The sequence below is a fragment of the Gigantopelta aegis genome, chromosome 10, assembly GCF_016097555.1.
Source record: "Gigantopelta aegis isolate Gae_Host chromosome 10, Gae_host_genome, whole genome shotgun sequence".
NCBI lineage: Eukaryota > Metazoa > Mollusca > Gastropoda > Neomphalida > Peltospiridae > Gigantopelta > Gigantopelta aegis.
The window spans coordinates 63,663,237-63,721,485 of record NC_054708.1 but is presented as its reverse complement, the minus strand read 5'-3'; the positions used below and the strand labels follow the sequence as shown (position 1 = coordinate 63,721,485).

The following is a 58,249-nucleotide window of genomic DNA, read 5'->3' as shown; positions in this document are numbered from 1 at the left end:
GTAACAGTAACAGCAGCAGTAACAGCAGTAACAGTAACAACAGCAGTAACAGCAGCAGTAACAACAGTAGTACCAGTATCAGCAGCAGTAACAACAACAACAACAGCAGTAACAATAACAGCAGCAGTAACAGCAGTAACAGTAACAGCAGCAGTAACAGTAACAACAGCAGTAACAGTAACAACAGCAGTAACAGCAGCAGTAACAACAGTAGTACCAGTATCAGCAGCAGTAACAACAACAACAACAGCAGTAACAATAACAGCAGCAGTAACAGCAGTAACAGTAACAACAGCAGTAACAGTAACAACAGCAGTAACAGTAACAACAGCAGTAACAGCAGCAGTAACAACAGTAGTACCAGTATCAGCAGCAGTAACAACAACAACAACAGCAGTAACAGTAACAGCAGCAGTAACAGAAGTAACAGTAACAACAGCAGTAACAGCAGCAGTAACAACAGTAGTACCAGTATCAGCAGCAGTAACAACAACAACAACAGCAGTAACAATAACAGCAGCAGTAACAGCAGTAACAGTAACAGCAGCAGTAACAGTAACAACAGCAGTAGCAGTAACAACAGCAGTAACAGTAACAACAGCAGTAACAGCAGCAGTAACAACAGTAGTACCAGTATCAGCAGCAGTAACAACAACAACAACAGCAGTAACAATAACAGCAGCAGTAACAACAGCAGTAACAGTAACAACAGCAGTAACAGTAACAACAGCAGTAACAGCAGCAGTAACAACAGTAGTACCAGTATCAGCAGCAGTAACAACAACAACAACAGCAGTAACAGTAACAGCAGCAGTAACAGAAGTAACAGTAACAACAGCAGTAACAGTAATAGTAACAGCAGCAGTAACAATAACAACAGCAGTAACAGCAGCAGTAACAACAGTAGTACCAGTATCAGCAGCAGTAACAACAACAACAACAGCAGTAACAGTAAGAAGAGCAGTAACAGCAGCAGTAACAACAGTAGTACCAGTATCAGCAGCAGTAACAACAACAACAACAGCAGTAACAGTAACAGCAGCAGTAACAGAAGTAACAGTAACAACAGCAGTAACAGTAATAGTAACAGCAGCAGTAACAATAACAACAGCAGTAACAGTAACAACAGCAGTAACAGCAGCAGTAACAGTAACAACAGCAGTAACAGTAACAACAGCAGTAACAGCAGCAGTAACAACAGTAGTACCAGTATCAGCAGCAGTAACAACAACAACAACAGCAGTAACAGTAACAGCAGCAGTTTTGTTGTTGTTGTTGTTGTTGTTGTTTTGTTTTTGTTTGGGTGGGGGTTGGGTTTTTTTTTTTTTTAGGGGGGGGAGGAGGGTTGGGTCTTCTCCTTTGTGATAATGGCACAGACGAAAATGGGCTTTTGGTAGACATTTTTAATTTTGTATTTAACTTTCTTTCTTTCATGCCATCTTTTTTCTTTTTGCAGGTAATACTAAATAACTTCCGGCTGGGTCAAAGTTCGATGTGCACCTAACTTTAGATAGAACACTTAATACCACAAGTCATGTCATTGGTGATAAATGTGAATGTATTTGTGCGGAACTTGGGTAATTATTGACGCTGTCGATTAATATACTGCAGGTAGGAGTTTTAGCCACATATGTTACTATTGTTGTCTATGGGATTCGATTTGGTGGTATACACCCTGCATCAATTTTCGTCTTCCTTCTTTTTTCTATTATGGGTGTAATATGATAATTATTTACAATATTAACCAAATTTGATTTACACGACAATGACTATAGTTAATTGGAATAAAAATCTTGCAATGAATTTTAATGACAACAGTGACAAATGTTAATTACTCTCAACCTTGCCATCAGCCTACACATAATTCTAAACGGAAACTATTATCCTGAATCATACTATTAAGTGATTATCTGGCATTCTGTTTGACTACTTCTGTATATCTAAATTATAATGATTGACCTTTCCAAGTCGCATTGTGGTGTACAGGTTTTATTAGTACATGAGTATCTAAACAATGTCATGTCAGTAACTCTGAAAATGGCCGGCCCGTCTAGTTGCATCCTACAGATCTTTCTCCTGGTTACGATCTTACAGTGTGTCCATCTGAAAGAAATGACCAATCATATTCCACCAAACGGAGAACTCGCGTGCCTGTTGAATCAGTTTGCAGATGACACAATATCAGAAAATATTGAAATTCTGCAGGGTTTCGTGGAATTGTGGGATATCCGGATCACCACAATGGAAACGAAATTAAAGGATTCTGTTGCTAAGCGTTGTCAAGGAAACGACGATGGCCTGATTGTAAACTCTTCTACAAGCATAACTTGAGGTACTAGATTTCCTGTTTTGCAGTCATCGTTCTATGCACGTTTTTTTCTTATGTGCTGTTGATTAATTTATCGAGTAACGCAAATGCTGTTATTTTCTGTAAACATTAATGTTATTAATTTAATGATAATTTTAAAAATACTTCAAATGTCACATGGTATGTAGTTTCATGGAATGAAGGAAAGGTTTTATTTAACGACGCACGCAACACATTTTATTTACAGTTACATGGCGTCGAACATATGGTTAAGAACCACACAGATGTTGAGAGAGGTAACCCACTGTCGCCACTTCATGGGCTACTCTTTTCGATTAGCAGTAAGGGATCTTTTATATGCACCATCCCTCAGACAGGATAACACATACCACGGCCTTTGATATACCAGTCGTGGTGCACTCGCTGGAACGAGAAATAGCCCAATGGGCCCATTGAAGAGAATCGATCATAGACCGACCGCGCATCAAGCGAGCGCTTTACCAATGGGCTACGTCCCCCTCCCCCCGTTTTAAGAATGATGAAATAATTCCAATGCAAAATTGCTATTAAATTTGTTTTGTTTGAACATTACTAACGCACTTGAATGTGTTTGAAGAAAATCTTGTGATTAAAAAATTGTATCTTTTACGAAATATGGTTTTTAAGTGAAATTTAATACGGTAAGATATGTTATATTTATTGTGTAGGAAGCCAAAACAAGGGTGCGAAAAGTGACCGTCGTCGACCTTAGTTTCTAGGTCTATGATCGATTAATCATCGGCAATTGGACGTCAAACATTTGGTCATTTTGACATATAGTCTTAGAGAGGAAAGCTGCTACATTTTTCCTTTGGTAACAAGGGATGTTTTATGCACTTCCCATAGACAGGACAGCACATAACACTGTCTTTGATATACCAGTCGTGGTGCATTGGCTGGAACTGGTATATCTTAAAATACCAGATAAAGGACAGTTACTTCCTCCCCCACCCCCGACACATTTGAAAAACTACTCTTTTATCGGGCGCTGATCCAGACATGTTTGCAGAGGTGTCCACGTGCAACTAATTAATTAATTGTATATTAGCGATGAATGAAATAACATAAGTGAAAAACAAAATCCCCCTTTTGTTTCGTGAACAAGATTGGTTCAGACACCCTCGACCCCCCCCCCCCCCCCCCCCCGGGTCTCCACCTCTGTTTTAGAAGTAGGGTTAACCTTTTTGTCCAGCTTCGGAAAATCCTTTATTTCTATGTGGTATAGCTTACAGTCAAAACTTTCCAACACCAAACTGTTCAGTGTTTTATCAAACATCAAAAAGTGTATGTTGTTCAACAAAAAATATTTTAAAACAAATTACAAAGTCCTCGAGAACCAGTGTTAACAGACAACATTTTAGAAAAACGAATATAACAATTCTGATGTCTGGCAATTGTGTTATTAGTTGAAGAAATTAATAGTTATAATGGTAAAATTGTTTTGTTAAAAAATATAAGCTGCATTCTGAGTTTTAATAAATATATAAACAGATATTCAAAAATATATTTATGTTAAAACATATAAGGACCATATATTTTTGGCAAGTATCTGTAAAGAAAGATTTGCCAACAGACGCCGTGACAACCATGTGACTTCAATGACCAGATAGCAGTACCGCTGACATCAGACAAAAAAAAGTTTAAAAAAAGAGTTTTCTTTCAAATAACAGTTTTCGAAAATCATAGAAAAAAAGGTATTAAGAAATGTGGCGTGTTTATGAGTGGGTTAAGTTCGATCTTGCTTTCTTTGCTCGCGTTAACCTTATTTTTACGAACTACAGCCCGCGAATATAAAAAATATAAAAAATTAGTATTTCGAGACGTTTTAGCACTTTAGAAAAACAAAACCTGTATTAATTTATTTTCAGATACACGATGAAGTGTTTTGGTGAGGTGTACACAGTGAACCAACGAGAACAAGAACCGCTGTGAAGATTCGTAAGAAGATAAAATGTAATAAATGATAGCAAAATTGTTGAAGGTCTCTGTTAACGTTTATTGTGTTATCTAAGACTATGTCATGTATTTTTTTTTTTTTTGGGGGGGGGGGGGGGGGGGCGGATGGTGGTTGTGGTGGTAGTGGTTTTAGTTGGGGTTTTTTTTTAATATCCATATTAAACGTATTTGTGCGCGACCGTTACTAGTGATTAAAGTTTTCTTTTGTTACCACAAACTTTTTTCATTAAATTTAAAAGAAGAAATTTAAATAATAATAATAATATTTTTTAAAATAACAAAGAAAGAGAACAAAGAAAGAAATAGCATGAAAAAAGTAACAAGGGAAATAACTCGATGAAGACAAACATATAATATACGTTTCCTATCAAGAGTTACTTGTCTTCAACTTTTATGTTTGGTGTGGTTTGTTCTTGTTGACGATGTTGTTGTTTTGTAGTTTTTGTTTGTTGTTGCTTTGATTTTTTCCTGGTGTGTATGTATGTGGGGTTTTTTTGTAACTTGTTTGTTGTTGGGGAGGGAGAGGGTGTTGTGGGGAGGGGTTGGGTTTTATGTCGTGCCATTATTGATATACATGTATGTGCCTTACCACAGTCCGTGGTGCTGCTGTCCAATACGTAGAAGGAAAATGCTCACTTGAGTGCAAATAAGAGACTAATAAGGCGTGGATCTTGGATTTTATTGCAGGGGGTACACTGATGTAATTAGTTCGGATGCGTTGATAAACCAGATTCCTTACTCAAAGTCAAATTAAATACTTGACGCAAAATGCTGCAGGTGGCCTTGCGTGATGGTGTGAAAGTTTTTAACTGTGTTTGCACTGTATTTTGTGAAACTACTCGGGTGGAGTAGGGCAAGACGGTATTCCACCCGAAGCACCATACACAGAGATTGTGGTACATTACAAGTGTAGAAATGTTAATGGGGGGGGGGGGGGGGGTGTCGTCAATACAATGGCACGGGAGATGTAAATTTGAGGGCTCAAAGTTATTGGGGATCCAAGTGTATGGTCTCCCGAAATAATTTCGAATTTCACGGGTTCAAATACCGTATGTTCAGTCTTCTGAGCACAATAGCAGGGGAAAGTGATAAATGTCCAACGCCTACGCCCCCACCCCCAACCGGCCTCCGGCTTATGTTGTAAACGTAAAGCCTTTTGACAAGTTTCTCATCCCAGTCTTTGTATTTTTAAGATGATTGCAGATGGTTAAACATCTGCCGAGTAGTTCTAGTTTATTTTGTTTAACGACACCAGAATAACACATTCATTAATTTATCATCGACTGTTGAATGTCAAACATTTGGTAATTATGGCATAGTCATTTCATTTCAACTTATTTTCGTGCGTATATCCAATTAAGGTTCAAGCACGCCGTCCTGGATACACACCTCAGCTATCTGGGCTGTCTGTCCAGGGCAGAGTTAGTTGTTAGTGGTTAGTGAGAGAGAAGAGTAGTTAAAACTCGTCCGATTCAGTTTTTCATTAGCAACAAGTGATTTTATTTTGTTTGATGCACAGACAAGACTGTACACACCACAACCTTTGATATACCAATCGTAGGGCTCTGCTTGGAACACAATAAAGTTGGGGTCCACCGTGTGAGATCGATCCTGCAACCCCCGCATCTCAGGCGAAAGCTCTACTGACTGACCTAGATCCAGTCCTTTGCTGAATAAAGGCGAATGGGTTCGTTCAATAATAGTCGGTACCATCGTTGAGCTTAAACATATCAGTTGGGCCAGAGGCGGATTCAAGAGGGGACCAGAGGACCCACACACCCTAAAAATATTCAAGTGCCCCCTCCCCTCTCTAACTATCTCTCTCTCTCTCTCTCTCTCTCTCTCTCTCTCTCTCTCTCTCTCTCTCTCTATTGGGATGCCTTTTTGACGAGTTTGTTAATATGCCCTTTTCCCGTTAGCCTCCCCCATTATATTTTCTGGATCCGACCCTTTGGTCTAGAAAGAGCAGCAATGACGATTGCTATGCTTTTCCCATGATCCGCGACTACAAACAATAATAACACGTATGTCTAGTATATGTTAATAACAGTTTAATAACTTCTAACAATTGATACATCGTGGCTACATACGTACCTAAATCACTGTACAGACATACACAATAACACAAAACAGCCTTTCGCTAAGGTAATATCGTATACACGCCAAGTCATCGTACAGACATACACGGTAACACAAAACAGCTTTTCGCTAAGGTAATGTATGCACACCAAGTCATCGTATAGACACACAGCAACACAAAACAACCTTTCGCAAAGGTAATATCGTATACACACCAAGTCATCGTACAGACACACAGTAATACAAAACAACCTTTCGCAAAGGTATATATCGTATACACACCAAGTTATCGTACAGACACACAGTAACACAAAACAGCCTTTCGCTAAGGTAATATCGTATACCCACCAAGTCATCGTACAGACATACACAGTAACACAAAACAGCCTTTCGCTAAGGTAATATCGTATACACGCCAAGTCATCGTACAGACATACACAGTAACACAAAACAGCCTTTCGCTAAGGTAATATCGTATACACGCCAAGTCATCGTACAGAAACACAGTAACACAAAACAGCCTTTCGCTAAGGTAATATCGTATACACGCCAAGTCATCGTACAGAAACACAGTAACACAAAACAGCCTTTCGCTAAGGTAATATCGTATACACACCAAGTCATCGTACAGACACACAGCAACACAAAACAGCATTTCACTAAGGTAATATCGTATACACACTAAATCACCGTACAGACATAGACAGCAACACAAAACAGCCTTTAGCTGAGGTAATATCGTATACACACTAAATCACCGTATAGACATAGACAGCGACACAAAACAGCCTTTAGCTGAGGTAATATCGTATACACACTAAATCACCGTGCAGACATAGACAGCAACACAAAACAGCCTTTCGCTAATATCGCATACACACTAATCACCGTACATATACAGCAACACAAAACAGCCTTTCGCCAAGGTATATAGTATACACACTAATCACCGTACATACACAGCAACACAAAACAGCCTTTCGCCAAGGTATATCGTATACACACTAATCACCGTACATACACAGCAACACAAAACAGCCTTTCGCCAAGGTATATCGTATACAGAGTAATCAAGAGTTCGCGTATTTTAAAATGATAGAGCAATAAAACTATAGATGTGTCCAAATAACCGCAAATTCCGTTTGTTCGTATTCCGTATGTGTATGAATGTAATCCACAATGAGGGGCAGGACGTAGCCCAGTGGTACAGCGTTCGCTCGATACGCGGTCGGTGTGGGATCGATCCCCGTCGGTGGAACCATTGGGCTATTTCTAGTTCCAGCCAGTGCACCACGACTGGTTTATCAAAGGCCGTGGTATGTAGTACTCTGTCTGTGGGATGGTGCATATAAAAGATCCCTTGCTGCTAATCGGAAAGAGTAGCCCACGAAGTGGTGACAGCGGGTTTCCTCTCTCAATATCTGTGTGGTCCTTAACCATGTGTCTGACGCCATATAACTGTAAATAAAATGTGTTGAGTGCGTCGTTAAATAAAACATTTCCTTCCTTAATCCACAATGCATGTAGAGTGATCGGATACGCTAACGCGTAAGGAGGACGCATAAATGGAATCTACTCAACCCACTTACATAGAAAGTGATTGATGCGGATTACGTATGACTGAAGTGGGTTACGGACAAATTGAATTTGCATCTAAGACAAAACTGCAACATCATGCATTCATTAATGAGCATCAGTGATAACACTAGGTATTCTAGAAACGTTAACATATCCTGCCTGACTTGTGACATCTTTCGAAAGGAGAATTAGAACATTTTTTTTTTTGTTCATGTTGAAACTTTTTTTTATTTTCATGTTGAAACTTTTTTTTATTGACATTCAGGTCCAATACAACTTTCATTCAGTTCTGTTAAACCCTGTATAGACATAAGAGATAAGGGGCGGGGGAAGGGTTTGGATCAGTGTGCGAACACATCTCTGTTTGGTGGTGGTAGTGGTGGTGGAGTTGTTTGGGGTCTTTTTCAGTACTTCGCCGTATTTATAACAAAAAGTAATTATAAAAGGTATTAATTAATTGCGACAAATAACCCAGTATAAAATTACTGGTGTCGGCCATCCCAGACAGCACTTGACTGATGAAGGGAGCAAGAGAAATCCCCCCAGAACAGGTTGAGTGTTTCCGCATTACATACGCAATTACATATTTTACGTTGGAGAAACCATCCAGCAACTGTTAGCCCACCTCACCCTCGGACTCACTCACCAAATTATTAGCTACGTACATAGCAACAAGCAATTAACCCATATCAAGCGATGAAACAATTCAAAGAATACAGCGTATCAGACTGATCTGCTCGAAAACCAATTCAGTGTTTGTCCTTAAAACAATCTTAAATTCTCTAGTAGTGAGTACCGTATAGCATTCCGTTTCAATTAACTTCTTTCAGTCAATCACCAAACCTCAGTCCGGTCTTTTGTAGCCACCCAAGGCATAATTATACCAGTATTTCCCCTATAAAAGTTAAAGTTTGTTGTGTTTAACGACAGCACATTGATTTATTAATCATATGCTATTGGATGTTAAACATTTGGTTATTTAGACACATAGTCTTAGAGAGGAAACCCGCTACATGTTTCTACTAGCAGCATGGAATATTTTATATGCACCATCAAACGGACAGGACAGCACATGCTACATTTTGATATATCAGTCGTGATTCCCTGGCTGGAACGAGAAATAGCCCAATGGCCCACCGACGGGGATCGATCCCAGTCCAGCTGCATATAAGGCTAGCCCTTTACCATTGGGCTACGTCCCGAGCCTCTTCCCCAGAAAGTGTTCCATACGACCCCATAGAAAAGGATGCGCGATGTATTCCAATGGTAAAGCGTTCGCTTGATACGCGATCGCTCTAGGATCAATCCCCGTCGGTGGACCTTTTGGGATATTTCTCGTTCCAGCCACTGCTTCTCAACTGGTGTAACAAAGACCGTGGTATGTTGGATGATGCATATCAAAAGTTCATAGATGCTAATCGAAAAGAGAAACCCATGGCGTGGCATCGCGGGTTTCCTCTCTTATTATCTGTGTGGTCCATAACCATGTCCGACGCCATATAACCGTAAATAAAAACGTGTTGAATGCGTCGTTAAATAAAACATTTCTTTCCTAAAAAAAACCCAACCCATCTAGAAGAAACAAAAAACTACAAAACTACTGAAAGAGCATGTGTTAAGATTTGTTGCAGATGGGTTTCTGATGGATATAATTAGAGCATTTTAACAAACTACGCTTCCGGTTGAAAAACGTATTGATACAATTATTTTAAATTATTTCAGCTGAATATTAATAAAAGGATAATGTTAGAAATGACTGGAGGGTGGTGGTATTATATTATGGCAGGTGGGTCTGTTAGAATATTATAATGTAATTGATATCGAAAAATATTACCTTTTCTATTTCTTCTTTAAAAAGTCTATACCCATACATCCTTCATAATGAATGAAGACCATGGATCTAAGTGAACAGGGTGTAGCCCCATTACATAGTTTCCATTTAATGAATCCATTGGGGATTTTTCGCGTTCCAACTGGTCGATTAGGACTGGTATATTTTAACAGACTGTGAATTGTGCCCACATGTTGGGGAGGTGCAGGTAAAATCAATTTACTGCCAATCCAAAGGAGTTACTTACCTGGAAGCACTAGGTTTCTTCTCTCATTCTTAGATTGTTTGTCATTAAACAAAACAAACTTCTATATTGTGTCGCAGCTTCGATATTGTTCAGCGAATAGCTTTTGATAAAACATTACATTTTTCTCACACCGGATAAAGATCATTATCCAGTAATTTTGTAGTTACAATACGCGATAGTTCAGTCATGCAGGTGTGCTTTCTGGAATTCATTCAAAGCCCAGGGACCATTTCCTCTTCGGGGAGGGATGCAGCTCAGCAGTAGAGAGGTGTTGCTGTTGGTACAATGGATCGCAGGCTTGCTAGCCCTTAAAGGACCGTCTCCATCTCAACCAGAGCTATAACCCGGTCAACTAAGTCAAAATCTCTCAGATAGCTCATCAAGTTTACTTTCGATGAACCGTCCGAAATCATGCGCCAAATCACTTCATGAAAACTACGCAGTTTTTGTAGGGTTTTTTTTTCTTTTTTTTTTTGGGGGGGGGGGGGGGGGGGGGGCTGGGGGGGGGGGGGAGGGGGGGGGGGGGGGGGGGGGGGGGGGGGGGGGGGGGGGGGGGGGGGGGGGGGCACGGCACTCAATTCTACGGGACATTCAAAATTCAAAAGTATCACAAATGCCCCTGCCCGCTACCGGGCTGCTGGTGCTCTCTTGTACTTGCCAATGCGGCCGGTCCCTTCTCACCCACCCAAACCCTTTTCCTGTCCTGGACGAAGGAGCCAGTTTAAGTCGATACCTGCGCCCATGACTGACGTGTGCTACAACAGCTTGCTGTAAATATGCACGTTAAACTTGACCTGATCTCTCATCCAGTACCCCGCGGCAATCAAAGATGTGGGTGTGTACTTCCTTGTTCGTTGGAAGAGCATATCAATCATCTATTGCTGTTCTTTCTAGACCAAGCGTCGAAACAACTGTTAAGCACCAAATAGCCATAGTTTAAACAGTACAGACGTATCGTTAAACATACGTGGCGGATTTTACGAAACTCATTTTTCTTAACACGAGGGTGTTTAAGTATTGTAAATATATGTAGTGTAAAACAAAAACAGGCTTTGCAAATTCAGTTGTTTCTTTCGTTCACATAACATTTTGTTTACTAATAGAAAACAAAGGAACAAACAACAGTTTGAACAAACTCACCTTAATGCAATTTATAACTATACGTCTCATCACCATTTTGTAATACTAAGTTTAGCTACATAGGTCGCCGCTCTTCCCCCTTGTAAGCCAATATTGCGAAAACATTATTTGCACGGGACCTATATTAAACACATCGGCTAACTGATTCAGAACGAATCAGAAGAAGGACATGTCACGGGAAAATCCGTGTGGTCTATTCTGAATGCATAAATATAAAGCATATACCTGAGTGTGCTTCTTTGATGGTATGAACAAATATTTTGACAGGATCTTGTACGGGGCGCAATTGTGAATGTGAGCTTACCCTGCCGGAACATACAAGATATATTACCTGGCTTAATATGTGGTAGTCTTTATACTGAGGTATTAAAATACTTGTATTTCGATACAGAATATGTCAAGCGCCATATATAACGGATGGATGTTTTACACGATTTCATTTGTAACAGCACTGACTGAAAATATTTCATATAATAATGTAAAGGATGTGTTTAAAATATGACTGTGATCTTAAAATGCTATCCCTGCGTGTCGACATTATCTACACATGTATAAGTTATGGTTGGTGTGTGTTGTCCTGTTAGGGTCATTCGTGTCTTCGCGTTGTCGATCTAGTTAAATCGCTAGTTAACAAGGCGAAGATGCAAAAACGCGAAGGCGAAGGATTCCTTCGCGTCTTTGCTCCTTTGCCGTCGCGTTTTCGCTCCTTCGCCGCCGTATTTTCGCTCCTTCGTCTTGTCGACTTCTGGCTTAGCTTGGTGGACAAATGCGAACGCACAAACAGTCTTAACAGGACACCATACTGGTGTTTCTTGATTTGTGTTCAAAATAGGATGTAGCGCTGTTAAATATAAAATTATCACTTTAGATAGTATTATCTCCGTCTGCACAATATAATTACGAAAATTAACAGAATGAGAATGAAAACAAGAGCCACGGCTAAACCTATAACCGTTAGGTCGGCTGTTCGTTCATCCATTTTGAAAATGTTAGTTTTAAATTCAATCATTTCAGACGCATCTTCGAGGTCTGTAAAATGTTTTTTTGAAACTAATTTTGGAACAAGTTCAGACCACAATGAAATTCTACGCCTATACAGGTGGTCTTTAATAGTTAGATTGTGTGTTAACACCAAATACTTTTCTGTATCATCGTTAAATTCCGGCCAACCGTTAGGAAGTCTTCGGTCATAATCGGGTACCGGGTTTCTGAAGGAAAAGAAAATAAGAAGGAAAATAAAATGAACGTTTGAAACTTAAAAACCTTTATCATTCTTTTTTTTTATTAGAAATTAACAACACATTTTTTTTTAGAAACTATCGATATGCATGGATGGATAGATGGATGGATGGATGGATAGACGGACGGACGGACGGACGGACGGACGGACGGACGGACGAATTCATGGATGGGCGGGTTCTGGGTGAATAAGCAGATGGACAGTCAAATGGATGAAGAGATGGGTGAATGGGTTTGCTGGCTGGGTTGATATTGGGTGGATGGATGCATGGATGCATGGATAGATGGTTGGATGGAGGATGCATACATGGGTATTGAGTGAATGGACGCAGGAAGGCATTTACTTTTGAAAATGCCGATAGTTGGGAATACATACCCGTGCTTCGCAAAACTGGCTAAGAAACCAATCTGAGTCCGAGCTAGGTTCTTTTCTTCAGTTGAAATGGGAGTATTCCCTAGGAGGTTGATGCCCGGCAAAATATCATTTTGAAAAACGCCAAACGTATAGAACTTGTCCATGCCGTGAATCATGCCCTGCACGTGGCTCTGGTTGACGTAGGATGGCGCGTGGTCGAAGTGGTACATGTACGTCCGTCCCTTCGCTCCCAGTGACGCGATCGTCCTGGCCCACTGGTAAACAGGAACCACAAACGTCGGGTCTGACGCCACCTTTAGTATCGCCTTCTTACTGACGAAGCCAGTCGAGAGACTTTCTGGGTAAATAGTTTCGTATAAAATAGTATCCATGACATACGGGTTAGAAACGCCATAGATCTGTTTTAAGAGTGGCGAGAGCAGCATGTACTTGAAACCGATGTGGGTTTTAATGGATGACAACAGGGACATGTTGAGGAGCTTCTCGAAGTTACCAACCAGCTTGAGCAGAGTGCCGCCTTCGTTGTTGTTCACGGCCAGAATGCAGTCGATGTTGGGCAACGACGTCGTCAGAAGGTGATGTTTCTTACGTATGAGCTCGTGGGGGCTAGCAACGATGAAGTCATCGTCTACAGTTGGCACGAACACAAAGTCGAACACGCCCGACTGCACGTCCGAAGACATAGGCCAGGAATTCTCGTAGATTGTCTTAAAAGGTACACCCTTCAAACATTCTATAATTTCCCGGTGAAGCCGTCGCTTGTCGGTTTGTTCCTTAGGGTAACAGTTCACCTTTTCTGCTAGATAATAGGTCGCTGGTAGTGGATTCCTGGCGAATGCCCACGAGCACGTAGCCGCTCCGCTCTGCATAACAGCCCTGTGGAAGAGTCCCTTAGAAGCCCGCGACAGGGCCTGGTAATTGACGCTGGCGCCCCCTGCCGACTCGCCGATCAAGGTGACCATGTCGGGATCGCCTCCAAAGTGAATGATGTTTTCGTGTATCCACCGAAGCGCCACGTGCTGGTCCCACAGTCCTAGATTCCCTGGCGCCACGTCGTCCTTGGTGCTGAGAAATCCAAAGGGCCCTAGACGATACTGTATGGTGACGACCACCACGTCGCCGAGAGTGGACAGAATCGAGGCGTCGTAGGGTCTAGCACTGCCGTATATAAATCCACCGCCGTGGATCCACACGACCACCGCTCGTTTCGTGGGCGACCGTCTCCTCGGGACGAAGATGTTGAGGAACAGACAGTCCTCTTCACCGTCTACTCGATTCGTTCCGTGGATGTACAGACTCTGGACGCACATTGGGCCAAACGTCGTCGCGTTATATACCCCGGTGATGTTGGGAGTTAGCTGCGGGCGCGAAAACCTCTCGCCGGTGGCGTAACGTATTCCAAGGAACGCTCGACAGTGCTGGCCATATTCTGTTATGATGTTGGTCCCTCGGTACGTCCCTGAACCCATACGGACCACCGGACTCGCTAGGATAGGATGGAGTACGGAGAGGAAGTAGAGAATGACTGTCACCAGGTTCGCCATGAGAATGAATGATGATCTTGTTGGCCGAAAATTTTACACCTGAAAGATACAAGGACAAATATACTCTGATTAAAAGCATATATCTTACTGTTCACTCTATCAAGAAGGTGTCCGTTACTAGATCTGATTTTCGCCAACGCAATTCCACGTCAAATTGTCGTTTTTTGCCTTTAAAACAATTCGGTTTGCATTGTGGCTGCGGGTTTTTTTTTCTTTTCGTGGCAACTAACTAACATGAATGTGTCCAAATAAGGCATCTCTGGCAGCTTGTAATGGCTACAGACTTCAGTTATCTTCACATTTGGTTAACAGGAAATATATTGTTTGACTGATTATTTTTTGGTTGTAATGGCAATTATTAGATATAAGTTGAAAGGGAGTATGTAGTTTGCACATATGCGTTGCGGTTTTTTAAATTTATTTATTTATTATTATTAGTAGTAGTAGTAGTAGTAGTAGTAGTAGTAGTAGTAGTAGTAGTAGTAGTAGTAGTAGTAGTAGTAGTAGTAGTAGTAGTAGTAGTAGTAGTAGTAGTAGTATTATTATTATTAGTAGTAGTAGTAGTAGTAGTAGTAGTAGTAGTAGTAGTAGTATTTTATTATTGGTAACCGCATCACACCAAAAACCGCCCATATGGAAAATGGCCTTTAGTTGAATTCCTTAGACCCTAACATAAGTAAATACGAATCAACTTCCATGATTTCCAATATCTGAAATATAAAACAAAAGTAAAAAGTTTGTTTTGTTAAATATCACTAGGCACACTAATTTATTAATTATCGCCTATTGGATGTCAACATTTTTTGGATGTCTGACATATAGTCTTAGAGTATACCCGCTACATGTTCCCATTAGCAGCAAGAGGTCTTTTAAATGCATTTTCCCACAGATAGGACAGCAAATTCCTGCAAATTCCTGCAAACGCGTCTGGAAGGTAGTACCGTTACCCCGAAAATTGACAAGGAATGTCATCACAGATTGAAAATGCGTATCAACTTCCGACATGATTTTCAGTGTTTAACATCTGACAAGAAAGTATTTCCACATTTGCTTTTGTTATGGTGTAAGATATTCATTTAATTGAATCCAATGACGCTATGTTTAGTTTAGTGCTAACTACATATACATCATTATCATAATCATTATTATTTATATAATTGCGCTGCTTCTGCTGTTAATCTACATCAATCAACTAATTACGAAGAGTTACGCCATTTAAACAGTTGTTGGCGTTCTAGAAAGGTCATCTTGGATGGAGTGAAGTTGTAGGCATGTTTTGATTTAGTATACTAGTCTGGGAGTGGTAGTTCTCTTTGTGGCAGTGCACGAGGGACGAAATATCCAGTAAAGGATATCCTTGCTATTTTAAAACTACATTCCCTGGAATATTTTTATTATTTAAGCATATAGAACAGAAAATCCAATTACGTTTGGTGCATATAAGACGCCGCACTCCGCATTGGTTTCACTAAGCTGGCTTATCCAGAACAAAAACAAACCCATGATTTTGAAAGTGGAACACTTTTGACGGGCTCGTATCGATCTCAGTTTTCATTGGCTTATCACAAGTACAAAATTCCCCAACAAGAGATCACGTGAGATTTCGCAATTTTTGAACAAATTTAACTGTCTTGATTGAGGGGCCGTCTCATATCTCCAAAACATATTTATATCAATAGAGGTATGGTACAACGCCTTTCCAGGGGTCGGTGAGTGGGGGATTTGCCTTGAAATTTTGACAGTGGCCAGCTGTTGGCATACGCGTTACATGTAAGGGGGTGTTACTAATTACGTAACGCTCTAGGGGTAGAGGAAGAGGGTACTGTGTTCGATTTACGTAACATTTTTCAAGACTATGTTATTTTTATTCATTACTTAGACCTAAAAAGGTGTTTTTTGGAAATGCGCGGTCAGTCTAGGATCGATCCCCATCGGCGGGTATACAAAAAGACCATGGTGTGTGATATCCTGTCTGTAGGATGGTACATATAAACAATCCCTTGCTAAAACAAAAATGTAGCGGGTTTCCAAGGCGCGTGTGCAGGGATTTCAGCGGGGTTGGGGTTATAGACTGTTAAGCGAAGTTTATATGGGACCATGCTCCCCCCAAAAATACATTTCAATTTTTTTAAGCTTGGGTAAGTAAGGGTTTCGACCTCCAATACCCTCCCCCTGCACATGCACCCGATTCCTCTCTAAGAGTATATGTCAAAATTACCAAATGTTAGACATCCAACAGCAGATGGAAGGAAGGATAGGATATGTTTTATTTAACGACGCACTCAACACATTTTATTTACGGTTGTATGGGGTCGGATGATTATTAATTCTGAAATAGGAAGGTACGACTATCGATAATACGTTGTCAAGATCAAACCGGTTTTAACTAAAGACTCTAGTACCGTATCCTCAACCGAACGTTCTTCGTACAGCGCAAAATTTCTCTTTCAATTTTTTGAGACGAACCCTACAATTTAAAATCGGCAAACGCACGTGTTAACTGAAACTGACAACAGGCTGCGGTGCTTTGCCGAGCTATGGCGGCACAGCCGACGAATCAAGCGTATACGTTTGACGATATCCGTTCATAGCGAACACACACGACTTTTTTAAAAGTGCATTTGAGCTTGTATTTCACATTTGTACATGATATTATAATATGGTAACCAGAGAATGTAACTTTAAGATTTAAAATATCGGTAGAACAGTATGGGCAGGGGTTGTTAAAAACGTTTATCATATCTGGAGAAACTTAAAATGTCAATATAAAATTAGGTCTTACTTGCATGTTTAGCTTCAATTTGAGCTTCACTTTAATACTAATCTAAGTTTTTTTTAAATATACATTTTATAATTGGTTTATTATTTTAACAATATATTTTAATAATTTTTATTCAGTTAAACTTTAGTTTTGCTAAAATATGATTTTCGTGACGTCCATTGCTAAATATCATGGCGAAAGTACACGACATGCTTAACTCATTACGGTATAATGTTATATCCCAGTGGCAAGGAGGCTTGCTGTTCCGCCATGTTTTTTCTATTATAAACAGACAATTACTCGCCAGAAGATTAATTCTCACACCATTATATCCCAATGGTACCTCCCCCGATGCGAAACAACGATATTCCTAGCCCAGACGAGGGTAACCGGTACTTGAAGCGACAATCAACGATCTTATTTACCTCGTGCGTTTTCGTTTAGAGTGTATTTATGATTATTAATGTACTACGTTCCGCGTCGGTTTGGACATGTGTGCTTTTTACTTTACAAAAAGAGAAGTCATTTTCAGTTCATCTTAATTATTTTATATTTACTGTGGAATCGCGGGGGTGTTTTTTTCGTGGCCTTAAGTTTTCGTGTATTACTAAAAAACGAGAAAAACACACACACACACACACAAAAACCTACATTTCATGGTTTTGAAACGTAGTATAACTTCGCTTTATATGTATAATGTATTCTTGTCCTGGACAAAAAAACCCGGCCGAGGTCGGCTCTTGTGCCCAAGACAGGCGTGCGCTACAACAGCTTGCTCTGAATTAGCCCGAGTACTCTGACTGTAAGAGAGCTAGACGGGCATTTGGACATAAATACGCTATTTATGTCCAAATGTCCGTCTAGCTCTCTTACAGTCTGCGTACTCGGGCTAGCTCTGAATGTGCACGTTAACTCCTTTGCCAATTGCCAATAAATGTATTCAGTGCCGGATTTATAAGGGGGCAATTGCCCCCCCCCCCACCCCCCGCCAGAGCCCCCACCCCACCCCCAACCCACAAACTAAGGACTTCCTTTATAAAAAAGATTTTTAATAAAATTTGTTCATTTTTTTTATTTGTCTTGTAATTTAATTTCTATGTTGAGGGACCCCTGAACCTGAAGTGCCCCGGGGTCCCCAAGTTCTAAATCCGGCCCTGGATGTATTATATTTTGATAGTATTCTTGAATTCGTTGACTGTACTAGTCCACGAATTAAACGAAAATTAGATCACAGTGAAGAAAGGTAATTTCATAGCATTTATATTGTTCTTTCGTTCGTTTGGTCATTCATTCATTCATTCATTCACTTCACTTCACCAAACCATTTATACATGCATTTATTCTGTATCACTTTGCCTGTTTTAGATAGTCTTACATGGCAGTGAAGGATTAAATCATACTGATGTAATTTTATTGAAGTCGAATTTCACGAAGAAAGGCAAACACAAGAATGGTGTTTGAAAACGAGTGTTAGCTGAAAACGGAATCCATCAGCACATTACTATACAGGATTGCAGTCCAACATGTTCTGAAGAACAGAGAAATGCGCCTTCCTTTCGTATTTTCCACACACATTCGCATGTTACGGTTATTAATTGAACGTTTTAACAGACAATTTGTGTATGTTGAGTAGTTGTTATTTATATCGATTTTCAGAAAATGTCTAGAACACTGGTAACCAACTCTCTTAGTAATATTTAACAATTACTAGTTTCGTCCCCTCAGATGGTACCGACCGATCCCTCTGGCTCATGGACTATTTGGGGTAGATTAGGTGAATGGTGAAGCGACAAAGAATAAATGAACTGAAAATATATAAGTAACAGGTGTGGATTTAAGGATTTTTAAATGGCCACCTCCGATAATATTAAATAATTTGGCTTTTTTTTTTCTCGCTCCAGCCAGTGCACCACGACTGGTACATCAAAGGCTACCCTGTCTATGAGGGTAGAGCATATAAAAGATCCCTTGCTGCTAATCGAAAAGAGTAGCCCATGAAGTGACGACAGCGGGTTTCCTCCCTCAATATCTGTGTGGACGTTAAATAAAACATTTCCTTCCTTTTTTTTTGTTTTTTTGTTTTTTTTATAAAATTTAGTTTAGTGCTATATCCATAAAAGCATAAGCATACTGTCCTGGACACAGATATTTGGGTTCTCTTTCAAGGACAGGAGTTAATTGGTATTTGTTAGCAGTTAATGCGAGACAAGTGTGGATGGGAGCTGGTACCAGTTTGCTAACCCAGTACCTACCAGCCGTAAGGCTGATGGTTAAATCAATAGGTCGGACATTAGGCATTCATTTGAACTTAATTTCTGTGCTTATATCCAGTTAACGTTCAAGCATGCTATGCATGGCCCACAACTCAGCTTTGTTTTACATATATTTGCATTTGATAAAATCCAGCAGACCCATCGCATATGCATTATTCATTATTATTATTATTATTATATTTTATTTTCGTGGTTATATCCAATTAAAGTTCAATCACGCTGTTCTGGACACACATCAGCTATCTGGGCTGTCCGCAGTTGGTTAGTTGTTAGTGGTTAGTGAGAGAGAAGAGGGTGTAGTGGTCTTGCACCTACCCACCGAGTCGCTAAAATTCGCTCTGGATGGGAGCCGGTACCGGGCTGCGAACCCTGTGCCTACCAGCCTTATGTCCGATGGCTTAACCAAGACGCCACTGAGACCGGTTCATTATTCATTAATAATCCTGTTGTCCATATGCATGTAGTTATCAACGTTGTATGTAAAATTTATGTTATTGTTTTGAGAACCTTTTACGTTTCCATAATTTACAAAAAAAAAAGCACAAGGGCGAATCCAAGGGTGGGGACCAAAGGGATCTGCCCCACTAAAAATTAAAGGTTCCCCATTTTTTTTAGCAATGTGTTTACAATTTTCAGTGAAGTGCCCTTTTTCCAGGGGTTGGTCCATGTGCCATTTTGCCCTTGCTTCCCTCCCAAAAAATATGTCCTGGGTCCGACCTTGAAGCATCTAGATTATTTCTTCCTGTTGTCTTTCATCAACAAAATTGTTCTGTTATTCCTTTTCTAGTAGTTAGCGATCAACGGGTTAATGGCGGCGCCATAGGTTTCCAAGAACGATATACGGCACGTTAAAGAGGGGCCTCATTAATGTATGCACGATAACTGGACACATGATAGGAGAGAGCGGTACACACAGCTCTACCCCCCTGGAAGTCATGCACACACGGTAAATTGACAAACTGTGTACACGATAAACCATGAAAGATTAAATACCACTAGCATTAGATGAGACAGGAAGAAGTCAAATTTGGGGATTTGGAGCAAAGCAAAGAGTGGAACATCTACACTGTAGATATTTTCCTGGGAAATGTCCAATCCGTCACATTGCTGATGAAGTGACAATGCCAAGCATGTTACAATATTGATAAATTAGTGACATTCAGTATTTGATAATATTGATAAAAAGATAACGTCCAGACTGTCACATTGTCGAGAACCTTACGGTTTGATGAATTGGTGACGTCTAATCGATAATAAAGAGACTACGTCCAGACCGTCACATTTTTTCTCTGAAACGATGGTATCAAGGATGTTACAATACTGGTGAATTGGAGACATCCAATCGTTTACATTATGGATAAAAAGACGACATCCATACCGTCATATTGTATGTGAAGTGATGGTATCAAGGATGTTATATTGATGAATTCCAATTGATGACATCCAATATTGCATATTATTGATAAAAATGACACCGTTCAATCAGTCACTGCTGTCAGAATGCTGTCACGGTAAAGATGAATTTGTATAGTTTCTTGACGCCGCCTTCAAATCCGTCACATTGCTTGCAACATCAAAATTGAAATGGCGTGACATTGTAAATAACAAGTGGGTTTCCAATCATCGAATGCAAATATCACATACACTATAAAGTGTGCTCGTGTAATAACGCCTTTAGAGGATAGTCTATAAAGTGCATATGATAATCTATAAAGTGCAAGAGTGTCATAACTTTTATCCAGGACATGTGGCCCTGGCAGCTTAGTAACGTGTCAGAACAGCGTATTTGAATATTTTATTTAATAGCATGAACGTAACTTGCATCATAATAAACATTATTTTATAACCATTTTCCACAGGCATTTACACAGTATAGCACGGTGCGGTCGAATTGTTCCGTTTAATACCAGTTTACAACCAGAATTCTGAGTTAAATAAGTTGCTAAATAAGCAATACATGTTCCCTACCGGGCCCAGCGAAGTTTCATATCTCAAGGGGCCAAAACTCTCCATGAAAGAAAAAACTTTATCTGTAGCACCATATGTGATAAAGCTATACACTAAATTCCCACTCTGTATCTGAAGGCATTGGTTTTAAAAAAAAGTATGGACAGACGGATAGAGGAATAACAAGTATATCCATGTATTGATGGACGTAGAATGGAGACCGGGTTGATGCATTGAGAGGGTAACAACTGGGATTAGTTCACTTAGAAGGTAAGAACGGGGGTTAGTGCACGGAGAAGGTAAGAACGGGGATATGTGCACGTAGAAGGTAAGAACAGGGATTAGTGCACGTAGAAGGTAAGAACGGGGATTAGTGCATGTAGAAGGTAAGAACGGGGATATGTGCACGTAGAAGGTAAGAACGGGGATTAGTGCACGTAGAAGGTAAGAACGGGGATTAGTGCACGTAGAAGGTAAGAACGGGGATATGTGCACGTAGAAGGTAAGAACGGGGATTAGTGCACGTAGAAGGTAAGAACGGGGATTGGTGCACGTAGAAGGTAAGAACGGGGATTAGTGCACGTAGAAGGTAAGAACGGGGATTAGTGCACGCAGAAGGTAAGAACGGGGATTAGTGCACGTAGAAGGTAAGAACGGGGATATGTGCACGTAGAAGGTAATAATGGGGGTTAGTGCACGGAGAAGGTAAGAACGGGGATTAGTGCACGGAGAAGGTAAGAACGGGGATTAGTGCACGTAGAAGGTAAGAACGGGGATTAGTGCACGTAGAAGGTAAGAACGGGGATTAGTGCACGTAGAAGGTAAGAACGGGGATTAGTGCACGGATAAGGTTAGTGCACGGAGAAGGTAAGAACGGGGATATGTGCACGTAGAAGGTAATAATGGGGGTTAGTGCACGGAGAAGGTAAGAACGGGGATTAGTGCACGGAGAAGGTAAGAACGGGGATTAGTTCACGGAGAAGGTAAGAACGGGCAGATGTGCACGTAGAAGGTAAGAACGGGGATTAGTGCACGGAGAAGAACGGGGAATAGTGCACGGAGAAGGTAAGATCGGGGATTAGTGCATGGAGAAGGTAATTTGTGCACGGAGGAGGTAAGAACGGGGATTAGTGCACGGATAAGGTAAGAACGGTGATTAGTGCACGGAGAAGGTAATTTGTGCACGAAGGTAAGAACGGGGATTAGTGCACGAAGAAGGTAAGAACGGGGATTAGTGCACGGAGAAGGTAAGAACGGTGATTAGTGCACGAAGAAGGTAAGAACGGTGATTAGCGCAGGGAGAAGGTAAGAACGGTGATTAGTGCACGGAGAAGGTAAGAACGGTTATAAGAGCACGAAGAAGGTAATTTTTGCACGAAGAAGGTAATTTATGCACGGAGAAGGCAAGAACGGGGATTAGTGCACGGAGAAGGTAAGAACGGCGGTTAGTGCACGGAGAAGGTAAGAACGGTGATTAGTGCACGGTGAAGGTAAGAACGGTTATTAGTGCACAGACAAGGTAATTTGTGCACGGAGAAGGTAAGAACGAGGATTAGTGCATGAAGAAGGTAAGAACGAGGATTAGTGCATGGAGAAGGTAAGAACGGTGATTAGCGCACGGAGAAGGTAAGAACGGTGATTAGTGCACGGAGAAGGTAAGAACGGTTTAAGAGCACGAAGAAGGTAATTTTTGCACGAAGAAGGTAATTTGTGCACGGAGAAGGCAAGAACGGGGATTAGTGCACAGAGAAGGTAAGAACGGCGGTTAGTGCACGGAGAAGGTAAGAACGGCGGTTAGTGCACGGAGAAGGTAAGAACGGTGATTATTGCACGGAGAAGGTAAGAACGGTTATTAGTGCACGGAGAAGGGTGCACGGAGAAGGTAAGAATTTGTTGCACGGAGAAGGTAAGAACGGGGGTTAGTGCACGGAGAAGGTAAGAACGGTTAGTGCACGGAGAAGGTAAGAACGGGGATTAGTTTAGTGCACGGAGAAGGTAAGAACGGTTATTAGTGCACGAAGAAGGTAATTTGTGCACGAAGAAGGTAAGAACGGTGATTAGTGCACGGAGAAGGTAACGAAGAAGGTAAGAACGGGGATTAACGGTGATTAGTGCACGAAGAAGGTAAGAACGGTGATTAGCGCAGGGAGAAGGTAAGAACGGTGATTAGTGCACGGAGAAGGTAAGAACGGAAGGATTAGTGCACGGTGAGTGCAGGTAAGAACGGTTATTAGTGCACAGACAAGGTAATTTGTGCACGGAGAAGGTAAGAACGAGGATTAGTGCATGAAGAAGGTAAGAACGAGGATTAGTGCATGGAGAAGGTAAGAACGGTGATTAGCGCACGGAGAAGGTAAGAACGGTGATTAGTGCACGGAGAAGGTAAGAACGGTTTAAGAGCACGAAGAAGGTAATTTTTGCACGAAGAAGGTAATTTGTGCACGGAGAAGGCAAGAACGGGGATTAGTGCACAGAGAAGGTAAGAACGGCGGTTAGTGCACGGAGAAGGTAAGAACGGCGGTTAGTGCACGGAGAAGGTAAGAACGGTGATTATTGCACGGAGAAGGTAAGAACGGTTATTAGTGCACGGAGAAGGTAATTTGTGCACGGAGAAGGTAAGAACGGGGGTTAGTGCACGGAGGAGGTAAGAACGGGGGTTAGTGCACGGAGAAGGTAAGAACGGGGGTTAGTGCACGGAGAAGGTAAGAACGGTTATTAGTGCACGAAGAAGGTAATTTGTGCACGAAGAAGATAATTTTTGCATGGAGAAGGTAAAAACGGTGATTAGTGCACGGAGAAGGTAAGAACGGTGATTAGTGCACGGAGAAGGTAAGAACGGTGATTAGTGCACGGAGAAGGTAAGAACGGTGATTAGTGTACGGAGAAAGTAAGAACGGTTATTAGAGCACGGAGAAGGTAAGAACGGGGGTTAGTACACAGAGAAAGTAAAAACGGTGATTAGTGCACGGAGGAGGTGGTGGTAGTGGCGGGATCTGACGTACAAGACTAACCTTGCCAGCCAGTGCTATCACACTGCTCGACTAACATGTTGTTTCATTAAGATACAGATCTAGACGTTGCTGTAAATAGATATGTCATGTCACGAGCCGCTAGACTCACGTAATTGTATGTTGATGAAGTGGTAGTACGTACGCAGGTTACTGGAACAACGACATAGCTAAAACAACCAACTCGGAGACCCCTGTCTTGTTAGGGCATCCATTGTTTAAATCAGTGTCGTCACACTTCTCGTGGGCCATGATAGACACGATTTTGTAGGGTACGGGGGCTACCTAACAGAACGAAACCGTTACTCCATGAGCCAAACCTGGAATTTTAAAGGTTGATTACAAAATCGAGGGACTAAGTGCCACTATGATGTTCAGTTTACCTGATGTCTGAACTGTATGAAAATATGTGATGGCCATTTCAGAGGTCCAGCAAAATATGAAAATGGTGGCCATTTTTCAAAATGGCAGTAATTTTGTTTATAAATTAGCACAGCTTAGAGGTGTGACGATGCGGTACATATCCAGATATGTGGGTCGCGATACGATACGCATAGCGATATTTTATGACTGGCCCTAGTTAATTACAACATCTAGTAGCTTGTAAAGCTATCAAATTTAGCAAATCTAATGTCTGGTTGTTATTATGTTTGTAGAAGCTAAAACTTAATTTTATGGTACATACTTCGGAAATTAAAGCCAGTGACTTTAAGACTTGTATCTATTTTAAGTTACCGGTCTTACCAGCCTCGGTGGTGTCGTGGTTAAGCCATCGGACATAAGGCTGGCATGTACCGGCTCCCACCCAGAGCGAGTTTTAACGACTCGGTGGTGTCGTGGTTAAGCCATCGGACATAAGGCTGGCATGTACCGGCTCCCACCCAGAGCGAGTTTTAACGACTCGGTGGTGTCGTGGTTAAGCCATCGGACATAAGGCTCGCATGTACCGGCTCCCACCCAGAGCGAGTTTTAACGACTCGGTGGTGTCGTGGTTAAGCCATCGGACATAAGGCTGGCATGTACCGGCTCCCACCCAGAGCGAGTTTTAACGACTCGGTGGTGTCGTGGTTAAGCCATCGGACATAAGGCTGGCATGTACCGGCTCCCACCCAGAGCGAGTTTTAACGACTCGGTGGTGTCGTGGTTAAGCCATCGGACATAAGGCTGGCATGTACCGGCTCCCACCCAGAGCGAGTTTTAACGACTCGGTGGTGTCGTGGTTAAGCCATCGGACATAAGGCTCGCATGTACCGGCTCCCACCCAGAGCGAGTTTTAACGACTCGGTGGTGTCGTGGTTAAGCCATCGGACATAAGGCTCGCATGTACCGGCTCCCACCCAGAGCGAGTTTTAACGACTCGGTGGTGTCGTGGTTAAGCCATCGGACATAAGGCTCGCATGTACCGGCTCCCACCCAGAGCGAGTTTTAACGACTCGGTGGTGTCGTGGTTAAGCCATCGGACATAAGGCTGGCATGTACCGGCTCCCACCCAGAGCGAGTTTTAACGACTCGGTGGTGTCGTGGTTAAGCCATCGGACATAAGGCTCGCATGTACCGGCTCCCACCCAGAGCGAGTTTTAACGACTCGGTGGTGTCGTGGTTAAGCCATCGGACATAAGGCTGGCATGTACCGGCTCCCACCCAGAGCGAGTTTTAACGACTCGGTGGTGTCGTGGTTAAGCCATCGGACATAAGGCTCGCATGTACCGGCTCCCACCCAGAGCGAGTTTTAACGACTCGGTGGTGTCGTGGTTAAGCCATCGGACATAAGGCTGGCATGTACCGGCTCCCACCCAGAGCGAGTTTTAACGACTCGGTGGTGTCGTGGTTAAGCCATCGGACATAAGGCTCGCATGTACCGGCTCCCACCCAGAGCGAGTTTTAACGACTCGGTGGTGTCGTGGTTAAGCCATCGGACATAAGGCTGGCATGTACCGGCTCCCACCCAGAGCGAGTTTTAACGACTCGGTGGTGTCGTGGTTAAGCCATCGGACATAAGGCTGGCATGTACCGGCTCCCACCCAGAGCGAGTTTTAACGACTCGGTGGTGTCGTGGTTAAGCCATCGGACATAAGGCTGGCATGTACCGGCTCCCACCCAGAGCGAGTTTTAACGACTCGGTGGTGTCGTGGTTAAGCCATCGGACATAAGGCTGGCATGTACCGGCTCCCACCCAGAGCGAGTTTTAACGACTCGGTGGTGTCGTGGTTAAGCCATCGGACATAAGGCTCGCATGTACCGGCTCCCACCCAGAGCGAGTTTTAACGACTCGGTGGTGTCGTGGTTAAGCCATCGGACATAAGGCTGGCATGTACCGGCTCCCACCCAGAGCGAGTTTTAACGACTCGGTGGTGTCGTGGTTAAGCCATCGGACATAAGGCTCGCATGTACCGGCTCCCACCCAGAGCGAGTTTTAACGACTCGGTGGTGTCGTGGTTAAGCCATCGGACATAAGGCTGGCATGTACCGGCTCCCACCCAGAGCGAGTTTTAACGACTCGGTGGTGTCGTGGTTAAGCCATCGGACATAAGGCTGGCATGTACCGGCTCCCACCCAGAGCGAGTTTTAACGACTCGGTGGTGTCGTGGTTAAGCCATCGGACATAAGGCTCGCATGTACCGGCTCCCACCCAGAGCGAGTTTTAACGACTCGGTGGTGTCGTGGTTAAGCCATCGGACATAAGGCTCGCATGTACCGGCTCCCACCCAGAGCGAGTTTTAACGACTCGGTGGTGTCGTGGTTAAGCCATCGGACATAAGGCTCGCATGTACCGGCTCCCACCCAGAGCGAGTTTTAACGACTCGGTGGTGTCGTGGTTAAGCCATCGGACATAAGGCTCGCATGTACCGGCTCCCACCCAGAGCGAGTTTTAACGACTCGGTGGTGTCGTGGTTAAGCCATCGGACATAAGGCTCGCATGTACCGGCTCCCACCCAGAGCGAGTTTTAACGACTCGGTGGTGTCGTGGTTAAGCCATCGGACATAAGGCTGGCATGTACCGGCTCCCACCCAGAGCGAGTTTTAACGACTCGGTGGTGTCGTGGTTAAGCCATCGGACATAAGGCTGGCATGTACCGGCTCCCACCCAGAGCGAGTTTTAACGACTCGGTGGTGTCGTGGTTAAGCCATCGGACATAAGGCTGGCATGTACCGGCTCCCACCCAGAGCGAGTTTTAACGACTCGGTGGTGTCGTGGTTAAGCCATCGGACATAAGGCTGGCATGTACCGGCTCCCACCCAGAGCGAGTTTTAACGACTCGGTGGTGTCGTGGTTAAGCCATCGGACATAAGGCTGGCATGTACCGGCTCCCACCCAGAGCGAGTTTTAACGACTCGGTGGTGTCGTGGTTAAGCCATCGGACATAAGGCTGGCATGTACCGGCTCCCACCCAGAGCGAGTTTTACGACTCGGTGGTGTCGTGGTTAAGCCATCGGACATAAGGCTGGCATGTACCGGCTCCCACCCAGAGCGAGTTTTAACGACTCGGTGGTGTCGTGGTTAAGCCATCGGACATAAGGCTGGCATGTACCGGCTCCCACCCAGAGCGAGTTTTAACGACTCGGTGGTGTCGTGGTTAAGCCATCGGACATAAGGCTGGCATGTACCGGCTCCCACCCAGAGCGAGTTTTAACGACTCGGTGGTGTCGTGGTTAAGCCATCGGACATAAGGCTGGCATGTACCGGCTCCCACCCAGAGCGAGTTTTAACGACTCGGTGGTGTCGTGGTTAAGCCATCGGACATAAGGCTGGCATGTACCGGCTCCCACCCAGAGCGAGTTTTAACGACTCGGTGGTGTCGTGGTTAAGCCATCGGACATAAGGCTGGCATGTACCGGCTCCCACCCAGAGCGAGTTTTAACGACTCGGTGGTGTCGTGGTTAAGCCATCGGACATAAGGCTGGCATGTACCGGCTCCCACCCAGAGCGAGTTTTAACGACTCGGTGGTGTCGTGGTTAAGCCATCGGACATAAGGCTGGCATGTACCGGCTCCCACCCAGAGCGAGTTTTAACGACTCGGTGGTGTCGTGGTTAAGCCATCGGACATAAGGCTGGCATGTACCGGCTCCCACCCAGAGCGAGTTTTAACGACTCGGTGGTGTCGTGGTTAAGCCATCGGACATAAGGCTGGCATGTACCGGCTCCCACCCAGAGCGAGTTTTAACGACTCGGTGGTGTCGTGGTTAAGCCATCGGACATAAGGCTGGCATGTACCGGCTCCCACCCAGAGCGAGTTTTAACGACTCGGTGGTGTCGTGGTTAAGCCATCGGACATAAGGCTGGCATGTACCGGCTCCCACCCAGAGCGAGTTTTAACGACTCGGTGGTGTCGTGGTTAAGCCATCGGACATAAGGCTGGCATGTACCGGCTCCCACCCAGAGCGAGTTTTAACGACTCGGTGGTGTCGTGGTTAAGCCATCGGACATAAGGCTCGCATGTACCGGCTCCCACCCAGAGCGAGTTTTAACGACTCGGTGGTGTCGTGGTTAAGCCATCGGACATAAGGCTGGCATGTACCGGCTCCCACCCAGAGCGAGTTTTAACGACTCGGTGGTGTCGTGGTTAAGCCATCGGACATAAGGCTGGCATGTACCGGCTCCCACCCAGAGCGAGTTTTAACGACTCGGTGGTGTCGTGGTTAAGCCATCGGACATAAGGCTGGCATGTACCGGCTCCCACCCAGAGCGAGTTTTAACGACTCGGTGGTGTCGTGGTTAAGCCATCGGACATAAGGCTGGCATGTACCGGCTCCCACCCAGAGCGAGTTTTAACGACTCGGTGGTGTCGTGGTTAAGCCATCGGACATAAGGCTGGCATGTACCGGCTCCCACCCAGAGCGAGTTTTAACGACTCGGTGGTGTCGTGGTTAAGCCATCGGACATAAGGCTGGCATGTACCGGCTCCCACCCAGAGCGAGTTTTAACGACTCGGTGGTGTCGTGGTTAAGCCATCGGACATAAGGCTGGCATGTACCGGCTCCCACCCAGAGCGAGTTTTAACGACTCGGTGGTGTCGTGGTTAAGCCATCGGACATAAGGCTGGCATGTACCGGCTCCCACCCAGAGCGAGTTTTAACGACTCGGTGGTGTCGTGGTTAAGCCATCGGACATAAAGGCTAAGGGCATGTACCGGCTCCCACCCAGAGCGAGTTTTAACGACTCGGTGGTGTCGTGGTTAAGCCATCGGACATAAGGCTGGCATGTACCGGCTCCCACCCAGAGCGAGTTTTAACGACTCGGTGGTGTCGTGGTTAAGCCATCGGACATAAGGCTGGCATGTACCGGCTCCCACCCAGAGCGAGTTTTAACGACTCGGTGGTGTCGTGGTTAAGCCATCGGACATAAGGCTGGCATGTACCGGCTCCCACCCAGAGCGAGTTTTAACGACTCGGTGGTGTCGTGGTTAAGCCATCGGACATAAGGCTGGCATGTACCGGCTCCCACCCAGAGCGAGTTTTAACGACTCGGTGGTGTCGTGGTTAAGCCATCGGACATAAGGCTGGCATGTACCGGCTCCCACCCAGAGCGAGTTTTAACGACTCGGTGGTGTCGTGGTTAAGCCATCGGACATAAGGCTGGCATGTACCGGCTCCCACCCAGAGCGAGTTTTAACGACTCGGTGGTGTCGTGGTTAAGCCATCGGACATAAGGCTGGCATGTACCGGCTCCCACCCAGAGCGAGTTTTAACGACTCGGTGGTGTCGTGGTTAAGCCATCGGACATAAGGCTGGCATGTACCGGCTCCCACCCAGAGCGAGTTTTAACGACTCGGTGGTGTCGTGGTTAAGCCATCGGACATAAGGCTGGCATGTACCGGCTCCCACCCAGAGCGAGTTTTAACGACTCGGTGGTGTCGTGGTTAAGCCATCGGACATAAGGCTGGCATGTACCGGCTCCCACCCAGAGCGAGTTTTAACGACTCGGTGGTGTCGTGGTTAAGCCATCGGACATAAGGCTGGCATGTACCGGCTCCCACCCAGAGCGAGTTTTAACGACTCGGTGGTGTCGTGGTTAAGCCATCGGACATAAGGCTGGCATGTACCGGCTCCCACCCAGAGCGAGTTTTAACGACTCGGTGGTGTCGTGGTTAAGCCATCGGACATAAGGCTGGCATGTACCGGCTCCCACCCAGAGCGAGTTTTAACGACTCGGTGGTGTCGTGGTTAAGCCATCGGACATAAGGCTGGCATGTACCGGCTCCCACCCAGAGCGAGTTTTAACGACTCGGTGGTGTCGTGGTTAAGCCATCGGACATAAGGCTGGCATGTACCGGCTCCCACCCAGAGCGAGTTTTAACGACTCGGTGGTGTCGTGGTTAAGCCATCGGACATAAGGCTGGCATGTACCGGCTCCCACCCAGAGCGAGTTTTAACGACTCGGTGGTGTCGTGGTTAAGCCATCGGACATAAGGCTGGCATGTACCGGCTCCCACCCAGAGCGAGTTTTAACGACTCGGTGGTGTCGTGGTTAAGCCATCGGACATAAGGCTGGCATGTACCGGCTCCCACCCAGAGCGAGTTTTAACGACTCGGTGGTGTCGTGGTTAAGCCATCGGACATAAGGCTGGCATGTACCGGCTCCCACCCAGAGCGAGTTTTAACGACTCGGTGGTGTCGTGGTTAAGCCATCGGACATAAGGCTGGCATGTACCGGCTCCCACCCAGAGCGAGTTTTAACGACTCGGTGGTGTCGTGGTTAAGCCATCGGACATAAGGCTGGCATGTACCGGCTCCCACCCAGAGCGAGTTTTAACGACTCGGTGGTGTCGTGGTTAAGCCATCGGACATAAGGCTGGCATGTACCGGCTCCCACCCAGAGCGAGTTTTAACGACTCGGTGGTGTCGTGGTTAAGCCATCGGACATAAGGCTGGCATGTACCGGCTCCCACCCAGAGCGAGTTTTAACGACTCGGTGGTGTCGTGGTTAAGCCATCGGACATAAGGCTGGCATGTACCGGCTCCCACCCAGAGCGAGTTTTAACGACTCGGTGGTGTCGTGGTTAAGCCATCGGACATAAGGCTGGCATGTACCGGCTCCCACCCAGAGCGAGTTTTAACGACTCGGTGGTGTCGTGGTTAAGCCATCGGACATAAGGCTGGCATGTACCGGCTCCCACCCAGAGCGAGTTTTAACGACTCGGTGGTGTCGTGGTTAAGCCATCGGACATAAGGCTGGCATGTACCGGCTCCCACCCAGAGCGAGTTTTAACGACTCGGTGGTGTCGTGGTTAAGCCATCGGACATAAGGCTGGCATGTACCGGCTCCCACCCAGAGCGAGTTTTAACGACTCGGTGGTGTCGTGGTTAAGCCATCGGACATAAGGCTGGCATGTACCGGCTCCCACCCAGAGCGAGTTTTAACGACTCGGTGGTGTCGTGGTTAAGCCATCGGACATAAGGCTGGCATGTACCGGCTCCCACCCAGAGCGAGTTTTAACGACTCGGTGGTGTCGTGGTTAAGCCATCGGACATAAGGCTGGCATGTACCGGCTCCCACCCAGAGCGAGTTTTAACGACTCGGTGGTGTCGTGGTTAAGCCATCGGACATAAGGCTGGCATGTACCGGCTCCCACCCAGAGCGAGTTTTAACGACTCGGTGGGTAGGTGTAAAGACCACTACACCCTTTTCTCTCTCAAAACCCGTTGTTCTTTTTGAAAATAGAATTTAAAGGTCCTTGGCAGGTGGACGGGATTACTTAGCATTTTTGTGTAGTCTATATATTGTTTGACCAAAAATGGAGGGTGGATGGTTCGGGCCTCTTGGGCCAAACGTGAATCCGCACCTGCATTGCATAAGCAGGCCTACGGCAAATATACTGAGCTTTCAAAGTTATAATCAAAGCTGTTTTCTTTAAATTGTTGTTTTACCTTCTACATCTGATTGTTGTTGTTTCTCTAATCATCATTACATAAAGAAGATATAAATTCTAATGTTGTGCTACATTTGCAACACAAATTAGCATATTCAAAATATCTACACGAAAAATAATACAACACCCAAAATATATAAACTCCACCCTTGCTAAAGACAACGAAAACAAAAATCATTATAGACTGGTACTTGATTGACCTGTGATCTTCTATCGTATTCTCCGCGTAATCGCTTTCAAAGTTGAGCATCGGTTCTGAAACCTGTCCGAACCCAGTCACCTGTTTCCGCCATTCAGTCAATTTCACGGAACATGCCACGCTACGCCTCCTGGGAGTACGTCCGGTATTTCGGCGCGTGCGCGTGACGTCATAAGCGCGCCGAGTATCGGTACGTTAAACGCGCTATTATTGTCGTCTGCTTATACAACACATCTCGCAGACATGTGTAATTTACTATTGTATATTATATGCATTCCACGATTACCAAGGTAACGTCATTTGGTACGAATAGGAACGTTAATAGAATCGAAATGAACAGAGACAAGAACATTTGGGATATTCTTTTTCGTACGTAATAATAGTGACATAATTATTCGGACAATATGATTAAACTTTAAAAAGTCCAGACTCATGATTTTAAGTCTCCGTCCCATTCTCTTTGCCATCCCAACCAGTGTTCCACAACTGGAGTATAAAAGACCTCTGTGTATGCTGGCCTGTCTGTAGGAAAGTGCATATAAAAATGCTTTGTGTCCTGTCCTGTCTGTGAAAAAGAGCATAATATGAAAAATTCCTTACTAACTTGAGTAAGTTTATAATTAATGCTAACATAGTCGGACAAAATAATAAGCATACTTTTTAATTTTATATTCACTTTTAAGATTAATGTTAATTTATTAGATTTGTATAAATTGTGTACATGCATTATTACAATGTACCCCTGCGTGTGCTGTAACCTCACCGTGGTGCAGGGGTGTAACATTCTCTTTGAGAATGGCCAATACAGCACAAATTGAAGTTTAGAGTAAAATTCGGTGTCCGTAAAATTCTGTGATATTTGTATTTGCATTTTTGCACAGTTCTTTACACTGTTTTTGTTTAAACCTTGAATTTTTATATTGATGTTGATCATCACTTTATTTATTTGCATTTACCATAGTTTGACACCCAATAGCCGATGTATTTTTCGTGCTGGGGTGTCGTTAAACATTCATTCATTCATTATTACAATGTATTACATTAAGTATATATGTGAAATGATCGGCAATCCAAGTAAACATTTTCGTATTCGTATTCGTATTCGTATTCGCAAATTTAAAAAAAAATGTAGTGGGATTCCTCTAAGACTTTGGCAGAATAACTAAATGTTTGACATCCAACAGCCGATGATTATTTATTAAAAAATCAAACTGTCCTAGTGGCAGCGTTAAACAAAAACTTTACCGTCAGTAGATCTAACCATATACTGCCAACACATCTAACTATTTACCATCAATAGATCCAACCCACAACCAATGTTATCGCATGGTCAGATCACCTTTTAATTGGTCATTTAAAAACACCGTTTGCATGTAACTTTACCTGGCTAAACAAGTTTTAAATCATTTCAAATTCCTGTTCGGAACTGAAGGTCAACTGAATGTGAAATGGCGTCGGCTTATGTCAGATCTATTAACGGATACCATTACAGAGTGGCAGTAAAATCTGATATCAGTGACGTCGTGATGACACTGGCTCGTTGTAAAGAGATTTGAAGGGGTGATATCTACAAATATGATAAAAACTGGCAATGGCAGATACTCACTGCGAGGTTGTTATAGAGGGGAGTAATCCCTTGCTATGTATTTAAACTGTAAAAGCTCTATGCTGATAAATTTATAATAAAGATTTGTGTTGAAATTCTAAAACTGTGGTGGTTGTTACACGATATTTCTTCCCTCTGGCTCCGAAGAGCCATGGAGCATTAATAGACAGTTGATGAGTTACAAAATAATCATTGTAATTTTTGTAAAAGTTAATTAAGGCTAGGTATGCCCTGTATGGCCTACATGGTATCGCAATTACTGAGTTAAACACGTAATAGCCGCCCTCGCCACAATTTACACCCCCACCCCTACCACTGCTATAATTCCTGCACAGGCGCCTGCTTTTCGTCCCTCCCCGCTAGTTACGGCCCTGCTAAGGTGTCGTTAAACCGAACATTCCTTTTCTTTCATGCCAAATCTCCATGACTGATTCCTTTTAACTAAACGTCCACTAAATTCCACAACTCATCACCAGACAAATGGACGCGAGAGAAGATTCGCATGAATGCAATCGTCGACCTCTCCGCTACCCACTGCCCATCTCTACATCGTTATCAATATTTATCCGTCAGGTCAAAGGCCATGGCGAGATGGTCACGCACGTGGCATTTATCAGCAAACCGGAAGCCACGCTGGCACGTGGTAGAGTAATATGTTCCACGCCTCTATTTTAAACACTGACCATCCATCTTCACAGAAGATTCCAATCACACATGTGTGACTCTTTCTCTTTGAGTGGCACTTATCAATATATAATATTTATCACGCTAGCTGGAAGATAATGCAGATTATTATACATCAAGCGACATAACGCAACAGGTGTGCTGTTAATACTTACAAATATTAGTGCTAATGTTACCATCATTATTAATATACCCTAAAAATAAACCAAGCATCACCTAAATTTTAGACCATGTGGCTTACACTTCAATTAATTGTGACCATTTCGTGGTACGAAACTGAAATGAATGTTCTGCGTATACAGAGGATATTGAAAAGATTGATAGCAAGTGATAAGGTCGTTACATCAATTTTCAATGTATTTTTGGTGAAAAGAAAGAAGCCGTAGCTATAGATGAAAATGTATGGAAATTAACCATGGAGCTGACGTTTCATTGAAGTGCGTCTAAAAAGTAAAAGCCCACAAGATACAGTATATGTAAAACGTTTCTCAAAATCTGGTTGAAATCACGTCGGCACGGACAGTTACTTCTAGATGCCTTTTTAGTTGCATTGCATTTCAGGTGGTGCTTAATTAATTTGCAGTGCCTCGTTTTACGAAACGATCTTAGCGCTAAGATCACCTTAATGAATGTTTAACGACACCCCAGCACGAAACATATATCGGCTATAATTGGGTGTCGGACTAAGGTAAAAGATTACCTTAAATGCATAACTACCTTACACACTTAAGGTGATCTTAATGCCAAGATCGCTTCGTAAAACGACCCATTTTTTTTTTACACAGATCAATACCTTTTTTTAAGTCATGGTGTAATAACCTTATGAAATTGATTCAGACAGTTAGTCAGTCAGTCAGTCATCACGGATGTGATATTTCAGGGTTTTATTTTATTTCAGCTTTTATATTATAAGATAGGCTTAGTTTTCACATTGAAACCACACCCTCCAAAGATACAGTGATATCTGAATCCATTTTTAATTGATTCTCCCTTAAACACCCTCTCCAGTATTATCCGTGGTCTCTAATCATATGTCCTATGCTATATAATCATATGTCCTATGCTATATAATCATATGTCCTATGCTATATAATCGTAAATAAAATATGTGGAGTAGTTATTAGATCCACTGCTGCATACACATATTTGCCATCGTACGTATTCAAAACCACACGCATAATTGCATACACAAACACAAAATTAGTATCATTAAACAATAGTGTACATAAAAATGTTCACTACAAAATAGCATTGGGGCCGTTCTGTGTAGCAAAACACAACGGCATACCGGTAACCTGGGCCCCGTTTCACTAAATATCGTACGTTTACGTCTGCTACTAGCAGTTATACCGGTTGTGCGTTTGCGCGTTTTTTTGGTATCAATTTCACGCAGAAAATTACTTCATTACGAAAGATGGAGCATTTTAAAGACAAAAGAAAATTAAATATGTGTTCTTCAAACTATATTTGTTGAACTATAATAGTAATAAGAATTTCGGTTTAGTCGTAGATTTACGTTTACGTGCAAAACTAGGCTTACGATGTTTTGTGAAACTGGGCCATGGATTTTATTTTGGAAAGTGACATACAAACAAACCCACCGCACTAGTACGTCTTGTTTTGATTGCAAGACAGATCAAAATATAGATGGAGGGGGAGGGAGATGTGATGAAAAGTTTGTTTTGTTTACTAAATTAATGATCGGCTACTGGATGTCATACATTTGGTAATTCTGACACGTAGTCATCAGAGGAAACCCGCTACATTTTTCCTAATGTAGCAAGGGATCTTTTATATGCACTTTCCCACAGACAGGATAGCACTTTGACCAGTTGTGGTGCACTGGTTGGAACGAGGAGATGTGATGAGGTAATATCCTCGTCCACCAACACCCTCGCCCTGGCTACACCAATGAAAAAAAATAAGAGGTTATCTTAATCCGCGTTTGTAATGTACACCACAAATGCTTAAATTTTTTGTTTGTTTGTGTTTTTTATGTTCTACTCGCAGTATTATCAAATAAACGACAGGTTTAAAAAAGCTTCAAATTTCAAAAAAGTCAAGAAAAAATAAATGTGTTGACAGAAGCTTCGTAAGGTAATATTCAATTAGAGCATAACTCTAGCACAGCAATAGTCAGGTGATACCTGTTCACTGCGTGGGTCTGTAACTAGGAGTCTGTGAAAACGTTCGTAACTTTGTAGGTACTAACTAAGACTGCGAAACACGCGGCTGCTTGTTTTGATGTTTAAAAACAAAATCCTAAAAAAAATGTTTTTTTAACATATTTCAAAATAGCTTTCTGTTGCCATGTTGTGCTAATGTTTACTTCTTTTTTGTTGTTAGAGAGAGAGAGAGAGAGAGAGAGAGAGAGAGAGAGAGAGAGAGAGAGAGAGAGAGAGAGAGAGAGAGAGGGAGGGGGGGGGAGGGAGGTTGCTGTAGAGGCTTTATTTTATCCAAAATGAGCTGTTAAAACTCATTATAGTTGCGAGACTGTACCGGGATGTGAAGCGTCAGTCACGTTCACGAAGGAGAGCGTTCACGGTTACTCACTAGACTGGTTTATGCGCCTAACGTTAGATGACTGTGCTATAATAGAAGACGATGGTACTAATCAAATTACTGTTTGCGATCGCTCGGTCTTCTGAACACGTCACTGGTCACGTGTGGGTTACAATGATTGAAAATAAAAACATAGCGGAACGGTTGCCTGCGCGTGTGCATGGAATTATTTAGGGGTAGGATGGGGTCTAGAATGTGGCGAGTGAAGATTTTAAGTTGGTGGGGGTAGATCATGCTCCACCGAAAAATATATTTTAAAAATGAAAATTTGCTTTGAACAGGTGGTTTCGAGTTTCGACTCTCGAACCCTCTCTCCGCACACACGCCTGGAATGCTCGTTTACAACCATTTAGGACCTATTGATGGGCTCGCTAAAAGTTGAAGAAAGACTAAAAACAGTCACGGTATAAAACCAGAACGAATATGAACTAGTAATCGCTTCAGATTGTCTCTGTGTTAAAAATGTGCTCGATATTGGGGCTGTAATGATACGCGTGCAATTATCAGTCTATAAACGTGGCGACAAAACCTCGCGACAGATTACTTAATGGGAAAAGCTGATCTCGATTTAGCGGGTGAAGAAGAACCAAGACCAACGAGTCTTAGTGCACGAGTGGGGTCAGTGAATACTCGTTTTGTTTTCAGCCTCGGGGCGGGCCCGGGGCATCAGCTACTCTCGATCCGGATTCAGTTGAAATTGCACATTGCTATTATATTGTATTTCCGCGAGGCGAGAGAAGATGGGTGATAAGGGCGCATCGCTGTGCTTCTGTCTTATCGGTAAGGTCTTCGCACAAACTCTGGGCTGATTTCTTCCAGCAAAGATACTTGCTTCACTTATCGGGTTTAGTATCGCGCTGATCTGTTGATAGGAGGTTAGAATATATTATCAACGGCAATGAACGGTTTCAGATGTACAAAAGTAGTAAAGATGTTAGGGGGAGATGATTGCTTGCGCTGAATGAAAAATATTGAGATGAGCAACAACACAGCTATATCAGCATAGACGCAAACAGAAATGACAAATGATAAGGATAACAATGATTAAATTGTTTATTATTCATGGCATGACCTTATACAATTTGTTTATTATTCATTACATGAACTTATGTTTTTTAATAATGGTAGGGTAGTATTTTTTTTTTATCTTCCATTGATTTATTCACCTGGGACCCGTTTCATGATGCAATCTTGGCGCTAAGATTACCGTAAGTGCATAAGGTAGTTAGCTGTGCACTTATGTTGGTCTTAGTGCTAAGATCGCTTCGTGGAATCGGGCCCTGAATTAAAAATAATAATAATAATAAAAGAATTTAAACACCATAGAGAATGTGTCGTACCTGAATCTTTCATAGCTATTCCTGAGTATATAATTCTGTGCAGGGTTTTATAACAAAAGAGATACTCGTTTTAATAAACAATTACTTTCTCAAATTAATATTCCTTCTGCTTTAGGTAACTGGATTCGATAGTGTATGTTCTTGATTTTTTTTTTAACGTCATGTTATCCAGGTTTTTCAACAATGTATTAATAGAGCATTTAAAACATATATGTCAGGTTTTAAGACTCGAATCCAAAATTTAATGTTTTTAACATCCATGAGCGTTAATATATGATATGCATGTAGTTAAGTATGAGCTGTAACACTTTTATTTTAAAAGTTTTTTGGACGATGGCACCTTTATCGTAGCCATTTGTTATTCAACTTGAAGCCTTCTCTAATAACGGTTTATGTTTTACTACCTGGAATTGCCTATGAGACCCTCTTTCCTGAGGAAATATTCCAGACTCTACACAAATCTGAGAAAAGGAATTGGACGTATGGCTATAAGCGGTATGCTGTTATTTTGTTGCCTCTGCATTACAGAATTCTTGGAAATGTTGCGAATGAGTTTGCTTTGTAGTAAGTAATAAATTCCCCCGTTTAACCTCATTACAGAAAACTGGATCAGAGATCGGGTGATCTATGTCAGAAACATCAGATTTACATACTAGAAACAAACATAATTCGATAACTGCGCTCTCGAATACGTAAAAAAAAACAAGCACCTATTAATACAACGTGCATGTAATGTTGAGGAACTGGGCCAAAGTTGTTTACTTTTTTTTTGTATATAGTATCTGATTCTTAAGGCATAACTGTGTTTGTGTCGGTAATATTTACTGTACGGAACTTTTCCTACTAAAACAAGATAATTCCGCATCCGCTGTTTCCAATACAAAAACCATACCTAGTAAAATATGTAATGTTGAGGTTTGGGTGGAGTGAATGGTTTGGGTGGAGTGAATTGTTTGGGTGAATGGTTTGGGTGGAGTGAATGGTTTGGGTGAATTGTTTGGGTGGAGTGAATTGTTTGGGTGAATGGTTTGGGTGGAGTGAATTGTTTGGGTGGGTGAATGGTTTAGGTGGAATGAATTGTTTGGGTGAATGGTTTGGGTGGAGTGAACTGTTTGGGTGGAGTGAATGGTTTGGGTGGAGTGAACTGTTTGGGTGGAGTGAATGGTTTGGGTGGAGTGAACTGATTGGGTGGAGTGAATGGTTTGGAAGAAGTGAACTGTTCGGGTGGAGTGAATGGTTTGGGTGGAATGAACTGTTTGGGTGGAGTGAATGGTTTGGGTGGAGTGAATGGTTTGGGTGGAGTGAACTGTTTGGGTGGAGTGAATGGTTTGAGCTTTAAAAAAAAAAAATAGTATACGATTATTATAAGTCTGTGTAGATGGTGGTTTTTGTTTTGTTTTGTTTAACAATACCACTAGAGAACATTAATTAATTAATCATCAGCTATTGAATATCAAACATTTGATAATTATGAGTCATAGTCATCAGACGAAACACGCTACATTTGATAATTATGAGTCATAGTCATCAGACGAAACACGCTACATTTGTTCTCACACAGCAAGGGATCTTTTATATGCACTTTCCCACAGACAGGAAAGCACATACCACGGCCTTTGTTCAGTTGTGGTGCACTGTTTGGAAAGAGAAAAAAACCCGAATCAGTTGAATGGATCCACCGAGGTGGTTCGATCCTGCGACGCAAGCAGTGCGGATGATGTTAGCAATCATTATTATATATACTGAACTTTACGTTACGTGCCAAGAACACCATAATTCCGCAACTGCTATCTCTAACGTAAAAAGACGGGAAAGCCTATTAATACTTGTGATATACGTTTGGTATATCCTGGCTGATTATTAACGTAAACGTGTGTTTCGTGTTAATACCCGGTATCATTTACCAGCACTTTATGGAACTTTACGTAATAAAAACTCAATAATTCTACACCTGCAATAGTTTCATTTCATTTCAATCTATTTTCGTGCTTATATCCAATTAAGGTTCAAGCACGCTATCCTGGGCACACCTCAGCTATCTGGGCTGTCTGTCCAGGACAGAGGATTAGTTGTCAGTGCTTAGTGGTCAGTGAGAGGTCTTACACCTACCCATTGAGTCGATAAAACTCGCTCTGGTTGGGAGCCGGTACCGGGCTGAGAACTTAGTACCTACCAGTCTATAGTCCGATGGCTTAACCACGACACCACCGAGGCCGGTCCTGCTATAATTCTACACCTGCTATAATTTACTATCTCAGACACAAAGCTGAGAGAAAACCCTTCCCAATACGTGTACGTGTGATGTACTATTTTCGGTCTTTCGTACCTGATTATTAAAGTATGCGAGCGTGGTGCCAATATTCACTTTGTGGCAACTTGATCTGAGTGAAGCGGTTTGTCTGCGACGCGAGTTCCGTGCCGTGTTGTTTCACATAACAGTGTCGTAAGGTGTGTATTTGTCTTACCTCAATGCAAAACACATATAAACAACCCCTATATTCCTCCCGCTGATTCACATGAAATACATTACAAATGTATATTTAGCTTTCATAAACACAAGTTTCAACACGGATCAACATTAGCGCAGGCACCGTCAGTCTAGATCGCTAAAACGAGTAGGCTTTCTTTCTCTCTCTCTCCGACTCTCGTATTTCTTTCTTTACTTTTGTTTGAATATTTTAAGTGTTTTGTTAGAAAGTCTGTTTTTTTGACAGTTGGCATGTCTTAGCATGTTGGCATGTCTTAACATGTTGGCATGTCATAATAGTTTTCTGTCTGGGGTTTGCGCTATGAAAACAAGATAAGGGTATTTACAAAGTTAGGACCAAATACTTTTTTCCCCGATTCATTTCCATTAAGTTGTAAAGATATCTACACCTTTGTAATTCCAACTCTTTTTATTTTTTGACAGCCTTTCTAAATTGAGTCCAAACTGCTTAATCTAATACTGAAGGAAATACAACATACTTTTGGTATTAAAATGTAGTGTAACTAATAATATTAATAGTTTTATGCAAAATGTTGCATTTTAAAATTTTTTTATCAGACCTCTTCTTTTATAGATCTCTGAGGGAACTTTGGATTTTTCGGGTGGGGGGGGGGGGGATTTTTGCCCGAATTAAACGAAAATGCCCGAATCTGGATAACAATGGTTATTAGTTCCCTACCCGTCCGTCTGTCACGCATATAGTTTTTCGGACTTTTTTTCTTTTTGTTTACCGCCTCGCAATGCCTCCAGATATTGATATGAGTTGAATGTTTGTGTATAGCTTTATCGTCTACTGCTACAGATCAGGTTTGACATTCATGGCGATTTACGCATTTTTCACAGAGTTATAGCCATTGAATATAGGAGATACGAAAATTTGTTGGGCCCGATATGGGACATACATTGTTTTAGCAGTACTTTCAGAATGTTTGTTTACATTTGTATTACTACCAGACTTGGATTACAACTATTAATATTGTGAGTAGAATAATGGAAAAACATGGTGAAAGGTTTTAGTCAGCTCATTTTGCTCGAATGTCTTCATATCACACACACACCCCACCCCCACCACCCCCACCCCTTAATGCAAAGATCTACTCCAGAACGAGGGGGGGGGGGGGTACTTCACTCATCTGACCCTCCATCTTGTACGATTAGGTTTGAACGTTCTGGGTTTTTCTATCATGTTTTTTCTCTATGATCTTTATTTCAACTAATAGTCTACGTGGCTTCAAAAAACGTAAAATGCAACAGGTGCGTTGCTACACGTTGAATATAATTGGCGCGACTTGTGTACCTTTTTAACCCTGTTCCAATTACAGCCACAAATAAAAACAGATTTGGCAATGCGAGCTGATTTCGAGTCGTGTGTGTATTTGATTTGAGTGGGCTAACGAAACAGCTGGTCTGCATGCAATTTAAATTCGCTACGTCTGCAATGTTTATAATACAGAAATATGAAATATATGCCTTTATTTTTATATTTATGTCAGTGTTTTGGTCGATGTCGAAACAGTTATGATTTATACAATATCTATGTCATTTGTAAATGGAGTTGTCTGCTAATTGCTAATAAAACTGATTTCGGTCTCATTTAAATGGCTTTAGTATAAAATGTTATTGCTCTGTAATTCTCTCTCTCTCTCTCTCTCTCTCTCTCTCTCTCTCTCTCTCTCTCTCTCTCTCTCTCTCTCTCTCTCTCTCTCCTTTTCTCTTCTTTCTCACACACACATTGTGTCTGTCTGTCTGTCTGACTATCTATCTATCTATCTATCTATCTATCTCTTCCACGTTTTTGTGAGTAAATAATGTATATAAACTGCATAATAGCATATACAAAGATGGTGGTTTTTTAACTGGGTATACATAATGAATTTTGTTTGCATTTAAATGTAAAATGGAGAATGACATTTTGTTTTAATTGTATTGCTAGCAGAAACTGAGTTTGTTAATGGGAATTTGTATTTCTGCTGTACGTTCGCAGTGAAAGGTGCCAAATTATCAGCAAGCAACATTACTACTTTAAAATATTTTTAAAACCGGTCGTGCAGCCATCTTAAGTGAATAAACAAAACCAGATGTCATGCGCAGACTACAGTTCCTGTTAATCGGATACGCATTACCAGGTGGGTAGGTATTGGGTTAATTACGGTAAATAGCTAAATAAAGAGCAAAACATTCTAACAATCATACGAAAGGTCGTCCGGTTAGCAATAGGGAACGTTTGTACTCACAAACACTGCTATCCTGCAAACAGCAAAACACAACACACGGCCTTTGATATGGCAGTCATTGGGACAAGCACACTGGCTTTGGTTGTGCCGTGGTTAAGCCATTGGACTTTAGGTTGGTAGTTACTTGGTTCGCATCTCAGTACCGGCTCCCACACAGAGCGAGTTTTAACGACTCAATGGGACCTCTACACTCTCTTCTCCCTCACTAACCATTAACAATTAATCATTAACCCTCTGTCCTGGACAGGCAGCCCAAACAGCTGAGGTATGTGCCCGCGACAGCGTGATTGAACTATTTGAACCTTAATTGGATATAAGCACGAAAATACACTATGAAATATGAAAATGGAACAAGCATAACGAAAGGACCAAATAAGTGAGAAAATGAGGTAGAGACGGCTGGCCCCTAGCGACACCTAGAATCCAAACTGTAGCTCATTCCAGCAGAAGGAAACTTTGGAAATAGTTAAGAGTCTCATCCATATAAACATCATTTCGTTAAAGTCTTCAGACATTGTTAAAGGGCGGGACGTAGCCCAATGGTAAAGCGCTCGCCTGATGCTTGGTCGGTCTAGGATCGATCTCTGTCAGTGGGCCCATTGGGCCATTTCTATTTCCAGGCAGTGCACCACGACTGGTATATCAAAGACCGTGGAATGTGCTATCCTGTTCATAGGATGGTGCATATAAAAGATCCCGTGCTACCAATCAAAAACAAATGTGGCGGGTTTCCTGTATAAGAATGTATGTCAAAATTACCAAATGTTTGACACCTAATAGCCGATGATTAATAAATCAATGTGTTCTAGTGGTGTCGTTAAACAAAAAACAAACTTTAACATTTTTAAAAGTCTTCCAGCTATTCGGTTATGTTAAAACAGTCGTGAGGCACTACGACGCAAGCACCTGACGTGAGCGCTCTACCGAATGAGCTATAGGTCCCGCCCCACTCTTCTGTGTACAATAGCCAGTATCATTAACCGTCTAGCGCGTGTCAAACCGTCGCAGCAAGGCACTTTCTTCAACGTTTATGGACATTAAAACAACCACGATCACAATGGGTGTACAGAAATGAATACAGTACAAAAGAAACTGCAAGTTTCAACCAGACGAACTGTATATTATTTGTTAGAGAACTGTGTACCTAAAGGGTGTATACCATCAACTCAAGTTACTGAGACGACAATAGTAGTGGCTAAAACAGCTACACGAAGCGTTTCAGTCAGCATGTACATCATAAATATAAATATTACCTAGTAACCACCCCTCACCCTTAAAGTAAATCAGAACAAAATTAGGGGTTAAGTTGCTCGTGTCAGACATAACGGGATCCGCGTTTTTGACTGCCCTAGTCCTCGCACACAAAAAAAAAATTGTCATCTTATTTTGGGTAGGACCCTGGCGTACGAGACGGAAGTTCTGGAGCAAATCCTCAAATTTGGGCAAAAATGATGAAGATATTCGAGCAAAATAAGCTGACCAGAAACCTTTTCACCATATATTTCCATACTTCTATTCACAATATTAGTTGTAATCCAGGTTTTAAAAATGCTTTATGATTCATTTACAGCCGTATATAGCTCTTTAGTAGTAATGCTAATATGAATAAACGTTGTTATCCAGATTCGGGCGATGGTTCATTGACACTAGTTCAAAATAAATGACAGCAAGTTACTGGCCAGTAGAACTAACATTGTATGACAACAAACACTCTAACATGTATCACCAATGACAGGACTGGCAGCGTTAACTGTGGAAGCAAAAGTTAGGTGCACCTTGAACGTCACCTTGCTCCGATACTATTTGGTGTACTACTACCATAAACCGGCCTCGGTGGCGTCGTGGCAGGCCATCGGTCTACAGGCTGGTAGGTACTGGGTTCGGATCCCAGTCGAGGCATGGGATTTTTAATCCAGATACCGACTCCAAACCCCGAGTGAGTGCTCCGCAAGGCTCAATGGGTAGGTGTAAACCACTTGCACCGACCAGTGATCCATAACTGGTTCAACAAAGGCCATGGTTTGTGCTATCCTGCCTGTGGGAAGCGCAAATAAAAGATCCCTTGCTGCCTGTCGTAAAAAAGAGTAGCCTATGTGGCGACAGCAGGTTTCCTCTAAAAACAGTGTCAGAATGACCATATGTTTGACGTCCAATAGCCGATGATAAGATTAAAAATCAATGTGCTCTAGTGGCGTCGTTAAATAAAACAAACTTTACTTTACTACCATAAAGAATGTATTTTAGAGTTCTATGGGGGCGGGGTATATTCCAGTGATAAAACACACACTCGATGCGCGGTCGGTTAGGGGATCGATCCCTGTCGGTTGGTCCATTGGTATATCAAAGACCGTGGTATGTGATATCCTATCTGTGAGATGGTGCATATAAAAGATAGCTTGCTACTAATGGAAAAATGCTGCTGGTTCCCTCTCTAAGACTATATGTCAAAATTACCAAATGTTTGATATCTAATAGCCGATGAGCAATACATCAATATGCTCTAGTGGTGTCGTTAACCAACAAAAAAACTTTAATTTTAAATTTCTATAAGTACGGGACCCAGTGCTGTACGGAACGTACCATGCAGACTCGTGTTCGAGCTCTGGGTATGTTACTGCGGCTGATAATCAAGTTATGTAGCTGTGGGTGATTGCACGTCCATACCGCGTCGGGATATCTGATAACTAATCTTCGCAACTCACTTTGAACGTCTGTCCGTTTTGTGAGAACCCAGCAGTCTGCTATTCTATCACACGAAAGGTTTTACCCAACAACATCTTATTCATAAGGGCTGTTTCAGTGATCAGCACACGGGGATGCTGGGGTGCGTTGGAGGCAATGGTTGGTTTATATAGAATACTAAACGTGCTTGCCTGTCACACCATTTTTTATGAAATGAGTGAACAGTTTTGGTATACCAAAACACTGTATACGAGTTACATAAAAATGGTATGACAGGCAAGCTTGTTTAGTATTTTATTTATATAACAACTGCCAGAGGGCAAATCTAGCAGTTTATTAAAGGCCGTGGTATGTGCTATCCTGTCTATGGGATGGTGCATATAAAAGATCCCTTGTTACTAATGGAAAAATGTAGCGGGTTTCCTCTCTAAGACTATATATCAACTTACCAAATGTTCGACATCCAATAGTCGGTGATTAATAAATCAGTGTGCTCTAGTGGTGTCGTTAAACAAAACAAACTTCTTCTTCTTCTATCGAAAACACTAATAGTGTGACGTGTGGCCTACGCTGGGCTTTCCAACGAAAATACAACCGCCGTATAGATAGGCAGCCCGCATTACCCGAGGCTGTATAACACGACCGTCGTATCTATAGCCACTTCTATGTTTATCGACAAAGATGGCTACGTCCATTGCGGTTGTATTTATGAAATTCGTTTTGTACGCAATATTTTGCACGATGTGTATACGGTAATCGACTGGACATGAGTGCAAGAACATTCATGTAAAGTGTAGCACTGGATAAGTTCAAAGAAGGCTGTCGACAGTGCAGATCGAAAGAGGATACGATCGGAAACTGTTAACAAGGTCTTGTGCGTTATATTATAGATTACCGGCCTCGGTGGCGTCGTGGTTAGGCCATCGGTCTACAGGCTGGTAGGTACTGGGTTCAGATTCCAGTCGAGGAATGGGATTTTTAATCCAGATACCGACTCCAAACCCTGAGATAGTGCTCCACAAGGCTCAATGGGTAGGTGTAAAACCACTTGCACCGACCAGTGATCCATAACTGGTTCAACACTGGCCATAGTTTGTGCTATTCTGCCTGTGGGAAGCGCAAATAAAAGATATCATGCTGCCTGTCGTAAAAGAGGCGACAGCGGGTTTCCTCTATAAAAAAATTAAAAAAACAGTGTCAGAATGACCATATGTTTGACGTCCAATAGCCGATGATAAGATAAAAAAATCAATGTGCTCTAGTGGCGTCGTTAATAAAACAAACTTTTTTTTATATATTATAGATTGTGCAGCTGGTATTGGCAGACTTTAGCTGAGCTCTCTTCCTAGAACAATACTGTTCTACTAGATCCGTCACTAATGAACATTTTGGGGAATGTATTTCGCAAATATAGGAAGGGTCGTAGTAAACTTTAATTTGGTGGACGGTGCCCCGGAAGAGGCAGTAGAAACTGAATGAATAATTTGTATGAAGATTCGAGGACGTGAAACATACCCCTTTTCTCGTGAAGGAAAACATTTCTCACAGAGTGCTTGTTGGATCGACCGCCCTCTATGTACTTTGACGTTTTCCCATTCTAACCAGTGGTCAATGACTGGCGCATTAAAGGCCGTGATGTGTTCTCCCCTGTCTATGGAATAGTACAATTAAAATTATCAGAGTCGTTTTCAATTCAAAACTGCTATCACAAAAGTAATTGTAGGGAAAGACCATGTGTTGATATATTCATTGTCATTTTCTATATTCATTCGCGGCCGATTTGAAGTATTTTGGCGGAGAAATGTTTTTATTGTTAACTACACGTGCTTTATTTGTTTTAAACCCAGAACCTCAACCTAGAATTGTTTTGTGGGGAGGTTAGGTCAACAGATCTGGACCCCACTTTATTTATTTTTTCGCTTTCTTTCTTTCTTTCTTTCTTTCTTTCTTCTTGTTTAACACCCAATAACAGATGTATTTTTCGTGCTGGGGTGTCGTTAAAACCATTCATTCATTCATTCATTCATTCATTCATTCATTCATTCATTTTTCCTCTTCAATTGAGATTTCTTATTTTTCTGTCAAAGTTATAGAACCGAATTTACGACGCCTGTTTTTCTTAGACGTAGGTGTTCAAGCATTGTCAGAAAGAAATGTTTTATTTAACGACGCACTCAACACATTTTATTTACGGTTATATAGCGTCAGACATATGGTTAAGGACCACACAGATTTGGAGAGGAAACCCGCTGTCGCCACATAGGCTACTCTTTTACGACAGACAGCAAGGGATCTTTTATTTGCGTTTCCCACAGGCAGGATAGCACAAACCATGGCCTTTGTTGAACCAGTTATGGATCACTGGTCGGTGCAAGTGGTTTACACCTACCCATTGAGCCTTGCGGAGCACTCACTCAGGGTTTGGAGTCGGTATCTGAATTAAAAATCCCATGCCTCGACTGGGATCCGAACCCAGTACCTACCAGCCTGTAGACCGATGGCCTGCCACGACGCCACCGAGGCCGGTATAAGCATTGTCAGTGTATATAGTTACACGCGTGTAGGACATTAACAGGTTAAATTGTAAATTCGGCTCATAATGTTTATGTTACTGTTGAACGACACCTTCTCAGACAGGATCGTATTATCTGGTTTCATAGGCAGTTTCCAGAGGCGGATCTAGGGGGCCCAGGGGCCCGAGCCCCCCCCCCCTAAATTTTGCGACAGTTATAATTTTATTATATATTAATTTTTTTTAAATTTACAATCCCCCTCCAGGCTCCCCCAAAGTTCCTTTGGCATTCCGCCTCAAGTCATTGGGGCCCCCTCTAAATGGATTTTCTGGATCCGCCACTGGTCTCATTAATTTTAGATTTTCACATTTACTCTTGACACAAACCCCCACTCCCCCGCATCCCACGCCTTAAAAATTCCTGGACCCGTCTCTAGTTAAGTGCTGTACCCAGTGTCTCCCCACAACTCCCTGGTACCTCCATACGGTTAACCTTCGTCTATGTACCTCTCCTTACTTCCAACTTCAAACAGGTTTTTTTTTCTTCTTCTTCTTCTTCTACTTCTTTTCTCGCAGCAGTTTACGATTTCGCACTATAACGACTTGTAAATGATTTAAATGCTTGACAAAGATAGAGCACAGCACGACTGTTAGTTTTATTTCTTCAAGGACATGACTTTTTACAAAGAAAGCCTGGTCCTACTAAACACAGGCATTAGATTCAGACACGGGTTGGGGGGGAAAAAGAGAAGCATTTTATATTAATGCGTGTGTGAATGCCTGATAGATCTGGAAATGCTATAATTACTTAGTCTGAACGAGAGAAACACGGATACGGAATTTCGTTTTAGTGCATCTCTAATGGGTTCGATGATGAGAGAGATGAGAGAAGGAACTCTCGTGTAGTTCGCTTCTGATATTTAGAACGTATTTTCTCAGCCCCCACCGCTTACTCCTGCCATAAACTAAAACCTTTACACCGCGGCGTCACTACGCTAGCAACAGTCACTGCTAATATTAATATAACAAATGACAGACTCACTTCACCCACTCAACATTTCGCGCTGAACATTAAATAAATTGCAAGCTGTTAAAACGTACAATATGCTTACCTGTTGTTGTTCGAATATCGTCCACTCCGTAACGGCTGGTCCTGCACGTTGCGAGTTTTTGTCTCCCGCCCGTGTATGTGAGTGTGTGAGTGTGTGTGAGTTTCCAGTGTTGCCAGTTAATGACTGAACGGTCGGATGGGAGGAGTTATTTTCCGTTATGATCTGTCAGAAATCGTGTATGTGTTTAGCAGTGTCGCGGATAGCGAGAAGGGTAAGAGGGGGAGGAGGGACGTTCTGCCCTTCTGTCATCTTCATTATTGAAAGCTAATTCTTCTCTCGTTAATGACAATGCCAGTGGTGTAACCCCCCTATCCATTAATGACAATTCCGGTGGAGTACCCCCCTCTCCCATTAATGGCAATGCCAGTGGTGTAACCCCCATTAATAACAATGCCAGTGGAGTACCCCCCCCCCCCCATTAATGACAATGCCAGTGGAGTACCCCTATTAATGACAATGCCAGTGAAGTAACCCCCTCATTAATGACAATGCCAGTGGAGTAACTCCCCATTAATGGCAATACCAATGGAGTACCCCCCCCCCCATTAATGACAATGCCAGTGGAGTACCCTCCCCGCCCCCATTAATGACAGTGCCAGTGGAGTAACCCCCCATTAATGACAATGCCAGTGGAATAACCCCCACCCCATTAATGACAATGCCAGTGGAGTAAACCCCTCCCCCATATTAATGACAATTCCAGTGTCTCGTCAGTAACTTCCATACTAATAGTTACTAAGCAGGAGACAAAACACAAACAAAAGAAACTTAGTTTTAATTATTCATTTGAGCAGGTGCTATTGGGTGCCAAACAAAGGTAAATATATGAATGAAGTAATAATTGAATAATCAATATAAAAATTAAAAAGTTAAAATACTTCACTATTACCAGTTCTAAGTTTGAGTAGCCTTATAAGATGTGTATATTTTCGTCAAAATATTTGCATAATCGTGTTTCTTTTTGTTTTGCTTACAGCTAATTCCAGGCTAGTAACTTATTAAAGCTACAAATGCATATAATACACTCAATTTACTCCCATGGGTAAATTTTCTTATGACACATATATGCATGTACTCACATGAGTATATTTACTTGAATGCAAGTAAATACATTTACATGAATAGACCAGTGCGTGCGCTTGGGGAAGTTAATGCACCTGAATGCACCTGCACTCCTCTTGAGTGTGTCGGCTGAGTCATTGATACAACTGTTGCAGGTAAGGGGATGAGGGTATGCGTTGTCTTGACTGCACGTGCACATTATGGCCTCAGACCACAATTAATTTCGCTATATGTTTCTATATAGCCTTAGTGGCTATAACATTTTTATTAATATCAGCAGGCCCGTGAAGTTTTGTATGTACCTTTGCCTGCATGGGGGACACATACCCTGAAAAGGACAACCCCTGTTGTCCAGCTCTTTCTCCCAGCATATTGGTTTAAACAGACACACCCTCTAAACCAGGTCGGAGTACACCCATTTTACACAAAAAGCACTACTTTTGCATGGGCCGGAATTACCACAAACAAGTCTTTAATGTCAACAAGTTACACATGTTTACAAACTACATGCTATCCCCTGTCACTTCAGTCAAACAGGTGCCACTTCATAGCTGTCTGCCATGAAATAATCACAGTCAAACAGCAGACTACTTGCGCGGTCAAATTTCCGGATTTTGGACAACCAAATGGGAAGATAACTGTAATCTGAGGCCTTATGACATTCCTCTCGCTGCGACATGGTAAAAGTAGTTTATTAATAGCATAATGTGGTGAATGTCGGTGGACCCATTGGGCTATTTCTCGTTCCAGTCAGTGCTCCACAACCGGTGTAACAAAGGCAGTGGTATGTACTATCCTGTCTGTGGAATGGTACATATAAAAGATCCCTTGCTGCTAATCGAAAAGAGTAGCCCATGAAGTGGCGACAGCGGGTTTCCTCTCTTAATATATGTGTGGTCCTTAACCATATGTCTGACGCCATATAACCGTAAATAAAATGTGTTGAGTGCGTCGTTAAATAAAACATGTCCTTCCTCTTGAGTGAGTCATTGATATAAGTGTTGCAAATAAGGGGATGAGGGTATGTGTTGTCTTGTCTGCACGTGAACATTATGGCATATTTTTCGCTGCGACATGGTAAGAGTAGCTTATTAATAGCATAATGTGGTGAATGCAGACACGGGATAGGCTATATCGTCTTCATCGTTAGCACTAAAACTATCACATCGATCGCAGCGGTAGCAGTACTTGTTTCGATGAGAAACAAGTGGATATCTAGTTTATTTTTTAGTCTAGCATAAAAACATATTTCATTACATGTTCATGTGTGCGTAAGATATATAGTCATCCCTCTTCGGGCAGGCACCTATCTTAAGACGCAATCTTTTTTACTGTCCAAATCATTTAATATAGTAAAACAAACAGCCAAGTGGTCTACTTAAAGCAGCCAGAGAGAGAGAGAGAGAGAGAGAGAGAGAGAGAGAGAGAGAGAGAGAGAGAGAGAGAGAGAGAGAGAGAGAGAGAGAGAGAGAGAGAGAGAGAGAAAGAGATACAGACAGACTGACAGACAGAGACAGACTGACAGACAGACAGACACACAGAGAGACAGAGACTGACAAATTAAGTGCACCACTTCGCAGTTTTCCGCAGGTTCGTATACTTTCTATTTTTTGTATACCCAGATAGCCTTATCGTGTGTTATCGATTTAAATACCTTAGAATATCTGCCCTACTGTGATGACCCGGTCGCCACATCCAGTGAAATAAGTACAAACAAATTCGATTGCTCTGTGATGTACATGATTGTGTATTAGTTAACTGCAAGCACAAGCGCAGTAAATACGTTTTAGATGGAATAGACGTTTAAATTTCTTTTCAACCTCATTTTTTTGAATATGTAAGAAACAGAATATTACACTCGTTCGCGTTAAGGTGCTCAGTGGTAAAGCGTCCGCTTGATGCGCGGTCGGTCTGGGATCGATTCCCGTCGGTGGGCCCATTGGGCTATTTCTCGTTCCAGCCAGTGCACCACGACTGGTATATCAAAGGCCGTGGTATGTGCTATTCTGTCTGTGGGAAAGTGCATATAAAATATCTCTTGCTACTAATGGAACAAATGTAGCGGGTTAAGACTATATGTCAAAATTACCAAATGTTTGACATCCAATAGCCTATTATTAATAAAACAATGTGCTCTAGTGGTGTCGTTAAACAAAACAACCTTTGTTCCCGTTAAATACCATTTATTTTACAACTCGATGCTTAAAAACGTATCCTGGAAATGGGTTCCTCACGTTAGATATGTTTTGAAACAACGTAAGTACATAACATTTTACGGCCTATCATATAATATTCTCTATTTAACCAAGGATTCCTTGAAAAACAAAATTAGATCCAATGGCAGCACATTTCTTACAATGGAAATAAACTCGAGACGGTTCCTTTAATGGTTCAAACGATAACGAGTGGAATCTAGTATTTATAGTTATTTATTACATATAGATGTAAAAATGGAACTATGGCCAGTTAATAGTAATACTTGTCTTTTTTTAATTTAAACTTTTCTAATTTAATCGTCAAATGCTGGTGGTGGACTAGTAGTACAATTAGCTGTTTGAAACAGTTCTACACTAATGGGTTTTCAGCGGCGGTTAGTAAACTGTTTGCCATAACTCTATGAATACTCTTTTGTGTATAAAAATATACCAGACAGTGGCATATCTATGAACACCACAGATAAGATCGGATTTTCAATTACTAAATGTATACTTTCAATTACTGTTTACAGTTACACACAAAAAAAGTTGTTAAAATGATAAAGTTATAATTATATAAAAACTTATCGGATATCACATAGAAATGTTTTATAATCAGCTCTCTCTCGCGCTTTCTGTGTCTTTCTCTGTTGCTCTCTCTCTCTCTCTCTCTCTCTCTCTCTCTCTCTCTCTCTCTCTCTCTCTCTCTCTCTCTCTCTCTCTCTCTCTCTCTCTCTCTCTCTCTCTCTCTTGTAAATGGAAAGAAAGAAAGAAATGTTTTATTTAACGACGCACTCAACACATTCTATTTACGGTTATATGGCGTCAGACATATGGTTAAGGACCACACAGATTTTGAGAGGAAACCCGCTGTCGCCACTACATGGGCTACTCTTTCCGATTAGCAGCAAGGGATCTTTTATTTGCGCTTCCCACAGGCAGGATAGCACAAACCATGGCCTTTGTTGAACCAGTTATGGATCACTGGTCGGTACAAGTGGTTTACATCTACCCATTGAGCCTTGCGGAGCACTCGCTCAGGGTTTGGAGTCGGTATCTGGATTAAAAATCCCATGCCTCGACTGGGATCCGAACCCAGTACTTACCAGCCTATAGACCGATGGCCTAACCACGAAAAAACGCCACCGAGGCCGGTCCCTCTTGTAAATGGGGTTGTGGAATGTTTCAATGCACATTAACTGCTCATGTATGTAATATAAATTATATGCGTGTAGAAAAAAAAAACCCAGTGAGGATGGGCATGTGTTTTCTCGTCATGGTCAGCGTATATTATGTGGAGTGGGATCTTGGTCAGTCGGTAGGGCACTTGTCTGAGGTGCTTGGGTCAAAGGATCGAATCCCCATCGTGGACATGTTGTCTGGTTGTGTTTTCCCGTCCCAACCAGTGCCCCACGACTGATATATTAAAGGATATGGCATGTGCTGCCCTGTGTAGGGGGTGCATATAAAATATCTCTTGTTTGTTGCTGCTAATGGAAAATGTTGCGGGTTTCCTCTAAGATTACATGTCAGAATTACCAAATGTTTGACATCAAATAGATAATGATTAATAAATCATTGTCCTTTTTTTATCCACATGTGGGTAGACTGGACTGTATCAAGTCAAAAATACCAGGGTGCAAGTAAAATTAAATTTTAAATGAAGAGAAAAATCTGGACACTGTAATATAATCTTCATCAGCTAGACAAAACTAAAAGACAACGATACGTTTTGGGGGTGGCTTGGGGACTGCCCCGCTCCTCTCTATTTTGCTGTGCGTTTTCATGCTACATTGGGAAATCTTCAGGTAGTACTAAACCAAATACCTTCCGGCTGGGTCAGTGTTAGAGTTGCACCCAGCCTTTGATAGAGAAGTGAACACCACAAGTCCTGTGATTGGTGATAAATGTGAGTGTGTTGGTTGTAAAAAAAAATACTTTCATCCAGGTCAAAAAATAATGTAATTTTATTTCATCTAGTATCACTGTGTCAAGTAGTCTTGTGCTTAAAACATGTATTGGGTCCCTGTAAAAAAAAGTACTCGAATTTTGTGCGGAACTAGGGTAGTCATAGACGCTACGCGTTATCTCCGAAATGAGCAGCTTGACCCCCATTTTTTTCTGATTCACTTTAAGGGTGAGGTGTGGTAGTATTTATATCTATGGCGTTTATGTCGATTGATATGCTGCAGGTAGAAGTTTTAGACACATATGTTACTATCGTCGTCTATGGGATGTGATTTGGTAGTATACACTCTTCAATACTCTCAGCCCACCCCCCAATATCTTAGCACTTCGTGGTAAAGTGCCATCCCATACACAGGTGTAACATAAGGGAAAGTGAAAATTGTAATTGTTAACGACGTAAAGCGCTGTTGACGACCAAGTATGCGTTAAGGACAGGTAGCCGGATATAGCTCGCTGGTGGAGCTTAACTTCCGCTACAGGTGTGATGGATTCCAGGATCCACCCACCTCGGTGAACTAAATGGCTGCAACACGAGAGCATCTCCTGGCAGGGAATAAGAAAAGGTGCCCGTCTTAACGTACATTTTTTTTTTTTTTTAACTTAAAACTTCTCTTTTTATCTAGCTAGAGAAAACCTTTGGTTACTGTGCACTGAATGTTTGGGGTTTTTTTCTTCTTTTTAAAAATTATTTTTAACACGCCGTTATTTTCAAGGAGACACTATGTAGAAAATGTAGTAAAGTGACTTGTGTGAGGGTATAAAAAAGCAACTGGATGTTTGGATCCTATTACATGATGAAATTAAAATGTTGGCAGTCGTTACTTTAAAAATTTATCGTCTAAAAATATACTAGTCACAACAAGTTAAGGGCCAGTATCGAAATTGACCTTCTTCAAATAAATAAATAATAATACTAAATCATGGTTGGTGGTAGGTAATGAAAACTAGGTTACAAATATGAATAATATGAATAAAGCATTTCAGATTGCATGGACATGAGCCTTTTAATCACAGCTTGTATGGTTGCCGGTAGAAAGTATATGGCAAAATGCAAAAAACTTAAATTGTTTGACTTCAATCTAATTAAAATTAGCTCCACTGGTTAATTACTATTACCTGTGGATCCAACAGCACCCCGTTGGAGCTCATGTCCAGTTGACCTTTCATTCGACCAATCAAAACCTTACTTGCAAAATCATGCCAGTGATTTTAAAAGAATTTGAAAACATTCGAGATTATGCCGAGGGTATACGAAATGATTCGGGTGAATTACGAAGTATGCCGGAAACTAATTTCAATATAAAATTTTATGTAAAATTCGTTTCAAGACAAAAAAACAAAAACGTGATGGTATAGCCATAAAATCTGTTTATACTAGTATACAATCCAGAGTTTATTACTGCACTTTTCCCCCTGTTTTTTAATGTTGAACTAGACCAACAAGTTCGCCTATTGCATAAATAGTATCGTTCGATATTTTTAGAATTTGTATGCTCCCAAATAACGCTAAAAAAGGCGAAGTGTAATTGGTCGATATTTAAATTGTTATTTATAGATGAAATTTTTTATTTATAGATGAAATGTCTCCTGGACATGGGAGTCCACGCAATGCTGTTTGATCTACTGGTAGACCAGCAGAGTTAATTTTAATCAGATTGGTTTGACTTTTTAAAACTTTTTTTCTGACTAAGCATGGCACCTGACTGAAAACTGCTTGGTGCTCGTGAAACTCTTTTTCATGTCAACACTTTTTATGTTTGATTAGGTTTGCGAAGGTATAAGTTTCTTTGCAATCTGGCTTCGGATAACCATGCCACTAAAACGTAAACTGAGCATTCTGGATTGTGGTCGAGCTCTGCCATGTCTGAATAATGGCGTACCCATGAGACGGCCTCAGACCATAATTAATTTCGCTATGTTTCTATAATATAGCCTTAGTGGCTATAACATTTTTATTAATATCAGCAGGCCCGTGAAGTGTTGTATGTACCTTTGCCTGCATGGGGGACACATACCCTGAAAAGGACAACCCCTGTTGTCCAGCTCTTTCTCCCAGCATATTGGTTTAAACAGACACACCCTCTAAACCAGGCCGGAGTACACCCATTTTACACAAAAAGCACTACTTTTGCATGGGCCGGAATTACCACAAACAAGTCTTCAATGTCGATAAGTTACACATGTTTACAAACTACATGCTATCCCCTGTCACTTCAGTCAAACAGTTGCCACTTCATAGCTGTCTGCCATGAAATAATCACAGTCAAACAGCAGACTACTTGCGCGGTCAAATTTCCGGATTTTGGACAACCAAATGGGAAGATAACTGTAATCTGAGGCCAGACAGTGTAAGTGAGCCATTCCGTCATCCTTTGATTGTGACAGAGTTCCTGTACCACCGGTACAGCGAATGGCCTACCCCTCTCAGACGCAGTGTCCACGTGGCCCTTAACTTCTTGTGACTGGTATATCTGGAGGTACCGTTTGCCCCACCCCGCTGCTAGTTACGGCCCCGATATGGATCAACACATCCTAACAATGTGCGGAGGTGTCATCAAACAAATACTTCTGAAGGGTGGAGTACTCTGTCTGGCTCCGCAACAAAATTGTGAGAGAAAAAAAATATAACAGACTTTGAAATTACATAAAGTTCATGCCAATTACTAGACTTCGTGTTGGGACATGTTTATGCCCAGGCGCGGTTCTAAAGCAAGGTCTTTTTAAAAATCACGCAAAGTAATTAGTATACTACATGCAAATTGAAAATAACTTATCTTTCTCTCGGGGGTGGGGGGGGGGGGGGGGGGGTGGGGGGGGGGGGGGGGTACGTAGCTCAGTGGTAAAGTACTCGTCTGATGCGCGGCCGGTCTAGGATTGATATCACCAACGGCTATTTCTCGTCTCAGCCAGTGCATCACGACTGGTATATAAAAGGCCGTGGTGTGTGCTATCATGTCTGTGGGATGGCACATACAAAAGATCCCTTGCTACTAATGAAAAAATGCAGCAGGTTTCTTCTCTAATACAATATGTCTGTATAAATCTGTGAATCAGTTCTATATATTGTACAATATAATCTTCCGATAAATAATTCTGAAACATAAATACACATAATTTAATATTCTATACATTTAGTTTTGTCCAATTATTCCACTTTTCTTTAAAAATTATTGCTCTGTTATTTATTGGTGTTTTAATACAAACTTGATTACACTTAGAATACAGGTTTTAAAATATACGTTTAATATTTATCATGCATGTAGCTGAAGAAAATTGTTTTATTATATATTTTTTCAAAACAAACGATGAAATAAGATCTTGCTCAGTACATGGTTAACAACGTAACGCGTGCACACAAATGCGTATTTTAATTATTGCAAATATCCGTGCACCATATTACACTGTCATTC

At 42.2% G+C, this 58,249-nt stretch overlaps 1 protein-coding gene and 1 long non-coding RNA gene across 3 annotated transcripts; one reads left to right on the top strand and one right to left on the bottom strand.

Annotated features, from left to right (window-relative positions):
• Window positions 1–1,352: 1,352 nt before the first annotated feature.
• Window positions 1,353–4,323, top strand: LOC121384365. The gene is made up of 2 exons (XR_005959380.1): window positions 1,353–2,332; window positions 4,216–4,323. It is a non-coding gene; the product is annotated as an uncharacterized LOC121384365 (long non-coding RNA).
• A 6,256-nt stretch (window positions 4,324–10,579) lies between these two features.
• On the bottom strand, window positions 10,580–49,712 carry LOC121384765 (cholinesterase 2-like). Of its 2 annotated transcripts, none has more exons than XM_041515309.1 (3): window positions 49,615–49,712; window positions 12,794–14,376; window positions 10,580–12,386 (listed from the first exon to the last, which is right to left on the bottom strand). In XM_041515309.1, the coding sequence occupies exons 2-3, from the start codon at window positions 14,335–14,337 to the stop codon at window positions 12,053–12,055; spliced, it is 1,878 nt and encodes a 625-aa protein (XP_041371243.1). In that variant the 5' UTR covers window positions 14,338–14,376; window positions 49,615–49,712; the 3' UTR covers window positions 10,580–12,052. The 2 variants fall into 2 exon arrangements, with proteins under 2 accessions (XP_041371243.1, XP_041371244.1); XM_041515310.1 differs by lacking the exon at window positions 49,615–49,712 and adding an exon at window positions 32,396–32,502.
• Between the last annotated feature and the right edge of the window lie 8,537 nt (window positions 49,713–58,249).

What these genes read in the sequence shown, in the direction of transcription:
- LOC121384765 (XM_041515309.1), bottom strand. Translation starts at nt 14,337, where the DNA reads ATGGCGAACCTGGTGACAGTCATTCTCTACTTCCTCTCCGTACTCCAT. An exon ending in GCCAGTTTTGCGAAGCACGG is followed by an intron (nt 12,387 to 12,793) that starts GTATGTATTCCC and finishes CTTTTCCTTCAG; the next exon opens with AAACCCGGTACCCGATTATG.